This window comes from Dromiciops gliroides, chromosome 2 (genome assembly GCF_019393635.1).
Source record: "Dromiciops gliroides isolate mDroGli1 chromosome 2, mDroGli1.pri, whole genome shotgun sequence".
In the NCBI taxonomy this organism is placed as follows: domain Eukaryota; kingdom Metazoa; phylum Chordata; class Mammalia; order Microbiotheria; family Microbiotheriidae; genus Dromiciops; species Dromiciops gliroides.
This window is the reverse complement of record NC_057862.1, coordinates 649799146-649870402: the sequence shown is the minus strand read 5'-3', so window position 1 is coordinate 649870402 and position 71257 is coordinate 649799146. Positions and strand designations below refer to the sequence as shown.

Below are 71257 nucleotides of genomic sequence, written 5' to 3'. Positions count from 1 at the left end.
AACCTTCATTGGACCCTACAATTCTTGAATGTTATCTTATATCTCTCTTCAGTCAAATAAAAAAAGTGTCTCCCCCTTTTGCTTTCACTTCCTCACCTTTCACTCTTCTAAACTCCTCTGCAGTTCTGCAAGATTTTGACTTCATCACTCCACTGGATGTCTTTTCTGTAAAGTTACTGATAATCTCTTAATTGACAGGTCTATGTGTCTTTTCTCAACCCTCATCCTTCCTGATTGTTGTGCAGCACATTACACTGTTGACTGACTTCTCCTTTGGGATTTTTCATGACATTTCTTAATCTTGGTTCCCTTGCCTGTCTGACTAATCCTTCTTCATTCTTGTTGTTGAATCATTCACATCATGCTCCCTAACTGGAAGGACTCCCAGACCCTGTGCTGGCTCTTCCCTAGACTCTCTCACTTTGTGACCTCATCAGCTATCTCTGTACAGTTGACTCCCAGGTTCACATGTCCATTCTTCTCTGTAATGATTGGAATGATGCCACCTACTGGAGACTTGCTGTGGGAAAGCTCCACCATGAGGAAAATGCCTCAGAGGGCAAGGCCATGTGGCTTTTCCTTGGCGCCAGGAAATGACGTTTGCTCATGGGTGCTGCCTATCAAGGCTACCAGCCAATCAACTTGAGGAGCCTCCTATTTTCTGGGAGGAGACAGGAAGGAGGAAAGAGGGCCTGCGCGGAGAGCTCTCGCTCTTTTTGGGTTCCTGACTTGATGGGGGTGGTGGCGGCAGAGGACTTCACAGGAAATTTGAGGAAAGATAGGAATGCCAGGCTGTTGGAATTCTGTTCTCAATCTTTTTCTTTCTATTTTTCAATAAACCCTTAAAAACCTAAACTCGTTTTATCAGTGATTTTAGTCAGTTTCCCCCAAAACTGGGGGAACAGATTAGAATCCACATTTAGAATCTTAAATTACACATCTCCTAAGTTCCCATTGTGCATCACCTACTACCTTCTAGACACTTTGACCTGGATTGTTATTCCATAGGTATCTCAGACTTGGCACATCTTAAACAGAACTCTTCAGTTCTTCTCCCAAACCCACCGCTCTTCTGAACTTAGTATTTCTGTCTGGGGTTCCACCTTGTATCTCATCATCCAGGTTTGTAACCTTGGTGTCCCTTCATTCCTCATCCTCATTCATGCCATAGATCCGTTCAGTTGCCAAATTTTGTGAATTCTCCATCTTTTTACATCCACACCTTTCTTTTCACACAGCCAGCACCCTAAGCTTTCAGGCCCTCATACCACTTATCTTGACTTCTTTTGTCTTCTTTGCTTCTCTCCCTATTCAGATGCCTTGCCAAGCAGCTGCCCGAGTGACTTTCCTAAAGCAAATTTGACCATGCCACTCCCTTCCCAACTCTCTGTTCCTTTAGTATCATAGAGCAACTATATTGCCCTTTGGCATTTTTAACTTTCCAAAGCATGATTCCATTATGTATGAGGATGAAGAGCTCTTGTTCAGAATTTGGCTTCCATTCATTTGTGTGAATGGAAAATCCTTTAATAGTTTTAGAAGATTGAGTGTGACTTGTGTATCATCTTTTTCCTCCCACAGTAGAGAGTTAAGTATGAGAGTTTATGGATAGAATAAATCTAAGAAAACTGTTTGTTGTTCTGATTTTCCAAACTTAACAGAAGTTCAATATTTACCTTTATATTCTAAGAGCTTCTGTCATAGCAAGTTCTTCACATTTGGAACAGAAATTAGTCAGACCTCCTCAGCCTTCTCCTGTGACTTAGCTTGGAAGGAGATGTGACTGATAGTTTGAAAGAGAAAATGTAGAAATCACAGCTCCTGGCAACCTGACTGGCACCACCATAGAAAGAAGAATCACACACCTACAGGCATCTTGTCTCATCCTTGAAAATATCTAGCACACAGTGGTGACTGATAATGTTCCGTCACAAGGGTACCCTAAGGCAGCCAACAAGACAGAGGACCTTGAGGCCAAGACTAACTAGGATTATTTCTTGGGACTCCTTAATCTGGAGTGAAGGGAGACCTAGTAAACCCTAAGAGAGCCTTCTGCTGCACTGTTTTTCCAGTTAGCACTCAGTACATTTTTTTCTATCTTTTAAGTTCACAGCAAACAGTTGGAGAAGTTGGCCAAGAAGGCTGAGAAGGATTCTAAGGCTGAGCAAGCCAAGGTCAAGAAGGTGAGGTGACTATGAGCCCTGCTGAGTCCAGTGGTTCTACAGTAAAAATACCCTCTGTCTGATCACATATCTGTGGTAATGCCCATCCTGGACACAGAAGGGCCTCAAGAATCTTATCTGTCTGCCTGCCTTTCTGTCTGTTGTATTTATTAAGTACTTACTTAAACAAATGCTGTGCAAAAAATATTTGATGAGCATCCCTCTTCTTTCTCTTCACCCTCTTCCTCTCCTTCCCCCTTTTTGGTTAGGTTTTATTGTGAATCTGGGTGGACTTCAGAATACTCTATAAATCTGAATTGTTTGTTGGAGGCACTCTCAGCTTATTTACTGTCTTATAATATTGGAAGGTTTGGAACTGGGGAGGAAGCCCAGGGAATGAGAAGTGCAGAATTAATGAGAAGGAAAATGCATCCAAAGAAATTTGCATGGTGAAATTTTCCTAAGTCTGGAATCTTTTAAACTATCATTAAGGTTAGTCTAGTTTATAGGTTGGATTCAGGAAAGGGTGGGCATCTCTCACAACTAACATTTGGGAAGAAAAATAAAGACTGGGGGATTGAAAGGAGTTGGAAGAAAATTTTGTAAAATACAAATCCAACCAGTTGGTTTCAGTTCATATTTGTGTTTGTCATGACAGGCTCTTCAGCAAAAAAATGTGGAGTGTGCTCGTGTCTATGCGGAGAATGCCATCCGTAAAAAGAATGAGAGCTTGAATTGGCTTCGGATGTCTTCCCGTGTGGATGCAGTGGCCTCTAAGGTCCAGACGGCCGTGACCATGAAGGGGGTAAATGACTGTCTTTTTCTAGCTCCTGGATTCTGTTAATACAATGTTAACTATTATCAAATCATCTTTTTCACTTTAGACCTACTTGCATTAATTTGGTCATGTATAAAATTTCTTTAGCAACCACTGTGTACATGGCTGTGCTGTTGTGGGTGTAAAAATTACATGGCATATGCTGTTTTATTGAAATCTTGACCTATTCTTAATGCCTTCACTTGTAATTATTAAGGGTAGGACCTCTTCTGGATGCAGAGAAACATCCATGCTCCCCCAGACCCTGGGATCCATATCAGCCCCAAAGCCCATTTAGCTGTATGGAGATAGGAAAGGCCCAGTTCTTCCCCTTGGTTCAGTGAAGACTGCCCTAGCAAGTTCAGAGAATCTATCATTTCATGATGACATTTTCATGGTTTTACTCTTTTCCTTTCTCTGGTTTGCTCTGTGTCCCCTATTTCCTATCTTAGGTAACTAAGAATATGGCTCAGGTGACCAAGGCCCTGGACAAAGCTCTCAATACCATGGACCTACAGAAGGTGTCTGCTGTGATGGATAAATTTGAGCAGCAGGTTCAGAATCTGGATGTCCACACTTCGGTAGGTCACCTGTCCTGTGTTCAGATGTATGGGTCTGTGTGTTTGTTGATGGGGAGAGAGTCATGTGGAGAGGGGACAGAGATGGCTAGCACTGTAGTGGTAATACTCAGCAGCAAACCACAATGATGCAGTCAACATCTGTGAAGCACTCACTCCAGAAAAGGTGTCAGGAGGCACCAGGGAAACCAAGGCAAAAACAAAAGCCTCGCCCTCCAGAACCTACTCAAATAATTGATCCCAGGGCTGCCTCTGCCTTAGCGAGATGATTTTAGTCCCTGCTTGGAAAGGGGAGAGACTGGAAGCAGCAGAACCAGTTAGGAAGTTGTTATGGTAGGTGAGGCATAACAAGGGTCTAACCCATGGTGGGAAACCCTGTGAGACTAGAAAAGGCCTGCTTATGAGAGAGATTGGGGGGAGAATCAGCAAGACCTGACAGCTGATTGACTATGGGAAGTGAGAGAGAGAGAATAGTCAAGAAGGACTTGTAGACTGTCAACCTGGGTGACTGAAGAATGATGACATCCTCCTAGAAAGAGAAGTTGGAAGTAAGGGGGGTTTGGTGGGGAAGAGAGCTCCATTTGGGATATATCAAGTTTGAGTTGCCATTGGGACACCCAAGTAGAGCTGTCTAGCAGGTGGAACTGAAATTTAGGTGTAGACACTGAGAGTTGGGAGGCATCTTATCACATAAAGGTAATAATTGAACCCATAGGGACGACTGAAATCAAGAGAACTGTAGTGTGTGAGAATAGGCCTTGGACTCCTCTTAAAAAAGGAGAAAAGGACCTGTAAAGCAATAGATTTAAGTTTTAAGACTCAAACTTTAGTATGGTGTAATTTCCCTGAAATGATGTCAGGACGTGGTGACATGTGGCAATCTGAGTGGAAAAGGATTTAGATGGGAGGAGGATATGCAAAAATAATGGATTGAGAAATACTTTAAATTGATTGGATGTTAAGAAGTTGAATAATTATGTAAATAGGTTTTCTAAATGTGCCATTTGATTAGTTAGCTTCCAGGATCCAGATTGTAACTCTCTAGTAACCAGCCAATGGCAAACAAGGGAGAGATTTAACATGCATTAGCTAATAGGATAAAAGGAGCTTGTATGTTCCTATTCTTTGCACTTGCTTGCTGCAACACTGAATCACTGCCCCCACTGCCCTTTCTCACCTGAAAGAAATAAAAGAGTTTTTAACTCTTCACTGTTGAGTTGGGGGTGAGGGGGGAAATTATTGAATAGGGATCATTTTCTTATTAATTTGGAAGCCCCTCTGGGATTGAAAGGAGTTAAGGGACCCTCTTTGTTCCATCATTCCTCCACAGGACGTCCTGCTGTATTATCAGTGAGAGACATAGCAAAGTGGAAGTGCACTCAAAAGAGTAGGAATTTATCGGACCAAGGAGAAATCTGTACACAGGGATCCAGGTTAGAAAAGTCTATTGAGGGGGCAGCTATGTGGTGCACTGGCCCTGGATTCAGGAGAACCTGAGTTTAAATCTGGCTTAAGACATTTGACACATACTAGATATGGGACCCTGGGCAAGTCACTTAACCCCAATTGCCTCACCAAAAAAAAAAAAAAGAAAGAAAAAAGAAAGAAAGAAAGAAAAGTCTATTGAGTATTTCCTGGGTTGTTATGGAAAGCCAGGGTAGAAGCAAACTCCAGTCCAGTCAAGTGGTTTAAGCCCATAGACTCGAATCTAGGGAACTATAGGGAGTTCCAAGAATTCACAAATTCACCAAGGACTGTTTTGAAGGAACTGAGTAAGATAGGGAATACCATTTTTAGTGAGGCAGGGAAAGGAAAAAGTAAACTCCCCCAAATCCCTAAAAATAGCCTTTTAGGGAACAAATTAGAAAATTGGAATTTATAAAAGTATAGAGGTAAAAGCAAAAAGAAAATGATTAAGGTTTGTTTGTATATTTTGTGTGTGTCTTGTGTCAATTTTGTGTCTGCCAATCATTGTAATTGTGTGAACAATACTTTTTTGATTGTAGCTGATAAAGCTGAATCTAAGCCTTAGGAAGGTAGGGGAGGTTAGAATTTGACTGTAGGATGTCTGTATTATAAATTACTCTTTGAATTGGGCATTGGAATGTGGATTCTCTGCTTATCTATTCATAGCCTTAGATAAACATTGTAAAGCCTGGGGTTGTTGACCCTTCGAGTCTTAGGAGGCTGAGCTGCAGGACTATGAGAATGGTGATTCTTTAATTTCCAAAACTGGTTCAGTAAGCAAAGAATTCCTAGGGAACACCTGCATTTTGTAATAATGGAGAGAATCCCCTGGGTCTTACTTTGGAAAAATAAGATTTTAGTAATATATTGGCTTAAATACCATTTTGCTAATTTCAGATGATTTAAGCATGTTGAGAGGGTGTGAGGGAGTTTGATTTTGTTTTAAGTAAGAAGGGGGAAGAAATGGGTTAGGAAGCTGCTGGTCTGCTGAGCAAGTGGTCTGAAGTACTATGATTAAGAACTAAGTGTTAACTAAGTTATTTGGAGTTATTGTCTTATTTATTTATTTTGTTTTGTGAGGCAATTGGGGTTAAGTGACTTGCCCAGGGTCACACAGCTAGTAAGTGTTAAGTGTCTAAGGCCAGATTTGAACTCAGGTCCTCCTGACTCCAGGGCCAGTGCTCTATCCATTGCGCCACCTAGCTGTCTTAATCAAGAATTTATGATTGATAAAAGAAAGTAGAAAGTAAGTTGTAATCTGTTTGCACTGACAATATGAACAGAAGATTTAAAAGCAAACAGTTTGGAGATTTTGAGAAAAAAAAAGAGCTTACTGTCACTTTAAAAAGTGGCTTGCAGTTGCACAGTAATCTAGAGGCAGGTTTGGGAACCACGCCAGTGCAAAATCTCAAGGTGAAGAGAAAAGGCTTCCCCTTTTGAAGAGTTACAACACTTAAGCCTTTCTTGGCTTACAAAGTGAGAGAAAAGTGTGAGTCTGAAAGTAATTGAGTTTGATTGGAAGATCCAGTTGGATATTTATGGAGTTTTGCAAACTAAAGTAAAGTGCTGGACAATTTTAAAGTAACTTTTAAATTGGTGTGTGTTAAAATTGGAAATAACTGTAAATCATATATGATTCCTACCCATTTTTGTTATAGACTATGTTAATTAATTTTGGAGATAAAGGGGAAAGCTGGTAAATAATTGTATGAAAAGAAGGAAAAAATTCCACAGAAAAAAAGACTTTCTAGAGTTTCCTTAATTTGTAAACTTGCCAGAAAAGTTTTTGAAACTCCTAGATAAGGAATGGTCTTACTGAGAATTTATAAGGTTGCTTATTATATAGAAGTAATCTTTAATGATTGATCTTTGCACCAGGATATGTTTAAACATGATAAAATATTTTCGGACGGTAACTGATATTGTTTTGAGTTTCAAAATCAGGTATAATAGTTTAATAGATTCTTTTTAATCTCCGAAATGGTTACAGGGGCATAAAATCAAAATGGAGGACTAAAGCCCCCCCCCCAGCTTTCCACATGGCAATTCCTACTTTGGGAGGGAGGAGAGCAATCTGATAAGCATCTAGTGCCTATGATTTTGATCTGTTATATACTGCTACCTTTGAAATCTTTTATAGTAAAATAGTTTAAAATCAGGAATTATTTGTAATGTGTAAAAAGTTTCAAAGAAAAATAGTTTTTAAGTCTCTAACCATTGAACTGCACTGCCCAAGAAAAGCTTTTGGCTTTGAATTACTTACCTCTGGTAAAACGGGCCCCTACCCTGTCTGCATTAGGACTTGTAGGCAGTAAAAGCCTGGGAAACCTGCTGAAGAAAAGGAAAAAAAGTGGCTACACTTTAACTTGACTCCTTATTGATTAAGACTTCTCAGCTCTTTAGAGAAACTGAGTAAAGTATAGAGAAAACATATGCAGCTGAATTAAGAACACCTGGTTGGTAAATAAATGGTTTTGTTTCAAGTTTTAAAAATTCCTAATATTGTTTTAAGGTATTATGTTTCTAAATTTCCTTAATGATTTAGTAGATGTCTCTTCCTCTCAGAGAGAGAGAAAGAGAGAGAGAGAGAGAGGTCCAGAACAGAAGGTTAGTGGGTATCTACACTTAGTGGGCAAAGAGAATCAATAGTGGAGGGGGGGAGAGATAGGATCAAGGACCTAAGTAAAAGAGTTGGTCTTAACAAGGAGATCGACCTTCCTTGGAGCCTGGAGCAAAGGTTTGGGATGCACTGAAGTTGTGAGAGGGAGAGTAGGTGCAGCCAAGGAGCTCCTGACACGAGGATGAGCAGAGATGTCATCTCCCTCCTTAGCTGCCATCCATGTAAAATGAGTTTGAGTTTAAGGTTGTACGTCTTTGCCAGCCTTCTTCCTTCCTGTTGCTACAGTGATGATTTCCCCTCTTTCTTTAGGTGATGGAGGACTCGATGAGCTCAGCCACCACACTGACCACTCCTCAGGAACAGGTGGATAGCCTTATTGTGCAGATTGCCCAGGAAAATGGCCTGGAGGTCATGGACCAGCTCAGTCAGCTTCCGGAAGGGGCCTCTGCTGTCGGAGAGAGCTCTGTCAGAAGCCAGGAAGACCTTCCTTTCCCTCTTCCTCCAGCTCCCCAAGCTAACTCTGTAGCTGTAGGACATTCTAGTTCTGGCACTCTGATCTGAGGGATCATTTAGTTATTCATCTGGCCAACAGGCCCTGGGGCTGTTTAAGCTTCTAGGGTATGGGTGAGAGACCACTTGTGAGGTCTTATAAGAAAGTGCCTACAGGGGGCAGAGCCAAGATGGCAAAGAGAAGCCAGGAAGTTGCCTGAGCTCTCCTGTATTTCCCTCAAAAAGAACATTAAATCGGGGCAGCTAGGTGGCGTAGTGGATAAAGCACTGGCCTTGGATTCAGGAGTACCGGAGTTCAAATCCAGCCTTAGACACATGACACTTAACTAGCTGTGTGACCCTGGGCAAGTCACTTAACCCTCATTGCCCTGCAAAAATTTAAAAAAACCAAACAAATAAAAAAAGAACATTAAATCAAGCTTCTAAACAGATTCTGAAACTACAGAACCCACAAAAAGAAAGAGATACAATCTTTCAACTTGAGATAATTTAGAAGACTTTAGGAAAGGTGGGTCTCACTCAGGCAAAAGAGGAGCTCAGCTCAGCACAGGGCAGCACAGCATGGAGAGGGTCTGGGCAAGTCAGCAGGAGGCTCTTGGCCACAGCAGAGCAACTGAGGCCCCTGGATCGTGGCTCAGCAAGCTGGTGGTGCAGCGGGCTAGTTGTGAGATAAGCCAGCACCAGCTGAGAGGGCAGGCTGCCAGCTGGAAGGCCACCCACAGGACAGGTGAAACTAGGCCAGGCCATTCCAGCACCAGGAGCAGGGACAGCGAGCAAGCCCAGGGAAGTGAGGAATCCACAAGCCACAGAGGCCTCAGAGTAGAAAGCTAGTGACACAGCCCCTATCCCCCAGCACAAGAAGCTTGAAACAGTGACCCTTGTACCCCAGGAGCAGAGCTAACTTAAAAAAAAAAAGGGCTCTTACCATTGAGAGCTTCTGTGTTGACAGGGAAGAGTAAAACTCAGATGAGGACAATACTCTCAAATTGCCTACATGTGAAGCCTAGAGAGAAAATGAATTGGTCTCAAGACCAAAAAGCCTTCTTGGAAGAGCTCAAAAAGGATTTTAAAAAATTAATTGAGGGGCAGCTAGGGGGTGCAGTGGATAGAGCACCGGCCCTGGAGTCAGGAGTACCTGAGTTCAAATCCAGCCTCAGACACTTGACACTTACTAGCTGTGTGACCCTGGTGTGAGAATTTATTTTGATTTGGGGACCCTGCCTTTGGGCTGAGATTAAAAAGCCTTAGGCTCTCAGGGGATTTTTCTGTGTGAGGGGCCTGTGCCCCTCCCCCTCCACTTTAGCTGAGCCAAAAAAACCTTGTGGGCTTTTCAAGATGCCAGGTCAGACAGCTGGGGGGGAAAAAAAGCCCCAGCTCCCTGTGCCCTGAGGGGAGCTGCCCCAGAGATCCCAGGCTTGTCCTGCCAAGCCCTAGCATAGCCTATGCAGAGGTCCCAGGTGTGCAGCAGGGGGTATGGGCCCCTCAAGCTCCCCTGGGCACAGCCCTAGTGTGACTGGCAGATTAGCTTGGCGTGTTGGGGGGGACGCAGAGAGCCCGAGGTGTGAGGGGAAAGAAGGAACATATATACAGGGGAGCGAGACAGTGAAGCAGGGGGGACACTGGAGGACTAGGAGGATGCAAGGGAGGCCAGAAGATTAAGAGAATGGGGTGGTCAGCAAAGAGGAGGCAGAGAAAAAGCTATGCTGGGGGAACGCAGGTGGATGCCAGAGGACTAAGAGAACGAAAGGAGAAGCAGGCCTGTGAGAGAGAGACACAGGGGTTTAGCACAGCAGTACAGAGAGGAAAGTGAAACCGCAGGGAATGAAGGAGAGAGTGAAAGTTGGAGAAAGCTGGAGCATACCCTAAGGCAAGAGGCAGCAAAGGCCCTTATTATATTAAAAGCAGACAGGTTTTATAATTTGCATTTCTTTACCCTTTTACATTGATTTTTATAAATAAATTCTGCTTTGATTATTTAATTAAGAGGCTTCTTAATCTTTTGCTTATCAATTTGGGAGCAGTGTGGAGAAATTTTTAAATGGCCCATATTAAGTTAATAGCAGTCAGATAGCCAGCCAGTCAAAAGCCAACAGATTAGTCCTCCAGATAGATTAGGCCTTGCAGTCAATTTAGTTCCCCTAAATTAGCCCCAAGCTAGCTAGCTAAAATATTCTTACATTTGAATGGCAGGGCAGCTAGGTGGCACAGTGGATAAAGCACCGGCCCTGGATTCAGGAGTACCTGAGTTCAAATCCAGCCTCGGACACTTGACACTTACTAGCTATGTGACCCTGGGCAAGTCACTTAACCCCCATTGCCCCGCAAAAAAACAAACCAAAACAAAACATTTGAATGGCAACCCAGATGGGACTTATGGTCCAAATTATAATTTTTCTAAAGTTATAATTTTTCATATAATCATAATTTTTTATAAGTCCAGTTATAAATTTTTCCAGATTAGATTAGTTATACTTAAGTTAATTTTTTTTACACTGGGCAATTCACTTAACCCTCATTGCCCTGCCAAAAAAAAAAAATCAATTGAGAGAGGTAGAAGAAAAAAATGGGGAAAGAAATGAAAGCTACACAAGAAAATGATGGAAAAAGAATCAATAGCTTGGAAAAGGAAAAACAAAGATAGACTGAAGAAAACAATTCCTTAAAAAATTCATTTGGCCAAATGGAAAAGGAGGTACAAAAGCTTACTGAAGAAAACAATGCCTTAAAAATTCAAATTGGACAGATGGAAGCTATTGACTCCATGAGACACTAGGAATCAGTCAAACAATGAAAAGAATGAAAAAATAGAAGAAAATATGAAATGCCTCATTGGAAAGACAACTCACCTAGAAAATGGATCCAGGAGGGAATTTGAGAATTATTGGACTACCTAAAAGCCATGATCAGAAAAAGTGTCTAGGCACCATATTCCAGAAAATTATCCAGGAGAACTGCCCTGATATTGTAGAATCAGAGGATAAAATCATCATTGAAAGAATCCACCGATTACCTCCTGAAAGAGACCCTAAAAGGAAAACTCCAAGGAATATTGTAGCCAAATTCCAGAATTATCAGGTGAAGAAGAAAATACTGCAAGCAGCCAGAAAGAAACAATTTAAATATCATGAAGCCACAGTCAGAATTGCACAGGACCTGGCAGCTTCAACATTAAAGAATCACAAGTCTTGGAATATGATATTCTGGAAGGCAAAGGAGCTTGGATTGCAACCAAGAATCAACTATCCAGCAAAACTGAGCATTGGAAAAGGTGGACATTCAATGAAATAGAGGACTTGCAAGGTTTCCTGGTAAAAAGACCAGAACCGAATAGAAAATTTGATCTTAAAGAGAAGTATAAAAAGATAAATAGAAAAAAAAATTATTCGATAAGGTTAAATTGTTTACATCTCTACACAGGAAGATAATACTTATAACTTGTGAGAACTGTATCTCTATTTGAGCAGACAGGAGTATATATAGAGGCTATAAATATAAATTGTGTTTGTGATGATATAAAGAAAATTAAGGAGTGGAAAAAAAAGGAGTAGATGGGGAGAAGAAGAAAGGGGAGGTGGAATGGGGTTAATCATATGAAGAGGTGCAAAAAACCTATTACAATATAGGGAAAGAAGGGAGGGGTGAGCATTGTTTCAACTTTACTCTCATCAGATTTGGCTCAAAGAGGGAATAATATACACCCCTTTGGATAAAGAAAATTTGCTCATTCTTTAGGGAAGTAAAAGGGTAGGAGAAAAGGGGGGCACTGATAAAAGGGAGGGCAGAAGTGGGGGAGAAAAGGGTAAAGAAAATAATAACTGTAATAATAACTGTGAATGTGAATGGGATGAACTCAGCCATAAAACAGAAGTGAATAGCAGAGTGGATTAAAAACCAGAAACATACAATATGTTTACAAGAAACACATTTGAAACGGAGAGATACACACAGTAAAGGTAAAAGGTTGGAGTAGAATATATTATGCTTCAGCTGAAGTCAAAAAAGCAGGTGTAGCAATCCTTATCTCAGACAAAGCAAAAGCAAAAATAGATCTAATTAAAAGAAGGAAACTACATCTTGCTAAAAGGTACGATAGATAATTAAGTAACATTAATACTAAATATGCATGTACTAAGTGGTATAGCATCCAAATTCTTAGAGGAGAAGTTAAATGAGTTACAAGAGGAAATAGACAGCAAAACTATACTAATGGGGGATCTGAACCTTCCCCTCTCAGAATTACGTAAATCTAACCACAAAATAGATAAGAAAGAAGTTAAAGAGGTGAATATAATGTTAGAAAAGTTAGATCTGATGGATGTCTGGAGAAAATTGAATGGGGATAGAAAGGAATATACCTTTTTCTCAGCAGTACATGGCACATATTAAAAAATTGACCATGTACTTGGGCACAAAAACCTCATTTAAATGTAGAAAGGCATAAATAGTAAATGCATCCTTTTTAGATCATAATACAATAAAAATTACACATAATAAAGAGCCATGGAAAGGTAGACTGAAAATTAACTGGAAACTAAATAATCTCATCCTAAAGAATGAATGGGTCAAACAACAAATCATAGAAAAGGGGCAGCTAGGTGGCGCAGTGGATAGAGCACCAGCCCTGGATTCAGGAGGATTTGAGTTCAAATCCGGCCTCAGACACTTAACACTTACTAGCTGTGTTACCCTGGGCAAGTCACTTAACCCCAATTGCCTCACTAAAAAAAAAAATCATAGAAACAATCAGTAACTTCAAGAGAATGACAATGAGACAACATACCAAAACTTACGGGATGCAGCCAAAGTAGTGCTTAGGGGAAATAGAAAATAAATCCACATAAATCATCAGCATTTCTATACCTGACCAATAAAGTTCAGCAGCAAGAGACAGAAAGAGAAATTCCATTTAAAGTAACGGTAGACAATAGAAAATATTTGCGAGTCTATTTGCCAAGACAAACCCAGAAAATATATGAATACAATTACAAAACACTTTTCACACAAATAAAATGGGATCTAAATAATTGGAAAAATATCAATTGCTAATGGATAGGCCGAGCTAATATAATAAAAGTGACAATTCTACCTAAATTAATTTACTTATTCAGTGCCATACCAATCAGACTGCCTAAAAATTATTTTATAGAATGAGAAAAAATAAAATTCATTTGGAAGAACAAAAGGTCAAGAACATCAAGGGAACTAATGAAAAAAATGCACAAGAAGGTGGGCTAGCTGTACCAAGTCTGAAGCTTTACTATAAAGCAGCAGTCATCAAAACTATTAGATGCAACTTGGTATTCCAAAGGGGATGGCATTTGGAAACCAGATACTTAGAACAGCTCCTTATCTTGAAATACAGGCAAACAAAACCTAGGGATAAAGACCTGATCTGGCTGAAAATTGTTAGGTTATTTTATCAACTTCATTGACTTCATGTTATAATATTTTAGAGTACTGTAATTTGAAACAAACAAAAAAAAAGATGAGAGAATGTTAAGAGGCCTGGTAAAATCTGTTATTATAATAAGGCTAAATTAAGTGGGTATTTCCTTTCTGGTTCAGAATTAGCTGAAATTCCTCCCCCATTGTAAACACATTTGGATGGGGCGGGGATGGTAACTGTGAAGATTTATTTAAAATAAAGTTAACCTTCCCCAACTTAATCTTGACAAGTTCCCATTTAAAAATTCTTTTTTTCTTTGGCTTTAAGTATTGAATAAGAGAGAGAGAGATTTGTCATTTCTAAAGTAATCTCATGAAGGTTTAGTGAATATTCCTTTTAATATCAGGGTTAACTTTTAAACTGTTTCTAAAAATAAAGGTTTTTTCAGGATATATTGTGTACATTTTCAAGTAACACTTGGGTGATTTTAGAAAGCCTGCTATCTTATTTGTAAGCTAATTTGTTGAAACATTTTGATATTGATAACAATTTATGTCCAAATCTACTGTGAACAGTAAGCCTTTATTAACTGAAGGGAAAGCTTTTCTGGGACCCTGAATATTGTTTCATTCTTAAGTTTGGTGTGTCCTGCTTATAACCCTTATAGTATATTTCTATTATCAGGGTAGACAAAGTGGAAGATTGTTATTGCAATATTGAATTAATTGGTTATTAAATTAATTCTAAAAGATTTAAATTACTATAATAAGCTGTGAGAAATATCTTGCTATTTTGATATGAATTTACTGGTATTAAGCAATAGCTAAATTAGCACCTGAAATTGTCATATGTATAAGATATGTTAGTGAACAATAGCAACTTTTTTTTTTTTTTGCTGGCCAATGAGGGTTAAGTGATTTGCCCAGGGTCACACAGCTACTAAGTGTCTGAGGCTGGATTTGAATTTAGGTCCTCCTGAATCCAAGGCCGATGCTTTATCCACTGTGCCACTTAGCTGCCCTGAACAATAGTAACTTATGAGCTGTCTTAAATCACCTTAATAGGAAATGAGTTTACCTATGTTTGTTATTTAATCTGGAATTAGAACATGTATAGAAACACATGCAAACTAGTTGAGTCATCTTAAAGATGTTCCCATTATTTAAAGGAATTCTGAGGAAAGTGTCTTATGTTTATGCTTACATGGTATATAATAACTGAACCTGTTTTACTATATTGTATTATGTGAAACACTTTCTAGTCTGTTCTCTGCATGCAATTTGGGATTATTTACACTTTAAACTCTTGTTTGTTATTAAGCAGCTCAAAGCAAATTCATTTGTGTAATGTTAAGTTAGGGATGAAAAGCATATATTTAACATAAGTACAAGTGTAGTTAATGCTTGCTATCTAGGATATGTGATCCTTGAGAAATGAATTCACTTGAAGTACAGATGGTTGGAGAATTTGCAATTTCAGACATTATGAGACTGTTAACTGTTATTATTCTGAGTCTGACTCCACGTATGGTCATCAAGGACCATGCCAGCAACCCTATGGGGTTTTTACATGTGTGCACTACAGGTGCAGTTTTCATGGGAAAGGCTGGGAGAATGCCTTTTGGCAAAGGCTGAGGTATGATTTACTTGACTCAATTTCCCTAATATAACACATGGAATTTAAATTACCCCACCTGGCTGATTTTAAGCCTGGCCCCCTACAATTGACTATCTATACAACTTCTAGCTAGAGTGGACATGAAATTTGGGAAAGCATTATTCCCTGAGAGCTTTGTCCCTCTTCTTTTATGGCTAATTCTTATAATCATGTCATGTGATTAGCATGAACATAATATTGGATCTTCAATCCCTTAGATTAATACTGTGACATTGGGGCAGCTAGGTGGCGCAGTGGATAGAGCACCAGCCCTGGAGTCAGGAGTACCTGAGTTCAAATCCGACCTCAGACACTTAACACTTACTAGCTGTGTGACCCTGGGAAAGTCATTTAACCCCAATTGCCTCACTAAAATAAATAAATGAATGAATGAATAAATAAATAAATAAATAAATAAATAAACAAACAAATAAATACTGTAATATCTAGGGGACAGCTAGGTGGTACAGTGGATAAAGCACTGGTCCTAGATTCAGGAGGATCTGAGTTCAAATCCAGCCCCAGACACTTAACACTTACTAGCTGTGTGACCCTGGGCAAGTCACTTAACCCTCATTGGCCCACAAAAAAAAAAGAAAAACAAAGAAAGAAAGAAAGAAAGAAAAGAAAAAAATACTGTAATATCTAGGTAAGATGCAGGTATAAGACTCAAGCTATTTGGCCTAGAATTTCTAGTCCCTTTTAGATTCTAAACAACTAGAGTGCATAAGCATCTGACTGTCATCTGTCTGTTATTGGTTATGCATTTTAAATGAATCAGATGAATACAATTATGCACTAAGAAATGATGAGCAGGAGGAGTTCAGAGATACCTGGAGGGTCTTGTGTGGGCTGATGATGAGTGAGATGAACAGAACCAGAAGAACGTTGTACACAGTATCATCAACATTGAGTGTTGATCTACTGTGATGGACTATATTCTTCTCACCAATGCAATGGTACAGAAGAGTTCCAGGGAACTCATGATAGAAGAGGATCTCCAAATCCAAGAAAAAAAAAAAAAGAACTGTGGAGTATAGATGCTGAATGAACCATACTAATACTATTTCTTTTGTTTTTGGTGCTGTAGTTTTTTCTATTTTGAGGTTTTTCATCATTGCTCTGATTTTTCTTTTATAACATGACTAATGCAGAAATAGGATTAATGTTATTATGTGTATATATATATATGTATATATATATATATATATATATATAAACCTATATCAGATTACCTGCTGTCTAGGGGAGGGGGGAGGGAGGGGAGGGAGGAAGAAAAATCTGAAATTGGAAAGCTTGTATAAACAAAAGTTGAGAACTATCTTTACATGTAACGGAAATAAATTTTTAAAAAACTGAATCAGAAACATCTTAAGTTTGTTTTGAAGAAAAGGATTTTAATGAAACTGGTTTTCTTAGAGGGGGTTAACTTATAGAATATTTTGTTACACCTATGGAAAGATCAACCTTAAGTTTATTATGTAATGTGAAAATAATACCTGTCTGTAGAGCATGCCCTATAATACAAACATGGTTTATTATGAACAACTTATTTGACATGCACTGTTTTTAAACCAATTACTTAAGTGTCATCCTAAGTCCTTTACTACAATTGAAGTTAACTTGGTAACTTTTATGTAAGCTCATTGGTAGTCATCTTCTTACAAAAGTAATGTGTAACCTAAGTTTTATGTGAAGATTAGATCTTTTATTTATTTATTTATTTATTTTTGTTGGAGTTGTGTGTGTGTGTGTGAGGATTAGATCTTAAACAATTGAGTAAAAAATTTTGGAGAAATATGGTCAAATGGATATATACGTAATTGGGAAAGGTTCTGCTTTCTGTAGTATTATGAAATATTTAGCTTGTATGTCATGTGTATCCCCTTGGCTTGATATTAACAATGTTTGTGTTAGTACAGAATTAAAGTTGTGAACAGCATGGGGCACTCATGTTATAAATTCTTTAAGGTTCAGGTAAACTATGAGACCTTGATTTCAATATTTCTCTTATAGCCCTATTGTTATTAAGATCAGAATCATAAGATCTGAGGTAGTTTTTACTACATGGACTAGTTATTGGAGAAGTAGCATTTGAGAGACTGCATCAATTTGTATTAATATCTGTTTTGCAAGAGATTTTAACAGGGACATCTGATGAGCCGCTACAAGTAATTTAAAACCAGAGAAGTAAATCTACTGAAGAGGTGCCCTGGAGACAAGACATCTTCTAGGCTGACCCAAGAAAAGGAGTTCCTGAGACCAGACAACTACATAGGACATCTGAGAGCCAAGATGAAAATTGCTGATTAATTGGACACTGGGAGTACATCACTGAAATTACAAAGAGACTTGATATTAGCTAATGCTGTTAGCCCTGCTTGATGTTATAATCTTGGTAGTTATTGACATTTGTTTCTCATGTTATATCTGGGGATTGTTATCAAAAATATAATGAGGGGGGCGGCTAGGTGGCGCAGTGGATAAAGCACCGGCCCTGGATTCAGGAGTTCCTGAGTTCAAATCCGGCCTCAGACACTTGACACTTACTAGCTGTGTGACCTTGGGCAAGTCACTTAACCCCCACTGCCCCGCAAAAAAAAAAAAAAAAAAAATATAATGAGGATAGAATTTTACAAGGAACAAAAACAGCCTTTGGGTTTGTGGTCAAACTGCTTACACATGCCTCCTTGAGAACAGGACAGGTATATGCTATATTGAGTTAATTAGGCCTCAGTTCTTCCTAGAAGAAGAACTGGGAAAGATTTAGGTATTCAGCCCTATGAAGAGTTAAGAAGACAGAAAAGGAGTATAGATATAGGACTCACTAGTACAGGGAGTGCTAATTGATGGAGAAATGAGTGGCCCCTTCAAAGGATAATACAAACCTATGGACCAGGTATCTGGGTACAAAACAGGAATTTAGGATATAGAATCTATATGTAAATTTTGAATAAATAAATCAGATTTAAATAAATTTTAATAAATTAATCAGGCTGTATTGGAGTTAACAAACCAGATAGCTGAGGTTTTGGAATTATTGGAAGACCAAGGTATGCAAATGAGGGAAAGAATCTCGCAACATAGAATGGTTCTAGATTACCTGTTGGTGGAAGAAGGAGGAGTTTGCAGAAAATTGAATTTGACCAATTGCTGTTTGAAAATTGATGATACTGGGGCAGCTAGGTGGCGCAGTGGATAGAGCACCGGCCCTGGAGTCAGGAGTACCTGAGTTCAAATCCGACCTCAGACACTTACTAGCTGTGTGACTGTGGACAAGTCACTAAACCCCAACTGCCTCACTAAAAAAAAAAAAAAAAAAGAAAGAAAAGAAAAAGAAAATTGATGATACTAGGTGGTGCAGTGGATAAAGCCCTGGCCTGGATTCAGGAGAGCCTGAGTTTAAATCCAGCCTCAGACACTTGACACTTACTAGCTCTGTGACCCTGGGCAAGCCACTTAACCCTCATTGCCCCAGCAAATAAAAATAAAGGAAATTGATGATACTGGGAGAGTAACAAAGGAAATGGCAACTAATATGAGAAAGAATGGCCCATGTGCCAGTACAAAAGTGGGATTCCATCCTCAAAAATGGCTGAGTATTGTGATTCAATGGCAGTTGGTGGTAACAACTGGGGTTCTTCCTTCTCCATCCCTTGCATAATACCCTGTTTTATTAATTTAACCACAAGGGTGGTTGAAGGGATGCAAGTGGTAGCACTCTAGGATTGATAACAAGGTCCAAATGATGGTCTTGAAAAGAACTAAAGAACCTAGAGAGAGTATGATCTCTGAGGAGGGGGAATACATGAGGTTGCTTCAGGGATGGAAAGGAGCATCAGAAATGAAAAAGTGACAGAATGAAAAGGTGGGGCAGTGAGAAGTTAGAATCCTGTGTCACTTATTTCAGAGACACAGCAAAGCAACCTCTATTCTAGCCCCTCTTCAAACATTCCTAAAGGGTCGTAAAGTAGAAAAACAAAAACAAACCTGGCTGGTTCTGGTTGGTGCTGGTTGAGGTGGGTTAAGTGAAGTTTAATAAACCCAACTTCTTTCTGTACATGCTTAATAAGTATGAGTTCCTGAATATTAACTTCTCTGCCTCTGGGTGGGATTTGACAGCCTGTTTATGAACATGGGATGTATGAAGAAATATGTAATGGGAGGAGAACGTACTAAGGGGTTACATAAGAGGACACCTGAGAAGACTTGTGATCCTCCCACCCAATTGGAGAAAGGAGGGGAGGGACCTTAAGGGATATCAGCTCGTCTGAAGCTTTGTTCAAACACTCCTTGGAGCCTAAGCAGGGGTGCCCATTTTCGGGAGAATGCAATAAAAAAGCCTTCATCCATTCGCCTCTACAAGTCCAGCACCCACTCAACAAAACTCCAGTGGCTCCCTATTCTAGAATCAAGTCGATCATATTTATTACGTGCTTACTAGATAGAAAAAGGTCTGCTTGGTTTTTAAAGCCCTTCATGATCTGAGAGCTAACCAGTCCTTTTACTTAATTCTTCCTCATGTGCTGTAGTTGCAAAAGCCCGCCCCTCCTTCCTTCCACACTGCGTCCACCAACTGCTCCTTTTCTTTTTCAAATTAAGTTCATATTTCTCCCTTCCTACTTCCCCACATTGGGAAGAACGGGCTTTGCTTGGTGACAACCATGTGGTCAAGCACAACGAATTCCCATAGTCACCGTATCCAAACAAGTTTCTCATTTGATCCTGGAGTCAGGAATGTTCGCTTTAGTTAAGCCCCATAAGGGCATTAGTCTATTTCCCACTTCGTCCCCTCCCCTCCCCTCGCCCTGTCCTCTCCTACACGCCAACACCAGCCCCCTCGCCTCCCCCCAAGTCAAGTCCCGTGTGATTCACAAATGAGCCACTGCATCATCACCTGGGGGAGTGGGGTGGGTAGGAGGGGAGCCCTCCAGGCTTGGACCTCAGAGGGAGCCGCGACCTCAACACCGCCCGCAACGAGCCTGAGGGGAGGATCCGCCCACCCAAAGGACGCCCCGCCTCCCATTGGCCCCGCCCCATGGAATTGGGCGGGGGTTACCCTGGTCACGTGGCTCGGAATGGCTCTCTGGAGATGGACCCGGAAATGGGGCAGAGGAAAAGGGCGGGGCGGGTCTTGCGCAGACCTCTCGCGAGAAAAGAGGAGTGGCACCAGGAAGCGCATTCCCGGAAGTGCCGTCTGGGGCGCCGCGGGTCGGCTAGGGTCGCAGACGTTGGACGCTGACAGCCCTTCCTCTGCCTCGCTCCTCTCCCCTGCCCCAGCCCAGTGGCTTCCGAAGCCCCGGCGCCGCGGCCCGTTCGCCATGGACGGTAAGAGGCTGCCCTTAGCGCAGATCCGCGGCTGAGCAAGTTTGACGTTGGGAGGCGGGGAGGGGCCTCCTTGACCCCTCGGACCGGGCTTCGTGGCGTGGGCTCCAGCCCCTCCACTCCTCCTTTGACCTCGGGGTGCCGCTCTGAGACTGGGAGGAAGGGGGGGCAGTTATGAGAGCGAAGGGGGCGTGGCGGGACCCCTCCCTTCAGTGGGGCGTGGCAGGCTGTCCCTTCTCAACTCTTCCTCTCCGCCTTTGATTGTAAGCTTCCTTAGGGCAGGCACAGGGTCTACCTGCCTCTGTGTCCCCAATGTTTAGTCCAGTGTCGGGTACCTAATCAATGTTGATTGACTGAACACTTATAGGATATGAACTGCCCTTAGATGGGTTTTTTCCCCCATTCCTGGTAATCTTTCAAGGGAAGCTACATAACCACATGTCCGGGATGTTAGAGCACTTGGGACTAGATGATTTGAGTTACCAGGGTCCGTTCTTGAGGCCTGACCAAGGTGCAGGCATCCTCCTTCTCCGGGAAATAGCGTCATTTACTCGTTGAATACATAAGATCCCTTCCGGCTCACGAAGTGTGCAAATCACTGTTTGTAGAGAGATGTTTGGGCAAGATACAAAGTACTATTCAACAGAAAATTATTAAGCGCCTACTGTGTGCAGAGGCCATCCAAGTCCAGTCTGTACCTGAACAACGTCTTTCATAAATAGACCCTCAGTGATGGGGAAGAGCTTATAGTGGAGTCTTATCTAAAGACAGCCAACAGGTGTTCTATACAAAAGGTGAAGCTGAAGAGTCAGCTACCCTAACGAATCACAGTTGGGATTTCAGCACTTTTTTTTCCCAACTCATGACTAAACAGGAATTCCTTTTACAACATCCCTAATCACTTTTTGCAGTGGAAACTTCATTTTTAAAAGACAGAAAGCAATATTTGCCAAAAGGCTCAGAGGCTGGAATGAGACATCCCTTTTGTTTATCACTCCCCTGAAGAGTCTTCCATGTTGTCTAGATTTCTAAATGTCTCAGGACTGGATCAGAGTCACAATGCATTCCCTGTTAATGACTCATGTAACTCAATCCCAATTCAGTTTTCTTTTCCCTTTTAAAATTTGTATTCATAACATTTTAAACTCGTCTTAATTTTCTTACATAGCCTTCTAGCCCTAGAACCATGTCTTTTAGTAAAGACCAAAAAGGCACAAGGAGAGAAAACTGCACAGCTGAACTAACCAACACATCAAGGGAGTCTGACACCACATGCAATATCTCATGTCTCTATAGCTTGGGTTTCTCCTACCTGCCCCTCGAAAGAGGGAGGTACATTATCTGTTCTGGGAGGTCAAGCTTGGTCATGATAAATATTACACAGCATTCCCTTTCATTCCCAAACCCAGTTTTACTCAACAGTAGTCATGCCCTCTGAGATGAAACCTCTTTCTCCCCAAACAGAATTTTCTCCAGTGTTGTGGACCTCTGCTGAGACCACTGCAGTACTCTGGGTGTGGCATTGATTAGACTGGTTTATGTACCTGTGGCAGTTGAAGGCCTAGGGCTATGACTGTGTTTTATAGATAGCAGAAGCACCCCTGCCAGCAATGTTTGGGAGATTTGGGTTGCAGCAATAAATTATTTGTGCCTTCTAAAAATTTTTCCTTTCTTTGGTAAATAGGGAAAACCCTGTGGCTAATATTTCATGTCTAAATGACTTGCAACTTACTTGTGCATCCATTTGCAGAAGTGGCAGGGAGTGGATTGGCCAGGAAAAAACAAACACAGAAACACCCCCAAAAGCCCCTCCTAACACTAGGACAGCATTCTCTTCCAGCTCTCTAGAATTGGGACTTTCTGATGCCTTGTACACCATCATCCTCCTTTCTTTTTCATTTTCCCTTGATCAGAAAGTTTGAAAGGAAAGTCCAAAGCCACTGAGATAGTCAACATTACCTGTTAACTAACTAGAGAAGAGTGGGGGAACCCACTAGCGGGGTACTTTGGAATGGGACCCATAAGACAGGACATCTGGTATTAAACCTTTGTGAGGGGGGTGGGGGTAAGAATTTCACCTCTCTGGGCCTCAGTTTTCTCATCTGTAAAATGAGGGAGGTGAACAAGATGATCACTATAAGGTTCCTTCTGGTTATAACTTTGGAATCCTGTTCAGTATGTATATTTATTGATTGACCTCCTTGTTTTAGTTCTTTTATCATCAAGAAGTATCCATTCTTGGATATAGAAACCTGTTTGTAAAAAAAAACCTGAAGTCTTTTGATTTAATTGCTTCTAAAATTCTTAAACCATTTCTTTTTTCTTTTCAGATACCCTGTTCCAGTTGAAGGTATGTACTGAAAGGTCTTTGCCCCCTTAATCTTGCCTTAGAGATTAGAAAATGAAGGTCCATAATAAGTGTCACATACTGGAAAAACCTCAAATGATTTAGGGCCCTGATGATAAATGTCTGTAATGCTCAGGCAAAGTTAGGCTGCTGCAAAGAAGGGATTCTTAGTTGGCGTGATGGTTCATTAGTTCCTTTTCTTGTCAGGAGCTGAGCAAAAGCAGGTCAGCTATACTCACCCAGAAAAGATTGAGCATCTTATCTTTAAAAAACACAACTTGAATGCTACACTTATCCCTCCACTTGCCTCTCAGCTTCTAAAAGGCAGCCTCAAATCCATTAATATCACATTTCAAAGAGATTTCATGACAGCTGAGCCTTTCCTTCCACCTGAGTTTTGGCTTTCTTAGTTAAACCCAGAGTAGACTTATACTAATATTTGCTTTTGGTGTCTCCCTGATTATATGCCAATCTGGCCATCTGGAGGTCATCTTCAGCTTGTATTTCCTGAGTTATTTGGGGTTAAAACTTACTGGCAATATCACTTCATGGGTCCTCCTAATCAGGAATACAGTGTGGTTTCTGGATTAGAAAACAGATGAGGAGAAAGGATAGGAAACAACAGTGAGACAGATCTCTGTCCTTTCTTTGTTCAAGTAGCTCTTGAATTTGGCTGCCCACAGATTAAATAAAATCCTGAGGTTACTTCAAGATTGGTCAGGGTTCTTATCACCTTCAGAATGAACTGTTTTATAGCTATGCACAGATTTAAACAAAACAAGCAAGGCATCAAGCATTTATTAAATGCCTACTATGTGCAGGCATTCTATTGAGCCACTTGGAAACTAGTATGAGATTGTGTATGCATCTGGCCTTCTGGGATACTTTTCTGGGAAGGCCAATTAGCATCATTCTTGAAACAAGTTTTGAGATACTTATCTAGGAGTTTCCATATTGTTGAAAACCATATTCTCAATGCATGCACACTAGAAACCCTGAGGTTGACCATGAATCATTGAAAAGCATTTAATGTCAAAAAATAGATCCCTCAGAAAGGGTCCTATGTTGAGCCTCACTGTACCTACAGATTGAAGCCATGCAGTTTTGTGGAAAGAGTATAGAACTTCAAACCATGAAGCCTGGCTCTGTTCTCAGCTCTGCCACTAAATTGTGATCACCTTGAGGGAAATACTTTCCCTCTCTGGGCCTCAGTTTCCCCATTTCTTAAATGATTTCTAAGGATCCTTCCTCTTCTAATCTATGAAGAACTAATGGCTTCCAACTCTGTTGGAAGATGAGATACAGAGAAGAAATACTGTATGTAGCACAGGAGCCCAGAGCAAGTCATATATTGTGTATTTCCCTTCTTTGTCCCCCAACATTTTCACTGGTGAAATCTGATTAAAATGAACATCAAGCACAGCCTTAATGGAGAGAGGACCAAGAGCTAAGATGAGAAACAGGAAGAAAGTGTTGCAGGGGAAAAGAAATAGTCAGTTGGAGGGAGAATGTCACAAAAGGGCATCCTGCCACCTGAGAGGGATATGTGGAAGGTAGTTTGTTGCTAAGCAACCAGCCATGGATAGTCCTGTCACATTTGCCTTTGGTGATAGTGGGAGGAAATTGTGAGGGGTGTGTGTTCGTGTGTCTGTGTTCTGAAGGTGGAATTTATTGATCTGTGTGAGACTCAGGTCTTTTTTTTTTTCTTTCTTAAACCATCAACTGGCAGTACCTGGAACTTGATGCTGTATTAAGTCCCTGCCCAGTTCTGTTAATCCTTTGCAAGCAGTTCAAGGCTCCCAAAGGTTCTAGGAAAGGACAGTGCCACAGAGAAGGTTTTGCCTAGAAGCTCTTTGGAGCATCATTTTTGTATGTTGAGAGCTGCTGTTTAGTCATCTGGAAAGCATTAGTGTAGAGCCCTGGTACATGTTGGACTGTCTTAAGGAGTACTTATCTTTCCTAAAGAACAATTTGTAGTCATCCATTTTGATGAGCTTCTTTCTTGTTCATTGGATCAGGAACTAAAACAAGGAAATTACCTTTCTCATTTAATAGGACTAGCATGAATTGTTTACAAGGGTGGTTAACCCTGATATTGGTCCTACCAAGTGGCAAGCAAGGTGGTAGTGGATACCATTCTATTTTTCCCCACTGTATCCAAAGACTTCTTTTTTAAAAATGTATGTGAAAAGATAAAAATTTACATTACCCTTAATTTCTGCTGTATCGATTCTATTCTGTAATTGACCCTATTCCCCATTTTGTCAAGCCACATTTCTCATTCTGGAGTTAAAGCTCAAGAATGCAGTTGCCCCTCTCAGCTGGTTTAAAGTTGTGGTTGAAAGACAATGTTATCACTTATGCACTCAGCTCCTGGGACATCTGCTTGTTGTCTGCAAGCCCCAGCCAGCTTAAGCCAGTGCCATCCCCCAAAAGACAAGTTTTCTGTTCTTGCCTCTTGTGTCATCAGGGTGGTTCAGGTCTCCTAGAGGCAGATGAGTCTCTTAGAACAATTAACATTCCTTAATTGTCAGAGATGGGTGTGATTAGTCACACCTGATACCAGTGCATTTTCTCTAGTACAGCCAATTGTAATGCTCCCCAACTACCCAGAGCTCTCCTTTCCTGCAGATCAATGAAGAGGACTTCCCTTCCCCCTATCTCACTGGAGTGGATAGCCTTACTGAAGTGGCCAGTCTTGACCTATTTTGTTAACAGTCATGCATCACTGTCAGTAAACTGATTATGCTCATGCTAGGAGAATGCACCTCAGTTTCCCTTTACTGCATTCACCTGCCACATTTACTTTTAGTATTTTCTCTTTAAGTTTTGAGTTTTCTAGATTCCCTGCCTCCTAATCCTCTCTCACCCACTGAGAAGGCAAACAATACATGAATTACACATGGGAAATTATGCAATACATTTCTATATTAGTCCTATCACAAACAAAAAAATAAAGTGGTATTTCAGTTTACGATTTGAGTTCATCAGTTCTCTGTCTCTCCAGGTGAATAGCATTTTTTCATCATGAGTCCTTTAGCTATGCCTTGGATCATTGTATTGATCAGGCTAGCCAAATCTTTCACAGTTGGTCATCATTAAACGTTGCTGTTACTGTGCACAGGGCTTTCCCAGTTCTTCTCATTCACTTTGCATCAGTTCATATAGGTCTTTTCCTCAAGCCACTCTCATCATTATTTCTTTTTTTTTCTTTTTGTGGGGCAGTGGGAATTAAGTGACTTGCCCAGGGTCACACAGCTAGTAAGTGCCAAGTGTCCAAGGCCAGATTTGAATTCAGGAACTCCTGAATCCAGGGTTGGTGCTTTATCCACTTTGCCACCTAGCTGCCACCCCCCCCAACCCCCATCATTATTTCTTATAGCACAATAGTACTCCATCACAATCATATGTTTTATTCAGCCATTCCCCAATAGACAAGCATTCCCTCAATTTCTACCACAATTTGCTACCACAGAAAGCTGTTATAAATATTTTTTGTGAGTATAGGTCCTTTTCCTTTTTTTTTTTAGTCTCTCTAGGGTATAGACTTAGTAGTGTATTTCTGGAACAAAAGTTTTATAGTTCTTTGGGCTTAGTTCCAGATGGTTCTCCAGAATGGTTGTACCAGTTCACTAGTCCACCAGCAATTAATGTACTTATTTTTCCTTCATCCCTTCCAGCATTTGTCATCTCTGATAGGTGGTATCTCAGAGTTGTTTTAATTTGCCTTTCTTTAATCAATAGTGACTTTTAGAACATCTTTTTCATATGACTATAGAAAGCTCAGATTTCTTCTTCTGAAAACTGCCTGGTTATATCCTTTCACCATTTATCAAGTAGGGAGTTGACTTGTATTCTTATAAATTTGATTCAGTTCTCTATATATTTGAGAAAGGAGGCCTTTATCAGAGACACTTGCTCTGAAAAAATTTTCCCAACTTAGGAAGATTATTTGAAGAGTTGGGTAGGGAATGAATTAGAGGGAGGAAAGTCATTTTCTTTTCATAAAACCCTTCCAGGAATTCTTTCTGGCCTTGGGTCCAATTGGCATTTTTCTTTGAGGTTTTGCTTATAGCTGTTTTTACATTGTTTTCTTTTAAATTTAAGTCTTGGTCTTCCCTGCCACCTTAGTAACTTTTTGTACTCAGGTTATTTTGTTGTTCACTTTGAACTTGATGTTAAAAGTTTGGCTCTGCTCCCTAGGGGGTGAATGGTACTGTGCCAAGCTTCAGGGGGTTTTTTGTGCTGCTGTTTTCAGAGCTAGTTCTGGGGTTCTGCAAGTTTTTGGTGCTTCCAAGGTGGTGGTATCCTGGGAGAATGGTCACTGCTCTCTTGGTCTGAGCTCTGATGTTTACCCAGGAAAAGTCCCTGCTCCTCCCTGTCCACAAGTACTAGTAGTGCTCCTCTCCACTCTGATAATGCAGCCCATAACTGCTTATGGGCAACAGAGTTGCCAAGTCAGCACCATCTGCACATAGTGCTATGGCCAGTGCTATCTATAATCTTTCTAACCACTTGTCCCACTCCCTGGTAGTCTCTGGAAGCTCCTGCTCCTGCTGTTGTTGCAGCATCTACCTCCAGGGCTCACAGCTGGTTCTGCAGAGCTCTGGGCCTGCATCCACCCAAGTGTCACAGACCTCTCCTGCAGAAATGTCTCCCTCTGACCTTTGGTTGGCTCTGTCACTCCAAAATGTTATTTGAAGTGCTCATTTAAAGTTGTTTGGAGGGGACTGTTGGGAGAGTTCACTGGGTTCAGCCCTTTACTCCAACATCTTAGCCTTGCCCTCTAATGAGAGACTTCTAGTATGTGAAGAGCTCTCAATTTCAAGGTGGTGACTAATAGACCTCTTCCCTAGGAAACAGATTACAGTGGTATCTTGTTAGATAAGTGGAAGTTTTGTCTGGTATCATGTGGTGACTGGTATATTTTGAATTTCAGTTAGCAAGCACTGTGAAGCACTTTTGGTTGTTTTTTTTGTTTGTTTTTGTGGGGGGGGGGGTTGGTGGGGCAATGGGGGTTAAGTGACTTGCCCAGGATCACAAAGCTAGTAAGTGTCAAGTGTCTGAGGCCAGATTTGAACTCAGGTCTTGCTGAATCCAGGGCCCAGTGCTTTATCCACTGCGCCACCTAGCTCCCCCAACTAATATATTTTTAAAAGTGCTCCAGGGGCAGCTAGGTGATGCAGTAGATAAGGCACCGGTCCTGGATTCAGCAAGACCTGAGTTCAAATCTGGCCTCAGACACTTGACACTTACTAGCTGTGTGACCCTGGGCAAGTCACTTAACCCTCATTGCCCCACAAAAGGGGATATATATATATATATATATATATATATATATATATATATATATTAGGCGGCAGCTAGGTGGTGCACTTCATAAAACACCTGCCCTGGATTCAGGAGGACCTGAGTTCAAATCCTGCCTCAGACACTTGACATTTTCTAGCTGTGTGACCCTGGGCATGTTACTTAACCCTCACTGTCCTGCCAAAAAGGAAAAAAAAAGCCACCCCACCCCAGGGTGGGGGGGTTTGTGGGGGGGAGTAGTAGAATCAGAACAAAAGAGGAAAACCTCAAAAAAGTAGAAACAGTAATGTTCAATCTGCATCTAGATTCCAGAGTTCTTTTTTCTGGATGTAGAGAGCATTTTCAGTCATGAGTCCTTTGGAATTATCTTAGATCGTTGGATTACTGAGAAGAGTTATCCTCACTTCCTCCTTGACTGAGAAAATGGAGACCCTTTGCCTCGAGTACACTCTTCTTCCCATCATACAATTCCTTGCCAGGATCCTTTATTAGCTCCTCCTTGACTCCAGTCTCTGATGAAGAGATGGCCCTTCTCCTTGCCAGGGACAGCTCTTCTACATGTCCCCTTGATCTAGATGCTCCTTGTAGTCTTCCTCTAGCAGACTTCCCTGATGACCATACTTTCTCTCTCTTTCTAATAGATTCTTTCCTGCTGCCTACAGACACACCTAATTTCATCCATTAAAAACCTTCATTGGATCCTACGATTCTCAAATGTTATCTTATATCTCTCCTCAGTCAAATACTTTGGAAAAAAGTGTCTCCCCCTTTTGCTTTCACTTCCTCACCTTTCACTCTTCTAAACTCCTCTGCAGTTCTGCAGATTTTGACTTCATCACTCCACTGGATGTCTTTTCTGTAAAGTTACTGATAATCTCTTAATTGACAGGTCTATGTGTCTATTCTCAATCCTCATCCTTCCTGATTGTTGTGCAGCACATTACACTGTTGACTGACTTCTCCTTTGGGATTTTTCATGACATTTCTTAATCTTGGTTCCCTTGTCTGTCTGACTAATCCTTCTTCATCCTTGTTGTTGAATCATTCACATCATGCTCCCTAACTGGAAGGACTCCCAGACCCTGTGCTGGCTCTTCCCTAGACTCTCTCACTCAGCTATCTCTGTACAGTTGACTCCCAGGTTCACATGTCCATTCTTCTCCTAAGTTCCCATTGTGCATCACCTACTACCTTCTAGACACTTTGACCTGGATTGTTATTCCATAGGTATCTCAGACTTGGCACATCTTAAACAGAACTCTTCAGTTCTTCTCCCAAACCCACCGCTCTTCTGAACTTAGTATTTCTGTCTGGGGCACCACCTTGTATCTCATCATCCAGGTTTGTAACCTTGGTGTCATCCTTCATTCCTCATCCTCATTCATGCCATAGATCCGTTCAGTTGCCAAATTTTGTGAATTCTCCATCTTTTTATATCCACACCTTTCTTTTCACACAGCCAGCACCCTAAGCTTTCAGGCCCTTGTACCACTTATCTTGACTTCTTTTGTCTTCTTTGCTTCTCTCCCTATTCAGATGCCTTGCCAAGCAGCTGCCCGAGTGACTTTCCTAAAGCAAATTTGACCATGCCACTCCCTTCCCAACTTTCTGTTCCTTTAGTATCATAGAGCAACTATATTGCCTTTTGGCATTTTTAACTTTCCAAAGCATGATTCCATTCTGTATGAGGATCAAGAGCTCTTGTTCAGAATTTGGCTTCCATTCATTTGTGTGAATGGAAAATCCTTTAATAGTTTTAGAAAATTGAGTGTGACTTGTTTCTCATATCGTTTTCCTCTCACAGTAGAGAGTTAAGTATGAGAGTTTATGGATAGAATAAATCTAAGAAAACTGTTTGTTGTTCTGATTTTCCAAAAAAAATTTTTTTTGATGAGGCAATTGGGGTTAAGTGACTTGCCCAGGGTCACACAGTTAGTGTTAAGTGGCTGAGGCCAGATTTGAACTCAGGTCCTTTGGAATCCAGTGCCAGGGCTCTATCCACTGTACCACCTAGCTGCCCCCCCCCCTTTTTTTTGGCATGAGATAAAATCACGTCCATTTATTTTTCTGCATTTTTAGAATTAGTTAGCATAAAATTAAATACGTTGAATGTAATAAATTCATCCATAGAAGTGCAAGGTTCCAGCTATAATGTAGTTCATGGCAGATTTATTATTTTTAAAAATGTACCAGTAAATCATAAAAGAGGGAGTATGTCCATTTAACTTTTATTGAAGTATATAGGTCTTAGGAAATCAAACTTGTGTGCATTAAGGTATGGCCAAGCATAGAATCTATCAAATTCAGTGAAAAGTTGTTGATTTTAAATAGTAGCTGTAAGAATGACCAATATATATTCTTTGTTACAACTGCCCTCACTCTACAAGTAAAAAATGATAATAAACATTCAGTAAACATTCTTTCCCAAGGTAGTTTCCCTTATATATCAGTGATTTATCTATTTCTTGTATACACAAATGATTTTTCCAAACTTAACAGAAGTTCTGTCATAGCAAATTCTTCACATTTGGAACAGAAATTAGTCAGACCTCCTCGGCCTTCTCCTGTGACTTAGCTTGGAAGGAGATGTGACTGAGAGTTTGAAAGAGAAAATGTAGAAATCACAGCTCCTGGCAACCTGACTGGCACCACCATAGAAAGAAGAATCACACACCTACAGGCATCTTGTCTCATCCTTGAAAATATCTAGCACACAGTGGTGACTGATAATGTTCAGTCACAAGGGTACCCTAAGGCAGCCAACAAGACAGAGGACCTTGAGGCCAAGTTTCTTGGGACTCCTTAATCTGGAGTGAAGGGAGACCTAGTAAACCCTGAGAGAGCCTTGTGTGTTTTTCCAGTTAGTACTCAGTACATTTTTTATGTCTTTTCAGTTCACAGCAAAACAGTTGGAGAAGTTGGCCAAGAAGGCTGAGAAGGATTCTAAGGCTGAGCAAGCCAAGGTCAAGAAGGTGAGGTGACTATGAGCCCTGCTGAGTCCAGTGGTTCTACAGTAAAAATACCCTCTGTCTGATCACATATCTGTGGTAATGCCCATCCTGGACACAGAAGGGCCTCAAGAATCTTATCTGTCTGCCTGCCTTTCTGTCTGTTGTATTTATTAAGTACTTACTTAAACAAATGCTGTGCAAAAAATATTTGATGAGCATCCCTCTTCTTTCTCTTCACCCTCTTCCTCTCCTTCCCCTTTTTTGGTTAGGTTTTATTGTGAATCTGGGTGGACAGAATACTCTATAAATCTGAATTGTTTGTTGGAGGCACTCTCAGCTTATTTACTGTCTTATAATATTGGAAGGTTTGGAACTGGGGAGGAAGCCCAGGGAATGAGAAGTGCAGAATTAATGAGAAGGAAAATGCATCCAAAGAAATTTGCATGGTGAAATTTTCCTAAGTCTGGAATCTTTTAAACTATCATTAAGGTTAGTCTAGTTTATAGGTTGGATTCAGGAAAGGGTGGGCATCTCTCACAACTAACATTTGGGAAGAAAAATAAAGACTGGGGGATTGAAAGGAGTTGGAAGAAAATTTTGTAAAATACAAATCCAACCAGTTGGTTTCAGTTCATATTTGTGTTTGTCATGACAGGCTCTTCAGCAAAAAAATGTGGAGTGTGCTCGTGTCTATGCGGAGAATGCCATCCGTAAAAAGAATGAGAGCTTGAATTGGCTTCGGATGTCTTCCCGTGTGGATGCAGTGGCCTCTAAGGTCCAGACGGCCGTGACCATGAAGGGGGTAAATGACTGTCTTTTTCTAGCTCCTGGATTTCTGTTAATACAATGTTAACTATTATCAAATCATCTTTTTCACTTTAGACCTACTTGCATTAATTTGGTCATGTATAAAATTTCTTTAGCAACCACTGTGTACATGGCTGTGCTGTTGTGGGTGTAAAAATTACATGGCATATGCTGTTTTATTGAAATCTTGACCTATTCTTAATGCCTTCACTTGTAATTATTAAGGGTAGGACCTCTTCTGGATGCAGAGAAACATCCATGCTCCCCCAGACCCTGGGATCCATATCAGCCCCAAAGCCCATTTAGCTGTATGGAGATAGGAAAGGCCCAGTTCTTCCCCTTGGTTCAGTGAAGACTGCCCTAGCAAGTTCAGAGAATCTATCATTTCATGATGACATTTTCATGGTTTTACTCTTTTCCTTTCTCTGGTTTGCTCTGTGTCCCCTATTTCCTATCTTAGGTAACTAAGAATATGGCTCAGGTGACCAAGGCCCTGGACAAAGCTCTCAATACCATGGACCTACAGAAGGTGTCTGCTGTGATGGATAAATTTGAGCAGCAGGTTCAGAATCTGGATGTCCACACTTCGGTAGGTCACCTGTCCTGTGTTCAGATGTATGGGTCTGTGTGTTTGTTGATGGGGAGACAGTCATGTGGAGAGGGGACAGAGATGGCTAGCACTGTAGTGGTAATACTCAGCAGCAAACCACAATGATGCAGTCAACATCTGTGAAGCACCCACTCCAGAAAAGGTGTCAGGAGGCACCAGGGAAACCAAGGCAAAAACAAAAGCCTCGCCCTCCAGAACCTACTCAAATAATTGATCCCAGGGCTGCCTCTGCCTTAGCGAGATGATTTTAGTCCCTGCTTGGAAAGGGGAGAGACTGGAAGCAGCAGAACCAGTTAGGAAGTTGTTATGGTAGGTGAGGCATAACAAGGGTCTAACCCATGGTGGGAAACCCTGTGAGACTAGAAAAGGCCTGCTTATGAGAGAGATTGGGGGGAGAATCAGCAAGACCTGACAGCTGATTGACTATGGGAAGTGAGAGAGAGAGAATAGTCAAGAAGGACTTGTAGACTGTCAACCTGGGTGACTGAAGAATGATGACATCCTCCTAGAAAGAGAAGTTGGAAGTAAGGGGGGTTTGGTGGGGAAGAGAGCTCCATTTGGGATATATCAAGTTTGAGTTGCCATTGGGACACCCAAGTAGAGCTGTCTAGCAGGTGGAACTGAAATTTAGGTGTAGACATTGAGAGTTGGGAGGCATCTTATCACATGAAGGTAATAATTGAACCCATAGGGACGACGGAAATCAGGAGAGCGATTGTAGAGAGAAAAGGTCTGGAATAGAAGGTTGATGGATGTCTACACTTAGTGGGCAGGAGATGGATAATGATTCTGCAAAGAGAACCAGTGGGGGGCGGGGAGGGGGTAGGATCAGAGACCTAAGTAAAGGAGTTGGTCTTAACAAGGAGATCGACCTTCCTTGGAGCCTGGAGCAAAGGGCTGGGATGCACTGAAGTTGTGAGAGGGAGAGTAGGTGAGGCCAGGGAGCTCCTGACGCGAGGATGAGCAGAGATGTCATCTCTCTCCTTAGCTGCCATCCATGTAAAATGAGTTTGAGGTTGAGGGTGTTAAGGTTAAGTGCAGTAGAATCCTTTCTGTCTTTGCCAGCCTTCTTCCTTCCTGTTGCTACAGTGATGATTTCCCCCTTTCTTTAGGTGATGGAGGACTCGATGAGCTCAGCCACCACACTGACCACTCCTCAGGAACAGGTGGATAGCCTTATTGTGCAGATTGCCGAGGAAAATGGCCTGGAGGTCATGGACCAGCTCAGTCAGCTTCCGGAAGGGGCCTCTGCTGTCGGAGAGAGCTCTGTCAGGAGCCAGGAAGACCAGCTGTCTCGAAGGTATGTTTTCTCCACTTGCCCTTTGCTCAGCAGACCTTTATTCCTTGCTCTCTGCCTTCAGCTCCCCATACCCTGTTGATAGGGCATTCCTACTCCTGGCACTCTGATCTGAGAGATCATTCAGTTATTCATTTGGCCAACAGGCTCTGGGGCTGTTTGCACTTCTAGAGGTTGGGTGAAGGACCATTTGGAAGGTCTTAGGAGAAAACCTCTATGGGACTGTGGCCATTTCACCTTCTGGGTGAAGGACGATAGCCATTTCAGACCATTAGCTACAAAATAGAAATAGGCATTTCCAGAGCACTGACCTTGTGCTAGGCACCTGAGCCGTGTGTGGAAAGTGCCAGATGTGGTTCCCCATCTACCTGCTTCTCTTGCAGTCCATTTGGGGGAAAATAGAAGCTGCTATTCTCCTTTAGTGTCATTCAGATCCTTTGGTAACTCTGTGAATGGCATAGCAGGGAGAGAGCAGGGTATGCCGGAGTAATTGGAGAAGACTTCATGCACACACATCATGCCTAGGTTATTTTGTCATAACTTTGAGTACTGTGATCCAGGATTCATTGAACTGAATGACAACCGGACATTAACCCTTGTAGAACTCAGTTCTTGGCCCTGTTTCCTCTTCTCCACTTTGCCATTCCTTTCTGTACCCTCCTGCATGTCAAGCAGCTGACTTCTGGGGCACAGAGGCCCAGTGTAAGCCATTAATAACATTTCTAGCCCTCACATATACCCACTTTGTCCGGTTCCTGCTCCTAGCTTCCCTGGTCACCTCTTTCCAATCCAGGTTCTTGGTCAGCATTTCATAGTATGATCTTAGGAACCATGAAATTAAGGTGTTGGTTGTAAAGATATTTTTATTGGATGGACCCAGATACAAAGAGGAAGGGCCTCCTTTTTTCTCCAAGAGTGGGAGTTACTAGTGTTGAACCTGCCAGAGTGACCACTTGCTTTTTCCCCAGGTTGGCGGCCTTGCGGAATTAAACTGTACCTCAGCCTGATGGACTGCTTTCCCTGCACTGATCACGCACTGGAAAGGAGTGGGAGGGAAGCGGTGCCCTCCGTCCCCCCACCCCTTCCACAGCCTCTACAGAGAGAAGCAGCCAACTCCTCCTTCCACTGTTACCCTTTGCCCGGCCAATCTCTGACGGCGTTGGACTTTCCCTTTTCTCCACCGGGGGCATGAGCTCATACCATCCATGTGTACCTTGTTTCTATGCCAATGGACCTCCCCCAGAGCAGTGGCAGGGAAGACCCTGCTGCTGCACTTGGGCTCTTGTGTGGTCAGCTGTGCTCTCAGTGGAGGTCAGGCCGCGTCATCTGGATTCTGACGCCTCCAAAGGAATCTTTCTTTTCTGTACACTTGAAGGAAGACTGACTTGGTTTGAATGCAACACTACTTGGTTATCTATGGGGCTTTAGGTGGATAGACTCTTCGGTATTGCTTCATTTCCAATATATTGCATGTCTGGGTCCTATTCCCTTAGAAAATTGAACCAGCCCCTTGTGGGGGTGGGGGTGGGGTGGGCATTGGGCAGCATTGGCCAAGGCTAAACGCACCCAAGCAGATTTCTGTGTTGCAGATGTCTGGTTAAATTGGTAAGGGACTCCACAGAGGGGTGTGCATGGCAGGAGACCCCATCGCCCTGGGCATTGACTGTATATATAAAGGGAGTTCCTGGGTCTTGGGACTGAGTTGGCTGCTGGTTGGACCTCAGTGATTCCTGTCCCCTCTGCTGATACAGACTGGCCATGTCTGTGAGTCTAGCTTTGTGCACGTCAGGTGGCCCCTTGAAAAATTCCCTCCCAGTGAGTGGCCTTTTAGAAAGGAACTCCCTTTTTCTCCCAGTGTTAAAGGTGTCGACTCCCTAGCCTAGAGACCAGACTTCACCAAGGAGCTTGAGTTCTCATTACGTGTTCAGCGGCTTCATCAAATGGATTCCTAGCTCAGCGTTTGAGGGAGGACAGCTAGTTTCATGCTCTTAGGGACTGGTCTGTTCTTGGGGGCAGGTTGGAAGAGACAGAGATAGTGGTAACCTCGAATAGATGAGGTATCCTAGTGGTCTGAGTGCCGTTTTATTGGCCCATTTTCCCAGGTTCCTGCCCCGGTTGGAATCCAATAGCTTTAAGCTATTAAGGCTTCAAGTGGCAGTAGGACTTTGGAGGCACCTACATAGAAGCCTTAGCACTCCTGGGTGACATTTGTCTAGGGATTTCTGCTACAGTCCCCGGGGGAGGGGGGACGCTGTAGCAGGGTGGTTAATCGTTTGTTTTTTTTTTTATCCCCTTTCAGTTTCTTATGATTAAATTTCTTGGGTTATTAAATTGATTCACAATTCGAATCTCTGCCACAGGATCAGTAGCTAATGATGTGTGTTGGCATGGCCCCATTCCTCCTCAGCAAACCAAGGAAAGCTTGTGAGCTGAAGGCTGAGGGCGTGTCAGTCTCCCCTCAGCCTGGGCCCCAAAGGAGAACTTTGCCATTTATCCACGGGAAGCTCATAACGGCTTCTTGGTGTTTGTGCCACTTGGTTTAGTTCTTCCTTTTTCCTTTCATGCAAATATTGATTCCTGTCCCTGCCCCCACCCCCACCCATGCCCGAGGACAGGTCCTGCAAGCCCCATCTGCTCACATCTGTCGTTTGCCTTGTGGAGGAGAACTTGGACTTGAATCCATAGCTGTCACTGGTGATAAGACTTTGGGGACTATCTGTAGCTCTGAACCTTTGAGAGAAAAGCAAAAAAAGGTTCATTTCGTGTTCTGCCCTCCTCTCCTCCCCTCCCCAAATAGCTCTTTGCAGGCCTGCAGAAAAAGTGTGAGCCCAGAGTTTTCCATCTGCTGAGATGCACTCCATTTTCTTTTTTCTTTCTTTTTTTCTTGGTGAGGCAATTGGGGTTAAGTGATTTGCCTAGGGTCACACAGCTAGTGAGTATTAAGTGTCTGAGGGCAGATTCGAACTCAGGTCCTCCTGAATCCAGGGTCGGTGCTCTATCCACTGCGCCACCTAGCTGCCCCTGCACTCCATTTTCTTGAAGCTTTAGGGTTTGGTTGTTTTGTTTCTTGTCAATGTGAAAGGAGCAGGCAGTTTGAGGTGAAGCTTTTAGCATCCCTACCATAGCACTCACATAAGCAGTAAGGTTGGTACTTGGAGATAGCACCTTGTGCTTATACATGGGCAGCTTTCCCCCCCTCCAGTGCAGTCTTCATCAAGGATGCCCACAGGTAGGTCCCAAATTATTCATGCTGCTTAGTAAGGGAACTGTATATATTTTTTTATGAGTTGTGTATAGATAGGTTTGAAAATCTTTACTTCTGGTCCTTTCTCTTTGATCCTTGTGGCCTTGGGAGCATCTGGGTTCAGTGTAATAAAGAGGTCCCTTTGAGGATTTCCTTCAGAGCTTGGGACTTGGATGTTGGGTCAAAGCCTGGAGTGGGAGAGAGGCTCAAAAGCCTTCTCTCTGTTGGGTGTGTACCATTTAGTGGAAGCTGGAAGGATTTCAGGCTTGCTTCTTGAGGTGGTGGTGACCTGCTTTTCCCACGGTTGAAAAGCTTTTTTTTTTTGGCGGGGCAGTGGGGGTTAAGTGACTTGCCTAAGGTCACACAGCTAGTAAGTGTCAAGTGTCTGAGGCCAGATTTGAACTCAGGAACTCCTTAATCCAGGGCTGGTGCTTTATCCACTGCGCCATCTAGCCGCCCCCGGTTGAAAAGCTTTGATCATGGATGAAGAGGGTCAAGAGCTCAGTGATCTGCCCAGTATAGATGCTCACCTTTGGAAACACTTCCCGTGGACTCTACAGCCCTCAAGAATGTCACAGAAAGCATCACAAGAGAGAATTGTAACTGCTAAAAGGGCAGTGTCACAAGTGTGAAGGAATCCACAGTATGGTTGAACACTACCATGATTTAGGCCCTGTAAACGATCGGGGGCCTCCTGGGTTGGCCACCACTAAGACTGGTACCCAGAAAGGACCAGCACCTGAGGATATTGTGTGTTCTTGTGTTCATCAAAGGAGCAGGCTACTTTGCCTTAAAACAATTGATACTATTAATTTCCTAAAATGTCATTTTAAGTAAACAAATTCTTATCCCTGAAAACTCAACTTCTTGGTTTGGGGAACCTGGTCCATATCTGGGGAAGCAAGAGGCCATAGGATGCTGGGTAAGGCATTGAGCATCAGCCAGTTGTCCAATCCCTCACCCTCATTATTACCTTTAGCACGCTCCTATAGGAATGGGGGGTCTCTTTCTTCACTTGGGTGTGTCCTTTAACCCAACCTTGTTCTACATCAGAGGGCCTGAAGCCCAGGAGGGTTGAGGGAGTTTGTCCAAGGTCGAACAGGTATTCTGCAAGTGAGATCTTGACTCCAAATTCAGTGGCAGAGTTGGAACTCCAGGTAAACTGACCAGTGAGCAGGTACTCTGCCCACTCTGCCCTGACGGTAACAGTGTTAGTACAGAACCAAGAACTCACCGTCTTCCCTTCCTAGTGCCCCCACCTTTTTTAACCTCTTGTATATAGAGATCATAGGAATTTTCCAGACTTTTCAGCCAAGCAGCATTTCCTTTCATCTTGTTTGAGTGATGGTCTGGCTCCTTTAGGGTATAGAGATTAGTTTTCCACATTCCTTGGGAACAGGGCAGTATGGTGTAATGGAAAGAACATCGAATTTAGAGTTGAAGGACATGGGTTTGAGTGTCCTGACAAAGGTTCATTACCCTCGACCTTGGACAAGTGACTTCAATTCTGGGCCTCAATTCTCTGTAAAATGATGGGGCTGGACTAGCAGGTGAGAACGAGAGAGTGGGAGGGATCAAAGAGACAAGAAAGGACGTCCAGATTCCACTGAGATCATCAGTAGGCCCAGAGGTTGTAGGCTCTTTAATGGCATTTAAAAACAAGTTAAATTCTTCTGATGACTATCAATGTAACCACCTCTGAAGGTCCTTTCTAGCTCACCAGAGCTTGGAAACAAACATGGACTTCGCATGACAAAAGTTGGGTGTAATTACCTTTTACCCCACAAGGGGAGGCCATTTCCCCACAAACCAAGTCTTCCTGGTGATTAGAAAAACAACACAGGGCATCCAGGCAACAATGGACAGAATTTTGTGGGGGGGGGGGGGGGGAAACACAGGATAGAAACCATATTATACTGCTCTGCCCTTTTAACGCAGACCTTCGCTGTCTAATGAACACATTACCTGGAATGTGCTTCCTGAAAAGAATAAGATTCCATACACGAGGGGTTAATGCTTAAAAAGGAGGGGGGCAAGATGTGGACAATCCCTCAATTCTAAGATGCAGACCAGTAGGCTACAGGAGATGCCGAAATACAGTCTAGGAAGCTGGAGCCAACAGCCCATGAGAATCAGGCTGCTGGGATTTAACTGCGGTCAGATGGCTCTGCCCTGTGAGTCAGGATTTGAAAGAGGATCCTTCCGAGGCCCATTGATCTGTTTTTCCTGAAGCCTCATAGATTTCATTGGTCTCAAACTTTTTATTATGTTGGGTCCAACCTAAAATGGGAAGCTTGAGATAAAACTTGCCTGGGGTGCATGCCCCAGACACCTCTAATACTTTTTGTTTTGGTTTGGTTTGGTTTTTGGTAGGGCAATGAGGGTTAAGTGACTTGCCCAGGGTCACACAGCTAGTAAGTGTCAAGTGTCTGAAGCCACATTTGGACCGGTGCTCTATCCACTGTGCCACCTAGCTGCCCCCACCTCTAATACTTTTGAAACTGATCAATGGGGGACACCAGTCCTGCATTCAGGAGGACCTGAGTTCAAATGTGACCTCAGACACTTGACACTTACTAGCTGTGTGACCCTGGGCAAGTCACTTAACCCTCATCGCCTACTCCACCCGCCCAGATTTAAAAAAAAAAAAAAGGAACTGATCAATGACTCAAATGGTGGTAACAACTGCTAGCCCAGATCATTGCCATTCTCTTGTTGGGTGGCTGGTTGCTCATCATGTGCCTTTATGTCAAGAATATCCTGTTTGTTTTAGCAGTGGGACTGGGGATGAGGAATTAGACCCTGGGATCCAGAGGTTAGCTGTTCCTATTGCTCCACCAATTCAGAGTGAGGTTCTTGAAAAGTCCCTTATTGGCTTTATATCTATGACTTTCTCCCCTGCCTTAGTATATCAACTTATACATGCAGTTTGAGGGTGATCTTAAGTCAACTTTCCCATGCACTTGTGCACATCCTTCTCTTGGATTCCCTCAGGAGACCATCCTAGAAGCCTAACACTTAGTGGTGGAAGAGGTCCTAGAGTGAGAGAGGGAAAGTGATTGGTCCAAGGCCATATACCTGGTATGAGTCAAGGGCTTGAAACCATGTCCTATCTCTCAGCCTAGAAAAGTGATTATCAAAGGCTAATGAGCCAGGGTTTTCATGGAAGGAGCATTTTGCTGCCAATTATTGTCCAGAGGTTGGTTTGAGACTGAAAAGGATTCTTCTGAGAGCACGTGGTTATGATATCCCCCTTATCCCCAACCAACCCTTATAGTTGTATATTAAGTATTTTGTAATTTTGAAAGTTCCTGCACTTTTCCCTTTTTTAGTCTTATCTCATCCTTACAATGGGTAGGTGGTTAGGACAGGCAATATTCCCATATGAGGGAGAAGGAAGGTGAGACTCAGGTTTAATGGCTTACCCAAGTAATAAAGTAAATGGATGGCACCTGGGTTTTGGACCCAGATTACCTGATTTCTAATCCATGGGGGAGGCAGGAGGAGAAGGAGGGTATTGCAATTTATTATTATTATTATTGTGGGCAATGAGGGTTAAGTGACTTGCCTGGGGTCACACAGCTAGTAAATGTTAAGTGTCTGAAGCTAGATTTGAACTCAGGTCCTCCTGAATCCAGGGCCGGTGCTTTATCCACTGTGCCACCCAGCTACCCCCTGGTATTGCAATTTATAAAAAGACTTTCCCTGGAAATTACAAAGTACTTTACATAACAGCAGGCATCATTGTGACAGTTTTTATTTCTATTTTCTAGGGAATTACAATTACTATTCTTTATTACTAGTGGAGATGAACTGACTTGGTTGGGGCCACCTGGTCAGAGGAAAGCAAAGTTAGTACCTATGTCTCCTGACCTTTGGTCTGGTGTTGCTTTAGACAATATCTCCTCCTCCTATAGTTTAGCAATGGTAGTGGTTTGAAGAGAAGTACATGCTTTAAATGGCATTAACTGCAACTTTTATTGAATTGTCCTTTTGTGTGTGTGTGTGTTTCTTAGCCCATAGGTTAGATTCTTCCCTCTGCTATATCTGAGGTAATGACTGAGGAAGGAGCAAGTCTATGCCCAAATCACAAATGGGACCATCCTCTTTTCATCGAGCAGCTATATCAGAAGGAGCTTGGGTTGGAGATAGATTTGGCCCCACTTTGAGGCCTTGGGCTAGATAGATCCAGCCCTGCAGTCATCTCGGCTCTTGCTGACAGCCTGTGAATTGAGGTTGGCAGTGGGCTGGGTGGGGTCATAGCAGCCACAGGTAAAGGAGAGGAAGAGCGAGGACCACAGGTAGGACTCCAGGTCGGTGCTGGTAGCTGTGGTTCGGATAGCCGTAGGAGGTCCTGCATGAACCTTCCAGCTCACTCAGTTGGATGAAGTTCTCATTCGGCAGGGCGTTATGGTCGCTTACCTGGAGAAAAATAGGAATGATGTGGAAGGGCGGCGGGGAAAGGGGAATCCATCATTCTTGCCCCCCCACCTTATCTGCTCCCATCCTACCTTCTCCACCTCTTCAAAGACCCTCAGCAAGTTATAGGCCAAGGCATCTTTCACTTCTGTTTCAGTCCAGTTCCTTCTGAGAAGTTCAGCTATGAGGTCTGGATAAGTGGAGACATCCTGCAGGCCTGTTGGGACACTGGAACAAGAAATATCTACTTTGATGAGAATTCTTAGAGTTCTCTGGGAGAGAAGTGAGCTTGGGAGTGACTCCCAGGGCCTGCTATAACCACCCTGCAGGCAAGGGTCTTTTCCTTTGGGGCAGAGCTCTGCCATGCTCACATGTAAAAATTATATAGGCCTAAGCCTTAGGAGGACCCCACTTTGAGTTGTGTTTCCAGAAAAGGAGATGGGCTTATTTAGCCATGCATCCAATATCCCCCAGTTAGTTTCCTTTTAATCAGATATGTGTAAACTTTATTTGGAGGAAGATTACCAAGTGGTTGGCCACAGGAATTGAACCTGTGATTGGTCTCATTAACACCCTGTCCTAACCAGATGAATTTCCTGATTCCAGATAAGAGATACTTCCAAGGAGAAAAAGTCAGCTCCATGCCTTTTCTGTTGTCAAGCCAGGGCCTACCTTTGGACAGAAAGGAGATCACAGTAGGGAAGAATACTGGAAGTGAGATTGATATAGGCCAGGGGAAAAAAGGTGGGAGAAGATGCATCTTTCTGGTGAAGGCCCAGGCCACTGGGAGCCCTGGTCATTTGGCCTTTTCTTAGATGCCGTTCTCTGTGGGGTCAGGACAACTTCCTTGTTCTCCTTACTTGTCAACACCATCATAGTCCCCACCGAAGCCCACAGCTCCTGGACCAGCAACTTTCTTGATGTAATCCAGGTGATCTGTTCAGGGAGAGGAAGGAGTTGCATCATCAGGACCTGGGGCCCACTCAGTCATTTTCCCCCAGTCCTCAGTAGCTTTAGACACACTCACCTGCTACTTGAGACAGGGTAGCCACGTTTTGACAGGAAACATACTCGTTGTAGAAATTCACCATCACCAGACTTCGGGTCTCGTTCTGTTCAGAAAGAGGGGGGCTATGTACGTGTCCGATTTTTAATCACATATGGGCAGGTGTGGATTTCGGGGGGATTACCAAACCAGCCCCTCCGAGCAGGTTCCCCCATCAGCAAAGGAGGTGCCACTGCTTTCTTGTGGCTTGTCCTTTGTAAGTCTCACCAAGGACTAGCCAAGGAAAGGCCATCCTGGCTCCCCTAAGGGTAACCTTAAGCAGATAATTTTAACCGCTGTGTCTATCCGGCCTTATTCATTCTCCCAGAGCTGTTGGGAGAATCAGATGAGACAGGGTACGAATGCCTGCAAGCCACTTCCAAAGGGGCAGAGACAGCCACAGAGAAGCGTGTGATGCCTGGGGTTAGGGTGAGGGCATATCCTGGTGAGCTCCATTCCCCCACCCCATCCCAGTCCTTTCCCACTTCTTACCACCAGCTGGAGGATATTATCTGGCACGTTCCGTTTATGGTGACACAACTGATAGGCAGAGGAATGGCTGAAAATCACGGGGGCTTGAGACAGGGTCAGCACAGCCTTCATGGTTGCCTCTGAGACATGGGCCAGATCAATCATGATACCCAAGCGGTTCATTTCTTTGATCACATCCTGCAGAGAGGAGAAGCAGGCCTCTATCTGCCCTGATGCCTCAGGCTCTTGGAGGAGACTGGGCCCTGCTGGTGCCCCAGGCCCCTCAGTGCCTAGTTAACAGGGACACACCCTCTGGTCTCTTTCCCCTGCCCTGTACCTCTGTGTATCCTGCTGTATATCCCTTGCTCTAAGGAGAGAACCCTCATCCTTATCATCCCTGGGACTTCCCCTTTCCCAGGGCCCATCTTTGCTTACTTCTCCAAATTTTGATATGCCATGGCTTTGGGGGTTGTCATCTCCTCTATCCACTAGCCAGTTGTCAGCCCTGAGACAGTAAAGAAAGTAACAGAGAGTGTAGATTGACCCCTTTGGCTTCCCCAGAGCTTGGGCAGTTATACTTGTCCCTTATTTAACCACGGAGGTAACAGGCATCAGTTGAATGCTTTGTCTAGCATCAAAGCAAGAAGGCCATGAAAGAACTTAGATCAAGTGAGATGGGGAGACCAGAGGGAGCCCGAAGCTTGTGGGGTGGCCCCCTGGCATTCCTCATTCGACTCCATTTTTTTTTCTGACCTCAGATCCTCCATCAGTCCCTCCCCACAACCCAGCCAGGAGCCAAGGCATTAGAGGAAGACATGCAGGCTTCTGGCCAAGATAGATGAACCAAGAGATTCTATCCCACCTCAGAATAGCATGTAGACTGACCCCCTGTCCCCCCAGCCCAGGATTCAGTGGTTAGAGCCATTTTAGGCTAACTGAGCATATTTCTTACGAGCATCTTGATTTTGTTTTGTTCAGTCATTCGGGAGGAGGAGGTAGGAGGGAAAAAATATAAATTCTTGTTAATAAAAAAAAAATGAAGTTAAAAAAATCAACGGCAAGGACATAGGGTCAGAACTCCCTCCCCTAGAATCAAGACAGGCTAGCCAGCAGTTCTTACCAGGGGACGTTACAGCTGTGGGTGAGGGTCATGTATCTCATGCCCAGGTGGTACATTGTCCTCAGGACGCCCAGACTGCTGTCAATGGAGTGGCCACCCTCCACGCCAATCAGGCTGGCCACCTTCTTCTGCTGGAAGGCCTGCCTTATATCTGTAAGGGAAAGCCTTTAGAGTGTCAAGTTCAGAGGAGCTGAGTGAGGGCAAGGCTTCACTGCCCACCCTGGATGATCCCCTGCAGTTAGGTATGGTGACTTACAGAGACTAGACAGAGCCAGGGAGGGGCGGGTCAGTGGGATTCCCCTTCCCCCACACCCCCCGCTGCCATGCCTGTCTATCTGTATGAATTTGTCAACTCACTTGGCCAAGGCATTTCTATGTCTAAATAAGAAAACATTTATGTGTACATGAGGGTGTGGGTGTTTGGTGGGAATACAAGAGCAGAGCTTAACCCAGGGTGGGTAGAACTCACTGGAGCTGCTGGTGGCACACAGGAATGTCTCAGGGTACGTCTGACACATTCTGTGAATGAGGTCGATCTGCTCCAGGGTTCTCTTCACTGCATCTTTGTTCTGAGTATTGCAGGGCACGTAAGCCGACCAGAACTGCAGGCCAAGGGAGAGAAGGCATTGAGGAGCAATCAGGGTGACACCCAGGGGCCCCTCGTGCAGGCTGAAAGGCACCTGTGAGGTCTGGGGGAAGCTGGTCTCAACAAGATTTGGGGCTATTGGCCCAGCCAGCTTCTCACTGGACTTGGGGAGAGTGAATCTATTCTCATCTAGGAATGGCTAGGGTATAGGGGCATTCAATCTCAGCCCTAGTAATAAGCATCTCTGCCACTACTTGTCTGATCACGGGCAAGTGCCTCAGTCTTCTCATCTGTAAAAAAAGGAAATTCAACTAGACCCCATGATGAGCCTATGAAGCAGGGGCATCCTTACACATAGGTGGTATAGTCAGGGGAGATGGAGACCCTGAATGATCTCTTAAATCTCCCCACCCAGGCAAGGGGAATAACATTGGCACTGAAATGCTCACCACGTGATTTGTTGCTTAAGGGTCTTCTGGACTCATGCATATTATGATTGCAGTAATAAGGCAACATGATGCCAGGGAGGAGCAACGCATTAGAAAAGATTGTTTTTCTGATTCAAATCCATACCCCTCTGTCTCAGAAAAGAGGAGCCTGAGGGGTTGGATGAAGGGACACTAGGGAGCTAGGAGGAGGGTCAAGTAGGGACCAGAACACTGGGGAGAGGGAAATGGGGCTGGGGCTCAAAGTGGAGGACAGCTTGAGGAGTCTGGCACCTAGATCCCAGCAGTTATTAAAAGGAGGTGGGCTGGAGGCCAGCCCCAGAACACGGAGAGTCTAACTAAACCTATTGTTGCCCAAGGCAGGGAGCCAGCAGCTGGCACAAGGCCGACCAAAATGGATGTCTGGGGAGCTTCTCCCTAGGGGGCAGTGAGCCAAAGCTCCTGCTTTGACAGCTGGTGACTGCTGTGACAACAGCCCCTATCAATATGCCTATCTGTGACATTCCCTCCTGTGTCTCCAACAGGGCACGCATGCCCGAGTGGGTGACCAGGTTGGCTTTCCTCCAGCCCAGTGGCCCAACTCTCTGCATCACCACCCCCATACCTGGCCGCCCACAAAGCCAGCCTTCAGCTTTGGAATATTGGTGTGTGTGCCCTCCAGCTGGGTCAGGTTGGCTTTTGGGTTCTGCAGCTGACCATTGAACCTCGTCAGTATTTGCCATGGTAGATCATTGTGCCTGGAGGAGAGAAGGAGGGGTCAGGTGGAGGCAAAGGGGAATGAGCATCACTGGAGCATCATGAGAGAGGTTAGAGTCGGAAGGGGCCTCAGAGACCTTCCCTTGCCCAGTTCAACCCATGTTCTGAAAGCGAGCCCATGCCAACCCCTGTGGTTCCTGGTTATGCCCTCTGAGCTTCATCTGTCTTGTACTGGATGTCCCTTAAAATCCTGGAAGGGAGATACCATGTGCCCCCCAGGACAAACTTTCTTCAACTGAGTCTCATCCCTGAGGCGTCAAGGTGAACAGGGGTGGTAAGAGTGCCCAACTCCGCGTCAGGAAGAAAGTTCACCTTGAACACTTACTAGCTCTGGGACCCTCAGCAAGTCCTTTCATCTCTCCCAGCCCCAGTTTCCCTCACTGTAAAGATGGAGATAATCATATGGGAGCAATTATTATTAATAACCAATATCTTGGGGAGATTCAGAGCTTCCCCTCTTCTTCCAAAGCCCTGACCTTTAAAAGTCCAGTTTCTCCTTGAAAATAGGATTACATTGAATCTCTTCATCTTGGTCAGACCTACCCCAAGCTTGCAAGGACTCTAGAGTGGGAAAGCTCATTATGTTCTACTCAAGCTTGGGTAGAGACAGATTTGTATAAATAGGAAGACCTCTTCTCCAGGGTGAGATCACTCAGCCCACCCATGAAAAAAGGAAGGGTATGCATTCTTTGAATTGATAGTTCAAGACTGGGGGGTCTGTTATAGCCCTTCATTTTAATATAGCCTACCTCCACTCAAATGTTCATATGGATTATTTGTGTCTAACCTGTGGCAGAGCATTCTTTCTGAGCTTGCATTGGTCTCATCAGCCACAGTTGGACACACTGTAATCTGACTCTAACATAGGGATATCATTTTGGTCCTCTTAAGAACGAAGGACAGGGGCAGCTAGATGACATAGTGGATAGAGCACCGGCCCTGGATTCAGGAGGACCTGAGTTCAAATCCAGTCTCAGACACTTAACATTTACTAGCTGTGTGACCCTGGGCAAGTCATTTAACCCCAATTGCCTCACTAAAAAAGAAAAAAAAAAAAGAACGAAGGACAGCAGTCAACCAACCAACCAATTTGATTGCTGTTTAATGAACCACCTATTGTTTCAAAGGTATAAGCTGTGAACCTCCCCCCCCCCCATGATTGTCTTTGGTCTAAGAGAGATGGCCAATGAGCATCCTTTTATTAATAATCTGTTGGCTCTAAATTAAATTACCCAGAAACTATGTCTCTCAAATTTTTAATTGTCACACATAACACCATGGTTGTTGTGAGGATCAAGTGGGATAATGATGTACAGTGCCTTGGAAATCTTAGTGTGCTATACAAATGCTAACTATTATTAACATTATATACTATGAGACTCTTTATCATCCTAATCACTGTCTGGATGAGGAGAGGTCATGCCCCTGCCTTCAGGCAAACCCTTCCACTCTCAGCCTAGACCATCATAGGCACCAGAGCTATGTCCACCCACTAAGATCTCTTTCTACTCTACTCCAAAGGGGCACCTCCTGCCCTATGGATTTGAAACTTTGTAGCCCAAGAATGTCTCCTCAGCTTCTCAATGGCCCACATACTATCTCTAGCTCCAGAATAGGCCTGGAGGGGCATTTTCACCCCTTAACATATGAACACAAATTAGTTTGCCGGTAAGAGTTTTATACCTATAGGGTCCCAGAAGCAGTTAGAGAATAGATATAAACATAACATGAAGCTACCTCTCTCCCCCTTTCCACTCACATCACTTAAAGCCAATCATCATTACTAACTGGCATCTCAGCTAGCCAATGACAAGGGGGTACAAGAATGCTAGTGGCATCAGCCTCCAAATGTCCACTGCTGCTTCCCAGGATTGTCAGATGCTATGGAATTTCCAGATTGCTGTTTCATCTCCCTTGAACCATCCTGAGTGACCGAAATTAAGGGAAGGGACTTTTGGCTGGATTTTTTTTCTCTGAAAGCATTATGTGCTTATGCTTGTATGTTCAAATAACTCCAAGGAAAAAGAGTCACAGTTCAGGGAGGTCTTGATTGGGGCAGGGTTAATGGGGAGGGTGGTAGTGACAGATGGTGCTAGGTACAGAAAGCTTGGAGGAAGAAAAGATGCAGGGGTGTGGGGTAGTTAACTGATAACATGAGTACACTGGGTCCCTAGAAGGGTTGATGCATTGAAAACAGCCTTTGTTCCCAGCCTGGCTCTGTTTCTGATTCCCAGGATTTTGCCAAGACCAGGTGGGTGCCTGCCCCACCCATTCTGCCAGCTCCCTTTTGTGTCTTGTCTTCTTCCATTCCAATGGAAACTCCGGGACTAGATTTTTGCTTGTATTTGTATCCCTGGTGCCTACTACAGTACTGGGCACAGTCAATGCTTACAAATTTTTGTTGCCTTACTTTGCCTTGCTTTCCTTCCTGCATCTAAAGGATGAATATTTCCCAAAGCTTTATCTTGGAGCTTCTCCCCTTCTCCCTTAACACTTTCTCCCTTGGTAATCAGATCCATTCAGAAGATATCCAAATCTATATGTCCAGTCTTGATCCTTTCCCTGAACTCTGGGATTATACCCACAATTGCCTACTGAATGTCTGTCCCATAGGCATCTCAAACTCAAAGTGCCCCCAGTGGAATTCATCACTTCCCCCAAACCCCCCCAGCTCCTTTAGACTTCTCTATTTTTTTGTTTTTGTTTTTGTTTGGTGTTTTGTTTTGGTTTTGCGGAACAATGGGGGTTAAGTGACTTGCCCAGGGTCACACAGATAGTAAGTGTCAAGTTGGGGTAGCTAGGTGGTGCAGTGGATAGAGCACCAGCCCTGGAGTCAGGAGGACCTGAGTTCAAATCCGGCCTCAGACACTTTACACACTTACTAGCTGTGTAAAAAAAAAAAAGAAAAAAGAAAAGTGTCAAGTGTCTTCTCTTTAGCCACAAGGATCCATGTAGCTCACCATGAATTGGTGGGTGCCTGTTGCTAGCTCCCTTCCACCTTCAAGTTACAACCACTCCCCCAACTCCCCCTGCCCAACTGTTCTTTATACTGAGCTTGGGAGATTCCCCTCAGTCTTCTTTCTATTGAACTTGAAATCCTCCCTTCTAAAGGGCTCTCTTTTTCTCTCCAGACTTGCTCAAAAAGATTAGTTTAAAGTAATTAAAAGTCAATTAAGGTTAACCACTTTTGAGAATGTAAATGACCCCTTTGAAAAGGATTAGCTTTTACACCTTGGTGTGAATTACTTTCTCCTTGTCTAGCCTGACCACCATAGAAAAGGTCTCCTTTGTTAAGCAAACAGAGGCCGATTACCCAGAGCTCCCTCTTCTCCCCTACTGACAGCTCAAAACCTCTTCAGGTCATTCTCCAATCTGAGGAAGGGATCATTCTTCTCCATGTCAAAGACTTTGGTCCCATCTCATGTCTCATCCCCTCCAGGAGCTATATGATGTCTGGGATCAAATGGGGAATCCTCTGTCTTTTGTTTTTGTTTTTTTGTTTTTTGTGGGGCAATGAGGGTTAAGTGACTTGCCCAGGGTCACACAGCTAGTAAATGTCAAATGTCTGAGGCCAGATTTGAACTCAGGTCCTCCTGAATCCAGGGCCAATGCTTTATCCACTGCACCACCTAGCTGCCCCCTCTGTTTGTCTTTTTTTTTTTTTTTAGTAAGGCAATTGGGGTTAAGTGACTAGCCTAGGGTCACACAGCTAATAAGTGTTAAACGTCTGAGGCCAGATTTGAACTCAGTTCCTCCTGACTCCAGGGCCGGTGCTCTATCCACTGCGCCACCTAGCTGCCCCTGTTTGTCTTTTAACACCCTTCATAACCAGGATCCCTCCTATCTTTCCAGTCTTCTTATATCTCACCCATCCCTCCTCCTTCAATCTCCACTCTACAATTCAGTAACTTGTGTGTCCTTGCTGTTTCCTGACCATGACAATCCATTTCCCACCTCCAACCATTGTCACCATCTGTGCCCATGCCTGGAATGCTCTTCCTCCTTCTTCACAGCCTCCTGGCTTTTCTGGCTTCCTTCATGCCTCAGTAAAAGTCTCTCCTGCAAAAAGCCTTTCCCAATTTCCCTTCATACTAAGGTTTTTTCCCTCTGTTGGTTATCTTCAATTTACCCTCCATGTTCCTTGTTTGTACATAAGTCATTTTCCTGTTTTCTCCACCATTAGACCATGAACGCTTTAAGAGCTTGGGCTATTTTTTGCTTTTCTTTGCATTCCCAGCACTTAGCACAGGGCCTGGCACATAGTAGGTGCTTAATTTCTTGACTTGACTTCCCTTTCTCTTTATTCTTCCACTGATTCTTATATCCTGACTTCTTTCCTACTGCCTGCAGATGGAACCAAGTCTGAGCCAACTTTTCAACAATAACCACACTAGATTCTGCCATCTCCCTAAACTACTATCCCATATCTCTTTACTCTTTCACAGCCAAACTCCCAGAAAAGGCCTGTTCTACATTCTTTTTTAAAAATGGGGGGGGGAGGGAAATGAGGGTTAAGTGACTTGCCCAGGGTCACACATCTAGTAAGTGTCAAGTATCTGAGGCTGGATTTGAACTCAGGTCCTCCTGAATCCAGGGCCAGTGCTTTATCCACTGCACCACCTAGCTGCCCCTGTTCAATATTCTTTACCTCCTGTTCCCTTCTCAAGTCCTTACAAAGACTTCAGCCCCTACTGCTCCATTAAAATAGCTTTCTCTGAGGTTACCAATGATCTCAACTGCTACATCAGATGACCCCTTTCTCCATTGGCATTCACCTTGACATGGCTTTTCATACTCTTTCTGCCTCTGGGATACTTGAATCACAGAATCACAGAATTTGAGAGTTAGAAGGGAACTCAGTGGCCATACATGGTCAAACCACACATGCCACTGAGAAGGTTCTTTTTAGTGAAGAATTTCTCTTCCCCCTTACAAAGATCCCTACCTTTTGGTTCCTCTCCTACCTGAATGACCACTCCTTTTTAGTCCTCCTCACCATATTATCATCCATCTCATAAATCAATGTGGCTTTTTAATGTTCCTCATGATTTCTTTTTCCTGTTTACCTTTTTATGCTTCTCTAGGGTCTTGTGTTTGAAAGTCAAATTTTCTATTTAGCTCAGGTCTTTTCATCACAAATGCCTGAAAGTCCTCTTTTTCATTGAAATCCCATTTTTTCCTCTGAAACATTATACTCAGTTTTGCTGGGTACATGATTCTTGGGGGCAGCTAGGTGGCACAGTGGATAAAGTACAGGCCCTGGATTCAGGAGTATCTGAGTTCAAATCCGGCCTCAGACACTTGGCACTTACTAGCTTACTACCTTGACACTTACTAGTAACCCTGGGCAAGTCACTTAACCCTCATTGCCCAGCAAAAAGACAAAAAAACAACAACAAAAACAAAAAAAAAAAAAAAAAAAAGGAGAAAGGGAAGCTAGGTGGTACAGTGGATAGAGCACCAGCCCTGGAGTGAGGAGAACCTAAGTTCAAATCTGGCCTCAGACACTTGACACTTATTAGCTGTGTGACCTTGGACAAGTCACTTAATCCTCATTGCCCAGCAAAAAACCAAAAAACAACAACAAAACTAAAACGAAACAAAATAAATCAATGTGGCTATTCCCCAAGGCCCTGTCCTGGGTTTTCTTCTGTCTCTAGCCCTGCTCCCTCTATTAAATTCCACTCCATCAGGACTTCTTGGATCTCCCCAAATGAATATTCCAAAGGCATCTTTGACTCAACATGTCTTCAAAACCATCTCTCCTCAAATCTTCTCTATCTCTGACAAGGGCACCCACCATCCTTCTAGGTTACCTAGGTCCACAAACTCAGTCATCTGCAGATCTTCTTTCTTTTACGCTGTCCATAAGCAATCGCTTTCCAAGTCTTGTCAGTTCTGTCTCCACAACATCTCTACCATTGGGCCCTTCTCTCTCTTCACAGGGTCCCTACCCCAGTACAGGTTCTTCATTACTTCTCACCTAGACTACTTCCAGAACCTTCTGGTTGGTTTTCCTGCTTCAAGTCTCTCCCCTCTCTAATCTATTTTTCATGAAGCTGCTAAAAACAATTTCCCTAAGGGAAGGGAGCAGAGATCTGAGATGATATTTGAAAAGCACTTTGCAAACTTTAAAGCACTACATAGATGCTAATTATTATAGTCAATATTGTTAAACAGCATCAGAGGAGGCTTTAAACCTAGATCTGCTGACTCTTTTTTTTTGGTGGGGCAATGGGGGTTAAAGTGACTTGCCCAGGGTCACACAGCTAGTAAGTGTCAAGTGTCTGAGGCTGGATTTGAACTCAGGTACTCCTGGCTCCAGGGCCAGTGCTCTATCCACTGTGCCACCTAGCTGCCCCAATCTGCTGACTCTTAAACCAAACTCTTTGTAAACTTTAAAGCACAATATTGATGTATATCAGTTATTACCCTCTCTATTTGTTATCATCATCCCGAGTATGGTTCACACACCCTTCATCCCAATCAAAGTGGATGCTAGCTCTTCCCCAAATAAGACATTACACCTTTTGTCACCCAGTCCTTGAGGGCAAGGACTAACCCTCCTCCCCTCCCCTCCCAGCACATAGTAGGTGCTTCATAAATCCTTATTGAGTGAAGGAGGAAGTGAGCAGCTTGTCTGAGGCTTCATATGCTAAGGTGATGGTCTTGGACACTACTCTAGCCCCATTCAGTTGGAGAAAGAGAAATCTAGACAGGGTGTAGCATTGGGCAAAGGGGGCACCTTGAATGAGAAGGGAACCCAAACTCCTTGAGTGTTTTCTGTATCTCTTAATACATGTTATTTCTGCACTGTCCACTACTCTCAGAGTGCTAGAGGGAGTGAGGGGGTGGGTAGGATGGGAATGGGGGGGGGTGCCCTTTCACAGGCAGAGCTACTTACCCATCAATTAAGGGAGTCTGACTCATGATTCTCTCTGCTTCATCCCTGAAGTGGTCTGCGGTGCAGAGTGCCAGACAAAACCAAAACCACAAATTCCACATGGTTCTGTAGTTTCCCCTCTAGAGACTGGCTGGAGATTCTCAAAACTTGCCAAATGGCCTCCCTCCTGCCCCGGGCTTGTCGTTCCCTGTGGGGAGCAGACTAGGTATTATGACAATATCATTTTTGTGCTGGGTGAAAACAATCAAGGATGCCCTTTGACCAGGAAAGTAGAAATTATGTAGGATTAACATGGATATTTATATTGCCTGACAAACTAGAAATGACAATAATAAGCCCTTTGGACTTATAATAGGCCAGAGCCTTGGGCAGGTAACAGGGCTGGGCCAAGGATTAAACTTAAAATACCAAATCTCTGCATCCCTCCCTCTACTGGATTTGAAATGGAGTAGGGGACCAGTTTGTATGTGTGTGTGTGTGTGTGTGTGTGTGTGTGTGTCTGTCTCATAGAGTATGTATGTGTGTCTGTCTCTGCCATAGTGTGTCTGTCTGTCTGTCCCATAGTGTATCTGTCTATCCCATAGTGTGTCTGTCTGTCTGTCCTATAGTGTGTGTGTGTGTGTGTGTGTGTGTTTGTCTGTCTGTCCCATAAAACTGGTTTTATCTACAGTTGAATAGTTACCTAGAGAAAGACCAGGAAATAGATAAATGAAAAAAAAATTATCAGAGAGGAAGAACTTTCTGAAATAGGTCCATACCCTTCTGATAACCCCCAGGCAAATGACTTGCTTTATGACACAGAGAAGAATTCCAAAGGAAAAAGGGTCTGAGTTTAAAGCTTTAGTAAGGAAGGAAATGAGGCAGCCCCCCATAGGCATGCTGGGATTGGTACCAGAGGAAAGCAGGATAGTATGTTAGAAAGAACTAGGAATGGAATTGGGGTCGTACTCCTGCTTCTGTTTACCGTGTGACCCTGGGAAGTCACTTACTTTCCCTGGGTCTCAATTTCCTTATCTATAGAATAGCCTTTAGGACAATATGTGTATATATAACAATTTCAAGAACTTTTATTAGTATGCAGATTTCGGAATGAAACATCAATAATCCATTTTTTTCCTACTAGTTTAGATCAGAATGTAGGTTCAATTGGTTAAATCTTGTCTCCTATTTGCTTTAGTCTGTGAATACAAAAGTTAAAAATAAGGATGTTCTGTCAATCACTTCCTCTTGGTCAAGGATTCTTAAGATTTTTCTGTCTTACTGGTGAAGCCCAGGGTGCCCTTCATGTTCTCAAAGGCATTAAATAGGATAATTAGGGTTATAAAGAAAACCAGTCATATTGTTATCCAGTTGTAAAACCATAAATAAATAAAGCAATAAAACAAGTTCATCAACCCCAGTAGGGTGAGTGAAAGGATGAAATGACTCCAGAAAGATTGGCTAGAAGCAGACAATGAAGGCAGACCTTTTAAGGAATAAACAGTTTATAATTTGAGAGACTAAGAAAGGATTCCCTGACTAAAACAAAAACCAAATCAAACCAAAACAAAAACCTTCACTATCACAACCACCCCATTCACTGGCAGTGGTGTGCAATTCCACCATTATCAAGTCATTTCTTTGGATTTGATTTTGATTTTCTACAAGATATTCCTCTGCCATTAGTCACTATTGTGGGAGATTGTGGGTAGCCAGAAGGCACAGTAGGGCACTGGATACCTGGGGCAGAGGTTAGGGGAGAGAAGAACCAAGAAGAAAGAGTTGCCTAAAAAGTGAGCATCTGGGAAGTGGCCAGAGATTTCAAATGATAAAACATTAGAACTATCACTATTTTTTAAAAAATTGTTTTCAATTCTGAATTCTCTTTTTTACTCTACCATTCCCCCACCCATTGAAGAGGGTTAGAAATATATATTATACGGGGCAGCTAGGTGGCGCAGTGGATAGAGCACCGGCCCTGGATTCAGGAGGACCTGAGTTCAAATCTGAATTCAGACACTTAACACTTACTAGCTGTGTGACCTTGGGCAAGTCACTTAACCCCAATTGCCTCACCCCCCCCAAATATATATATATATATATATATATATTATACATAAGAAATTATACATATGAAATCATGCAAAAGATATTTCTATATTAGCCATGTTCAAGGGGGATAACAAAAAAATAAAGTGAGAAAAATATGCTTTGATCTGCATTCAAAGTTCTTTGGAGATCAATAGCATTTTTCATCATGGATCCTTTGGAATTGTCTTGGATCATTGTATTGATGAGAATAGCTGAGTCATTCACAGTTGATCATCAATACAACATTGTTGTTACTGTGTACAGTAATCTCCCAGTTCTTCTCATTTCACTTTTCACAGTTCGTATGTCTTCCCAGGTTTTTCTGAAACCATCTACTTCATCATTTCTCTCTCTCTCTTTTTCTTTTTTAGTGAGGCAATTGGGATTAAGTGACTTGCCCAGGGTCACACAGCTAGTAAGTGTTAAGTGTCTGAGGCTGGATTTGAACTCAGGTACTCCTGACTCCAGGGCCGGTGCTCTATCCACTGTGCCACCTAGCTGCCCCTACTTCATCATTTCTTACAGCACAATCCTATTCCATCACAATCACATACCATAACTTGTCCAGCCATTCTCCAGTTGACAGGCAGTGCCTCACTTTCTGACCAGCTAATACTGAATATGGGGGCAACTAGGTGACACAGTGGACAGAGTGTCAGCCCTGGAGTCAGGAAGACCTGAGTTTAAATCTGTCCTCAGACACCTACTAGCTGTGTGACCCTGAGCAAGTCACTTAACCTTGTTTGTCTCAAATGGGGTCATGGAGAGTCAGACATGACTGGAAAATGATTAAACAACAAAATACAGGTTATGAGGGGAGGAAACTGAGGACCCAAAAACAAGCACAGAGAGATGAGAGAAAACAAGAGGAACCTCTTCCTTATCCTTTCCCCAGGTTCCAGGGCTGACTCCGTTGTACTGCCAGGGGAGCAGGCGGGGAATTCAGTGGTAGGATAGGGAAAGGGAACCAGTCAGAAATCATAGAATTTAGACATGGAAGGCATCATCTATGTTATGGGAAATAGGTTGGGGGTCCTTAGGAATTCCTCTTTAAAGAATTACACGGTGGGGGGGGGGCAGCTAGGTGGTACAGTGGATAAAGCACTGGCCCTGGATTCAGGAGGACCTGAGTTCAAATCCAGTCTCAGACACTTGACACTTACTAGCTGTGTGACCCTGGGCAAGTCACTTAACCCTCATTGCCCTGCCAAAAAAAAAAAATTTAAAGAATTACACCCTCTTGCACACAAATCCAATAGAATAAGATAATAGTTTATTTAGGGGCTAGGGAAGGGAAACCAAGAGAGAAATCCTTGGGGAGAAGGCATAGCACAGAGGCCTGGCTCTGAGATACTATCTCCTCCAGCAGGAGACAGGCAGGTACTTTTATAGAGGACTGATGGGGGTGATCATCTGACTGTGGAAAGTTCCCTTACAGAGGGAGGACCATCCTGCACTGGTGGTGGCTGGGGCATGGCTGTGGATCTCTCAAACCATCTCTCTCCTCCTCCCACCACAAAGTAGCAGCCACACCTAATCTTATCTGGGCGGGGGGAGGCTGGAATGAAGGGTGGTGGTCCTGGAGCTAGCTCAGTCCCAATCTGGTGCTACTTATCTCTTTAGGTGTGTCTGTCCTTTACTTTAGTTTCTCAAGGAGAAGGTTCTTTGATGTACCCATGCTAGGCCCATAACAATCTACTCTAAACCCTTCATTTTACAGATGAAAAAACTGGGGTCCAGAGAGATTGAAGCAACTTTGATTCAAACCTAAGTCTTCTGACTTCAAATCTAGTGCCCTTAACTCTAGAGCTAGAAAGATCTCTATCCAGTTTCACCTTTCCTCAGAACACAGCCTTTTACTTTCCAGAGTGACTTCTCTTAGGTCTTTACTGGTGTCAATAGCTGATAATGCACCATAGTACTGCCCCATAACATCCTAGGTGTATTTGCAACCTTACCCAGAGCCTGCCCTATTCTTCCTCATACTCTTCCTATCCCAGGGATCTGAACTCCATTCTTCATGGCCAATTGCCCGCCACCTAATTCTCATCCTCCTTAACCTTCTCCCCCCGTGTCTCATTCTAAATCTACCTACCCCTTCCATTGTGCTCTTGAAAATGTTCTCTTCATGATTAACAAACTCACTTTCATCTTAATTCTTTTTCTTTCTCACCTTCTCCAATTTCTGGCCTTCACTTTAACATGATTCAGCATGACACAGCATACTTGGTCACTCTCTCCAGTACTGGTTGCACCTTTACTCGCATTCCCTCTGACTCACTAGCTATAACATTCCTTTCTCCACTACCTGAACATCATAAATTCACAATCATTCTTTGAGAAAAATGAAAATTAAGCCTCAACTAACCCCTGTCTTGTTACAGACAAACCTGTGAAGGACTAAGTAACTCAACTAAAGATAAATTCTAGGCCAATGATAGAGAGCCAGGAGATGACTTTAGTCAAATATTTGTGTTTCATCAACTTAGTTGCACTTCCAATTTAGAGACCTCCAATTCTGAGCCAAGAAGCTAATGCAACTTGCGGTTAGTCCTCTATTTCTGCCAAGTCTGATAGACATCATCCTATAAATAAATACAACTGTTCTCAGGGCAATCTTTTAGGATCCTCTTAACAGTCTACAGAAACAATGGTCCACCATTTCTGCTGGCTGCCATCTTCTCAACTCTTAGCCCCACTCAGGGAAGACACAACAAAATCCAAGTCAATATCTCTCCCCATTAACCACAAGCCCCAGAACAGAATCAAAGATTTTCAGAAGTCAAAGGAACCAACTAAATCCCAACTCATTACTGCAAGAGAATCCATCTCCAATATAGCTATCAAGAAGCCATCTAACCTTTGCTTAAAGCCTCCTAATGAAGGCTGAAAATGTTAAGTTTGTTTCATATTAAAAGCAACTCGGTGGTACCCTGGTGCACAGAGCCTGGACTGAGAATGATCCAAGTCGAAATTCTGACTTCAGATACTAGCTGTGTGACTTTGGACAAGGCACATTTTAACCTCTGTCTGACTCAGTTTTCTCATCTGTAAAAAAAAAAAAAAGTCTATAAAACAGCACCCTACCTCTCAGGGTTGTTTGAGAAGATCAACTGAGAGAATATTTGTAAAGTGCTTTGCAAATTCAAAATGCTCTATAAATTCTAGTGCTTATTATTGTTATTCCTATTAGTTATCCTTAATCTCCTAAGTGGAATACCCAAAAGGAATGGGGTTTCTAAACTAAGTAGACAACAGTCTTGTGAGGTAAGTTGTGCTATGCACTTTTTTTTTTTTTTTTGCAGGGCAATGGGGGTTAAGTGACTTGCCCAGGGTTACACAGCTAGCAAGTGTCAACTGTCTGAGGCCAGATTTGAACTTAGGTACTCCTGAATCCAGGGCCAGTGCTTTATCCACTGCGCCACCTAGCTGCCCCTGCTATGCACATTTTACATCTAAGGAAACAGCCACAGAGAAGTTTTCATCCAGTATATTCTCTGTCCGGTATCTTTCCTCTGAGATTACCTCCCATTTATCTTGTATATATCCTATATGTGCACAGTTTTTTGCATGCTGTTTCCCCCATTAGAATGTGAATTCCTTGAGGGGAGGGGCTGTACTTCTTACTTTTCTTTGTATTCCCAGGGTTTAGCACAGTGCCCAACAGGGAGGAAACATTCAATACATGCTTGTGGACTGGCTGACCCCAACCCACCAGTCAGCTTCTCCCACATCTCCTGTTCATGGATCTTATATTCCAGGCACATTTACCTCCCCCTCCTCCCAAAATACGTATTGATGCACTTTTCTGCTTGAGCCTTGATCTTTCCTTATATCTGTAAGGACTTCTTCATCTTGGCCTGATGACAGACTATACTTTCCTCCCTCAAGACTATCTTCTCATTAATTCAATTGGAAAAACATTTATGATGTTCCTGAAAGGTGGAAGGCTTTCTATGCAAGAACCACCTAGAGAAATCCAACCCATCCTTCAAGATCCAGCTCAAATTACATCCCCAGGAAGCTTTGTTTGTAAAGCAATGAAAATCTGGGTTGCAGCCTGAAGATAAACTGGGAAGGACTAGGTTGCCAATGGTGGGGGCTGGATCCCAAAGCTCTCTTCTCATCTATTAAATGAGGAAAGTCTTGTATTTACAATCCTATAAGTTTCTTCATAGCAAAGTGTAACCCATGTATCATTTGGGACCCTTATCCTGAAAAAATTGATCTGAGCATAATTTTTGGAGGAATTCTCACAAAATCCCTCTGAAATGCCACCTTCCTTCTTGGGAAACCCTGGGAAGTCAGGTTCTGGCTCATTTTGTTCTTATCAAAAAGGCCTTGGGGCAGATAGGTGGTGAAGTGGATAAAGCCCCAGCCCTGGATTCAGGAAGACCTGAGTTCAAATCAGGCCTTAGATATTTCTTGACACTTAGTAGCTGTGTGACCCTGAGCTAGTCATTTAACCCTCATTGCCTCACACACACACAAAAAGCCTCCAATTCCCCTGCAAGCATTCAAGGTAGCAAGATTTTAACAATAGAACTTGACAAAAAACAAAGACAGATTTTGTACCCAAGTCATTCAACCATCTGGAAAACTCTTTCTTTCAGGGTGCTAAACAACTCTCCTCTTGGTGGATCCTACATTATCTTTAAGACTATACAGGCTTGGGGGGCAGCTAGGTGGCACAGTGGATAGAGCACTGGCCCTGGATTCAGGAGGACCTAAGTTCAAATCCAGCCTCAGACACATGACACTTACTAGCTGTGTGACCTTGGGCAAGTCACTTAGCCCTCATTGCCCCACAACAATAAATAAATAAATAAATAAATAACAAGCCCTGGAGGAAGCTGGATTAATAAGGCAGCCTCACCCTTAGAAATTTTCATCTCACAGACAGTGGTGGGAGTCTGATGGTTGAGTAGGATAAGATTGAAAGACCTTCCACTGTCAAGGGATGCAAAGCAGTGTGCTGACCAGACATGTCCCAGGCTGTGACTTCAGGGAGAAGGAGCTAGCACACACCTGGTAAGTGTAGTAGCAAGGGGGTGGGTACCCTGTGGGCTGTGGGTACCTGCAGGAGAGCAGAGTTCCTGGTTTCAGTTTTAAGGTAGAGAGGACAGCTGTAGTTGCAGCTACCAGTGATTGCAGGGAGCAAGATCATTTGTGGGACAGAGTGACCTGGGGCGGGGGGGGGGGGGGGGGGCCTAGCTGTAGCTTAGTAGTGAAAAGGTTGGGCCGTAGACAAACCTCAGAAAACAACTGTGAGAGAGAGAGAGAGATGAGCAAGCAAAGGAGAAAGAACCCAACCATAGATAGTTACTATGAGGATAGAGAAAACCCAGGTTCATATTAAGAGGAAGATAATGGAACTAAAAAAGCCACTCCCTTTTCATTGAGAAACCTCAAATGGCTCCAAGCACAGAAAGAGTTCTTGGAAGAACTTAAAAAGGACTTTAAAAACCGAATAAAAGAGATCAAAGAAAAATTAGAAAAAAAATAAGAGCAATCAAAGAAAATCAAAACAATTATGAAAAGAAAGTCAACCAACCTGAAATAGAGGACCAAAAACTTAAGGAAGATAATTCTATGAAAACTAGAATCTGACAAAGGGGAAGATAATGATGTTCTAAGACAACAAGAAATCATAAAATAAAAGCAAAAGAATGAAAAAAAAACAAGAGAAAGTGAAACATTTCATCACAAAAACAAATGATCTGGAAAACAGATCAAGGAGAAAGAATATAAGAAGAATCAGACTACCTGAACATTTTATAATATTAAAAAATTGATAAAATATTACAAGAAATTATCAAGGAAATTGCCCTGATGTTCTAGAACAGGATGGCAAAGCAGAAATAGAAAAAAAAAATCCACCAATCACCACCTGAAAAAGATCCCAGGAGAAAAAGCTATAGGAATATCATAGCCAAGTTTCAAAGCTCCCAGGTTTAGGAGAAAATTTTTGAAGTAACAAAGAAAAAAAAACAATTTAAATATCATAGAGCTACAATAAGGATTATAGAAGACCTAGCAGTTATTATGCTGAATGACCATAGGTCTTGGAATACTATATTCCATAGAGCAAAAGAGCTGCGATTATGACCAATGGTAAATGACCTAGCAAAGTTAAGTATAATCCTGAACAAGCAAAAAAAAAAAAAAAGGATATTCAATGAATTGAAAGATTTTCAGATTTTTGTGACAAAAACCCACCAGAACTCAAGGGAAAAGTCAACATATAAAACCCAGGAGAAATATAAGGTAAACATTAAAGACCATTTATAAGGGCCTCAATAAGGACAATGAGTTTACTTCTTATATGTGAAAATATTAGCAGTACTTTTACTACTGTCACTATTATTTGGGTAGAAAGGCTTTAGCTGATCTGAATATGATGGGGTGATTCTAGAAAAAATAAAACTCTATAAGGAGAGATAAAAAGGAGTAATTACCTCATAAAAATGAGGCACAAAAGGAAAAACTGATATAAAAGAAGCTAGTAGTGGTGAGGGTGGGTAATAATGGAACCTAATTCATGAATAGGTTAAAGGGTATAGGGAAGGGGGAGAAGATGAGGAAGGGGTTCTTTGAAGGGTGGATAGGGTAAGGAATAGGAGGGCAAGGTAATTGGTAGATGTAAAGCAGAAAAGTGAGGAGGGATAGGGTAAATAGGATGAGAAGGGTAGTGAGGAAAAGTAGGAAGGAGGAAAATACACAAGTAATTGTAGCTTAGAATGTGAATGGAATGAATTTGCCCATGACATGGAAATGGATAGCAGAATAAAAATTTGAATTCAACAATATGATGCTGGGGGCAGCTAGGTGGCGCAGTGGATAAAGCACCGGCCCTGGATTCAGGAGTACCTGATTCAAATCCAGCCTGAGACACTTGACACTTACTAGTTGTGTGGCCCTGGGCAAGTCACTTAACCCCCATTGCCCCACAAAAAACAAACAAAACAATATGATGCTTTCAGGAAACATAAAAATAAGAGATACACATCAAGATAAAATAAAGGGCTGAAATAGAGTTTATTATGTAAAAAAAAGCAGGGATAGTAATCATGATCTCAGAAAAAGTTAAAATAGATTTAATCAAAAGAGAAAAGTAGAGAAACTACATTGTCAGCAATAGTATTTAATATTGTTTTAGACCAATTAAAAAAGCTAGCTAGTATAAAATACCTGAGTATATACCTGCCAAAACAGACACAGTAACTATTCAAAGATAAAGCATAAAATACTTTTAATACAAATAAACTCAGATCTAAATAATTGAAGTAATATTAATTATTCATGGGCAGGTAAAGCCAATATAATGTTTAAAATGACAATTTTACCTAACTAATTTATAGACTCAATGTCATCATAATTAAATTACTGAAAATTATTTTAGAAAAAATAATAATAAAGTTCATTTGGAACAAAAGGTCAGGAACTTCAAAGAAACCAGGAAAAAAGATGTAAAGGAAAGAGTTTCAGCAGTATCAGAGCATTGTTGTGAGAGCATTGTTGAAGTGTGAAATGGATAATTTTGATTATTTTAAATTAAATTTTTCTTATAGAAATAAAACCTATGTAGCCAAGAATTCAAGGAATACAGAAAATTGAGAAAAAAACTTTCATGGAATAAGAGGATGTGATTGGGCTGAAATGTTGCTGCGGTGTAGGAGATGATGAGCTGGTTGACTTGAAAAGGCATGGAAAGACTTGGACTTGTGAAGGAAGATGCTATCCACCTTCAGAGAAACTGATGATGAGTGAAAATAAGCATGGAATAGTGTATGAGTGTGTGTATGTGTATGTGTATGTGTATGTGTATGTGTATGTGTATGTGTATGTGTATAAATATATATGTATACGTGTAGATATATGTGAATATATACATATACACATACATATATCCAAACAATTGCAGCCTTCTTTGGGGTGGGGGTAAAAGAGGGGAGAAAATAACAAAGTAAAAAGTACACAGCAGATAATTTCTAAATATTTGAGTGATTATTCATTTTTCAACAACTCATTATCAGTCATGGCAAATTATCAAGTGACATGTTCCTCAACTTATCCATTCATTTCCTCTTATATAATTTCACAGATTTGAAGTCAAAGGTCAGCAATAAAGCTCAGTAAGCACCTGCATAGTGACCTCACTTATCACCTTTTCTCACTTGGAAATGATCATCAGTTTATTTACTATGCAATAGACATTAATCCCTTTATATTCAGCTAAATTTGTTTTAATGTTCCATGGCTTTGTCTTCCTATTACATATGCAATATTTTGATTTCCTTACAATACATACTGTGCCATTTTGATTTTGATCTTGGTTGGCTAAATAAACTCTCTGACACTCAAAACATTTGAGGAGAGATTTGCTCAAATGATATCAGTAGCTGTTCCAGTTTCATCTCAACTATGATAAACCTGGACATTTTAGATGTTTATCAAAGGTCTTTTATTGGGAAGAAAGTAAGTGCATCACATACACGTGTGACATTTATCAGTAACGGTTGCTCTAAACAAACCTTTGAAAACAATTGACAAAATTTTGGATCAAATTTTAAAAACATGATTTTCAAAATCTTGGAATGACTTGGTCCTCACTATTATCATTCTTTATTGAATGTATTTCTTATTAAAATATGTAATTTTGAGACTTTTTTCTGACGGTATTATGTAATTTTTTTAGAGTGGATAGATGGGGGACAGCTAGGTGGTGTAGTGGATAGAGCACTGGACCTGGAGTCAGGTGGACCTGAGTTCAAATCTGGCCTCAGACACTTAACACTTACTAGCTGTGTGACCCTGGGCAAGTCACTTAACCCCAATTGCCTCACTGAAAATAAAATAAAATAGAGTGGATAGATGGGATGTCGCTTGTATACAACTGTAGAGCTGACAAGCATTTTGTCTATTCTTTATTATCTTAGGAGTTTCATGCTATGTATGTACCATAATCATCAACCTATTGCCTATGAGAAACACGTAAAATAATGTATTTACAGCCATTGTTGCAGGTTTATAATATATTTTTCTATTTTGTTTTATATGTATGTTATATAACATCCAAAAGATCTTTTTTTTCCTGATTGAGAAAAGCATACAAAATGCAAAACCTACAGTTGTGATCACTGAAAATTGCCAATTGTTTTGCAGGACCTTAATATATTAAGAGCGTTGTCTTCCTTGGGCTTTTAGTTAGCTACTGAATGAATACATTAGAACATACGGGTTTTATTTGGGATTTCACATAGTTTGCATTTTAATTCTTTGGTTCTTTGCTGTTTCTATTTACCTATACCACTATTTTAATAAATATTATAAAGCAACCTAAACAAATAAACAAAAAGTACACATGGGAGAACAAAAAATCAACAGGGAAGCAAAGAAAAGCTGGGCAGATTTGAAAACAATGTATAGTATTTATTATATAGGTTTCCTTGTGTCTTTTTGTTTTTTGTTTTGTTTGTTTTGTTTTGTGGGGCAATGGGGATTAAGTGACTTGCCCAGGGTCACACAGCTAGTAAGTGTCAAGTGTCTGAGGCCGGATTTGAACTCAGGTCCTTCTGAATCCAAGGCTGGTGCTTTATCCACTGCGCCACCTAGCTGCCCCTTGTGTTGTTTTTGTTTTTGTTTTTTGTTTTTTAGGTTTCCTTGAAATGGAAATTTATTGTTTTATACTGAATCCTCTCCTATGTTCTGCTGTGTACATGGCAATGTTTTTTTTTCTTTTCTCATTTTTTCTTTGTTTTTTTAAAAAACCCAGAAAGATAATTGGCCAAAGGATATAAACAAATAATTTTCAAAAGAAGAATTTCAAAGTACTAATAACCATGTGAAATGATGCTCCAAATCACAAATAATAACAATAAGAGAAATGCAAATCAAAACAACTCTGAGGTTTTTAATATCTCACACCCTGCAAATTAGCATAGATGACAAAAAATGGCTATAGTCAATGTCAGAAGGACTGTGAGAAGATAGGCACACTAGTACATTGTTGATGGAGCTTTAAACCCATGCAATAATTTCAGAAAGCAACTTGAAATTATATAAATAAAGTAATTAAAATATCCATACTCTAACCTATATCAGATTGCTTACCATCTCAGGGAGGGGGGAGGGCAAGGAGGGAGGGAATGAGAGGGATAGAATTTGGAACTCAAAATTTTAAATCAATTAATAGATTGATAGATGAATGAATGAATGAATGGATAGATAGATAGATAAATGAATGAATGAATGAATAGATAGACAGATAGATAAAGGGGAAAAAAGAAAAGAAAAAAATCCATAATTTTTGACCCAGAAATTCCACTACTAGAATTATACTCCAAGAAGGCTGTTGACAAGAAAGTCCCTGTGTACACCAACATATTCACAGCAGCATTTTTTGTGATAGCAAAGAATTGATAACAATAGTTGTCTACCCTTTTGAGGAATGGCTAAACAAATTATGGTATATGAATATTATGGAATATTACCATGCTGTAATAAATGACAAATTTGATGAATAAAAAGAAAGGGAAAGATCTATATGAAGAAATGCAGAGTGAAGAAGGCAGAGCCAAAAGTACAATATATACAACATTTGCAACATTGTAAATGTAAAGAACCATAAGAAAAAATAAAAATAAAGTGTTGCAAAAAAGCAAACAAAATAAAATTACAAACAAAAAAGAAAACATACCCACTCCATCTCTTTGCTGAGGTCCACAAGTGTGGCACATTGCACATATTTCCAAATATTCTACAATGTATTAATCAGTTTTGCTGATTTCTTTTCCTTTAAAAAAATCATCTATTTTATGGGCTTGTTCTCTGTGAGGGGAAGGAAGAAATACTGGAGAAAATGTTGGTGATATTTTTAAAAAATCCAAAGACCTCAATAAAATTTATTTCTTAAAAAAAAGAAAGAAAAAAGCTCTAGGCTAGATGACTTACAGTACCAGAGAAGACCTGAGTTGTTCCTTAGTGCACTGATCTTTCAAGTGCTAACAAGGACAAGATCTGGAGATTTCCTATCTCTGGCATTAGATTCCCAGTGCATGTGATTCCCAGAAGGGAGGCCACTCTAGTAACCTTTGTCCCCACTGCTTTGCTTAGCCTGCCATCCAAGATGGAGCAGAGGTCAAAGGAATACAAAACCTGACATGTTTGTTTTAAATGCCAATATTGGTAAGCATAGATGTCATATTTTAGGAAGGACATTGATAAAAGGGAGACTAGAAAGAATGGCAAAGGGCCTAGGTGGCCAGGTGAAGAGCCCACCAGATAAGCAGCACAATGGACAGAGCACTAGACTTGGAGTCAAGAAGACCTGAGTTAAAATCCAACCTCGGACATTTACTGGCTGTGTGACCATGAGCAAGTCACTTCACCTTTGCCTTCCTCAGTGTCTTCAACTGAAAAATGGAGATAATAATAGTAACCTACTTCCCAGGCTTGTTGTAAGGATTAAATGAGATAGTATTTGTAAAACACTTAGCACTGTACCTGGCACATAATAGGTACTTAGTAAATGCTTGTTTTCTTCCTCCCTCCTTCTTACCTTCTTTCCTCCCTCCTTTCTTTCTCCCTCCTTTCCTTCCTTCCTCCTTTCCCCACTCACTTGCTCCCTTCCTTCCTTGCTTCCTTCTTTCTTTCCTTCCTTGCTTCCTTGCTTGCTTGCTTCTTCCCTCCCTCCCTCCCTGCCTTCTTCCCTCCTTTTGTTCTTTCCCCAGGGAACAGTTGAAAGAACTGGAAATGTTGAGCCTAGAGAAGAAAAAACTTTAAAAGAGATAAGCAGCTTTACATTTAATGGAAAAAATAAAATACCTCATATGTAAAAAAAAATAAAAATTTAAAAATTTAAAATTAAAAAAAAAAGATAAGCAGCTCTCTACAGGAATTTGAGGGGCTATCTCCTGGAAGAGACATTAGGTTTTGTTTTGTCCCCCAGTGCTGGAGCAGAGGCAATCCAAGAAAATTGTAATGAGATCAGTTTAGACTAGATAACAGGAAAAAAAAATGTCCTAACAATGGGAGCTGTCCAAATGGGAGCTGAATGAGCTGCTGCATCAGAGGTAGTAGGTTTTCCTCCTCTCTGAAGATCTTCAGGAAAAGGCTAAATGGTCACTCCCTGGTGTAGCAAATCCCACTCCCCCCACACACTCAGAGTTTCCAGGTAATTAATAGTCAATCAATTAATACTCAATAATCAACAAATTAATTAAATCTTTAAGACTGGAGTTAAGACTAAATGGGTTAACAAATTCCTAATTACCACTGCTTTCCCACACCCCGCCTCCAGCCACCCCGCCTCCCCTCTGCCCTGGCCCATCATCAAAAATTGTTTGCAATGGGACAGGCAGCTAGGTGGCACAATGAATCAAACGCTGGCCCTGAAGTTGGGAGGATCTGAGTTAAAATCTCACTTTAGACAATTATTAGCTGTGTGACCCTGGGCAAGTCACTTAACCCCAATTGCCTTCAACATCCGGGCCACCTCCAGTCATACTGATATATATCTTGCCCAGTTGGCACTAGAGGAGGGAGTAAATCCAGTTCACTGCAAGTCATGGCATCACCCCGATGTCTTGGTCCTCTTCGGGAATGAAAGACAAACAAGTTTGCAATGGGAGAGGGGATTCAGTTTTCTATGGCCAATAAAACTTCCTCTTTACTATAGGCAAATTGGACACTTCCAGTTTCTTAAATTGCAGCACTAGAATATTAACCATTTTCAAAGTTTCTTTTCCTTTAGCAGCTCAGCTTATCCTAAATAATATCATATTAATGTAGGATTAACACTTGTATATAGAGCATGCTCTAGAATACAGTCAAATTACACAAGAATTGGAGAATTTCAGAATTGTGATCTATGAAGGTGTAATACCTAAAAGTTCATTTAAACATGGTTAGTAACTGAACATGTTTGACTATAAGCAACTCATTTGATACAATCTGGAATCTACCCCATCACAGCCTTTGGTTACAATTGAAATATAATTAGTAGGGGCAGGTAGGTGGCACAGTGGATAAAACACTGGCCCTGGATTCAGGAGGACCTGAGTTCAAATCTAGCCTCAGACACTTGACACTTTCTAGTTGTGTGACCCTGGGCAAGTCACTTAACCCTCATTGCCCCACCAAAAAATAAAAAATAATTAGTATCTCTTAGGCAAATTCATTTGTGACCTACCTACAAAGAATACTGTTATCTACATGCTCCTGTATAAGATTAAATCCTTAGTAGAGGGGCAGCTAGGTGGTGCAGTGGATAGAGCACCGGCCCAGGATTCAGGAGTACCTGAGTTCAAATCCGGCCTCAGACACTTAACACTTACTAGCTGTGTGACCCTGGGCAAGTCACTTAACCCCAATTGCCTCACTAAAAAAAAAAAATCCTTAGTAGAATCTCATCCTCCCAAGGGGAAAATGAACAGCTAATTAATTACATATATCAAATATAAAAATTGGGTTCAGAATTTTCTGATTTCTCAGTTTTTACTTAAATTTCCTAATTATATCAACATAACAATTTGCTAACTTACATTACAAGGCAGGTAATAGAAGAAAGAGGAGGAGGAGAAGTGAACATCAGAAGTTAAATGATGGTGGAGTCAATGTTAATTTGAGAGCTACTTTTAGCTTTATCTTACATATAACTACATTGGTAAATATACCAAATTCACAGTCAGAAGGGCTCATGCTACAAGTCAGATCCTCATATATTCTTTTAGATTCTCCTTCCAGCCGGTTGCTGTCAGTGTTAGAGTGCTTGGCACTCTACCTGAGTAGGAAATTTTACTTTTGTTTATAGGGCAAACAAAAGTAAGAGGAGTTTACTCTATCAACTAAAGCCTGCCTCAGCTACATTTTTTCCATCGGCACATGTCCTTAATTCCCTCCATTTGAGTTTAAGGTGACCCAGATTATGAAAGAGAAAACTAGCCAGAGAGGTCCAGATAGAAATGGCTTCCCCTGCCCAGATACCTTGAGGTTGCTGAGCCTCATGATCAAGTCACATTCTCAGCAAGAGGAGCTGAAGACTTTTAGCCCACCTCCTCATTAAATATCCACCAGCCAGGGTTGGTTTTCACTTGTCAAGAGAGTTCCCTGTAAGAAGGTACACACCTGATTTAATGTGTTTCAGAGTCTCCCTTGGCATCTGTACTGAGAGAAACCACTGACCATAAATTTATTGATTATTGGCTAACCTAATTATGAAATTGATTACTAATTACCAAGGAAACACTGTCTCTCAAGGTTTTATTCAATTCAATTTGGTGACCAGGAAGGGATGAGAGCTCTGTACCCCAGACTTTCTTATCAGAATACTCGGGGGGGGGGGGGGGGGGCGCGGCTAGGTGGCACAATGGATAAAGCACCGGCCCTGGATTCAGGAGTACCTGGGTTCAAATCCGGCCTCGGACACTTGACACTTACTGGCTGTGTGACCCTGGGCAAGTCACTTAACCCCCATTGCCCCGCAAAAAAAAAAAAAAAAGAATACTCGGGGCAGCTAGAGTCAGGAGTACCTGGGTTCAAATCTGGCCTCAGACACTTAACACTTACTAGCTGTGTGACCCTGGGCAAGTCACTTAACCCTAATTACCTCACTAAAAAAAAAAATGCTCCCCCATATCTTTTCGGACCCAAGTGTCAACAAAGGGGAACTTTCTTTTAGGGGGACTATGCCTATGAATTGACTCTCCCAACAGTTAGATTTTCTCCAGATAGGAATGGGTTCTGCGTCTATTCTGAGTGTTTTCTATGTGTTGCAGCCCTTATAATTGGTTACTCTCACAATAGGGTTGTCAGTATAATGCAGTTCAGATGATAGAGATCTCTAGAAGTAGACTAGAAATAGAAAGTACAATTTCTGGACACATCAAGATTTGATGTATTATCAGGGTTTGTCTTCTGAACCACAAGTTGTATAACAATGTGCCTTAAATCCTCAAAGGACATAGGGCTTTAAAAGGAACTTTGGGCTATTGATCTGTGAGAAAATAAACTTTAAAATGACTTGCAATCAGTTTTTGTATAAAATTTTAGCAAACTATGTCCTTGAGCAAAAGTAATTAGGTATTTTTATTCACTGAGACTCTATATCCCATGAGTGTGTTCTTGTCTGTCTTTTTGTCTCTGAGTGTCTATACTGTAATATTCAAAGATCAGCCCTATTTGCAGGTATGTGCTTCTGTGTGACTTCAATTGCACTAGGTAGGGAGCTGAGAAAAGGATGTCATGTTAACCCAGTGGGTTAAGGCAAATAGAGGTCAAGTGACTTGCCGAGGGTCACACAACTAGTAATTATCTGAAACCAGATTTGAACTTGGGTTTTCCTTACTCCAGGCCCAGCGCTCTATCCACTGTGACACCTAGCTACTCCTCTAATTGATGAAGGCAATCTATAAAAGAGAGTGTTGAGGTTCAGAGAATCAGAAGCAAAAACAGAAGAGGAAAGAAGGATGACTGTCCTGGGCTCTTCCTCAAAATTGAGGTTCCAGGATGAGCTCACCTGTAAGAGAAGACGTCTGCAGGGGTGGAGGGATGTTCCAGGGTGTGGAGGTCACAAGTATCCCGGGAACTTTCCAGTGTGAGAAGGCAATAGAGGTGTAGTGGTGAAGTCAACTCCTTTAAAAGGTTTGGAGAGCTGCCTGGGCCATCAAAAACTTAAGTCATTTGCCCATTGGTCACACAGCTAGTGCATAATAGAAACAAGCTCTGAACCTATAAGACCGACCTTCTATCGCCTCCTCCCACCACAAAGGCAGCAGCCACACCTAATCTTATCTTCCCAGGGATGGGGGAGACTGAAATGAAGGTTGGTGGTCCTGGAGCTAGCTCCGTCCCAATCCGGTGCCACTTATCTCTTTAGGTGTGTCTGTCCTTTGGTTCAGCTTCTCAAGGAGAAGGTTCTTTGATGCATCTGCTAGGCCCATAATGAAAGAAAGAAAGAAAGAAAAAAGAAAAAAGAAAGAAAGAAAGAAAGAAAGAAAGAAAGAAAGAAAGAAAGAAAGAAAGAAAGAAAGAAAGAAAGAAAGAAAGAAAGAAAGAAAGAAAGAAAGAAAGAAAGAAAGGAAGGAAGGAAGGAAGGAAGAAGGAAGGAAATGAAGGAAGGAAGGAAAGAAAGAAAGAGAAAGAAAGAAAGAAAGGAAAGAAAGAAGGAGGAAGAAAGAAAGAAAGGAAGGAAGGAAGAAAAGCAAGATTAGATATGTGATGTGAGTTAGAGTGAGGAGTTGAGAAAGGTACTGAGGTTTCAAGCGTGGATAACAGGGAGGATGGTGTTGCCCTTGTCAGGAAAACGAAAATTTGGAAGAGGGTAGGGTTTGGGGAGTAAAGATAATGAGTTCT

The 71257-nt window shown here is 42.2% G+C and overlaps 3 protein-coding genes across 3 annotated transcripts in view; 2 read left to right on the top strand and 1 right to left on the bottom strand.

Moving 5' to 3' along the window:
• LOC122739467 (charged multivesicular body protein 1a-like) overlaps positions 1-8205 on the top strand; it is a 19472-nt gene extending 11267 nt beyond the window's left edge. The window contains exons 7-10 of the mRNA XM_043981200.1: positions 2107-2183; positions 2821-2967; positions 3432-3560; positions 7954-8205. Of these exons, the coding sequence (XP_043837135.1) occupies positions 2107-2183; positions 2821-2967; positions 3432-3560; positions 7954-8205 (605 nt within the window). The remainder of the gene's footprint in view (positions 1-2106; positions 2184-2820; positions 2968-3431; positions 3561-7953) is intronic.
• Positions 8206-20371: 12166 nt separating this feature from the next.
• On the top strand, positions 20372-37945 carry CHMP1A (charged multivesicular body protein 1A). Its single transcript, XM_043986739.1, has 7 exons — positions 20372-20524; positions 22852-22871; positions 31073-31150; positions 31785-31931; positions 32397-32525; positions 33659-33846; positions 34812-37945. Exons 1-7 carry the CDS (start codon positions 20518-20520, stop codon positions 34831-34833), a joined length of 591 nt encoding a protein of 196 aa, XP_043842674.1. The 5' UTR covers positions 20372-20517; the 3' UTR covers positions 34834-37945.
• Positions 37946-41234: 3289 nt separating this feature from the next.
• DPEP1 (dipeptidase 1) lies at positions 41235-70456 on the bottom strand. The gene is made up of 11 exons (XM_043987896.1): positions 70422-70456; positions 52835-53021; positions 45779-45911; positions 44612-44744; positions 44143-44293; positions 43458-43527; positions 43044-43220; positions 42534-42618; positions 42367-42442; positions 41599-41734; positions 41235-41509 (listed from the first exon to the last, which is right to left on the bottom strand). Exons 2-11 carry the CDS (start codon positions 52933-52935, stop codon positions 41345-41347), a joined length of 1227 nt encoding a protein of 408 aa, XP_043843831.1. The 5' UTR covers positions 52936-53021; positions 70422-70456; the 3' UTR covers positions 41235-41344.
• Positions 70457-71257: the final 801 nt, after the last annotated feature.

Coding starts and splice junctions, on each gene's coding strand:
- CHMP1A (XM_043986739.1), top strand. Junction 31,151..31,784: donor AGCAAGCCAAGGTCAAGAAG/GTGAGGTGACTA, acceptor TTGTCATGACAG/GCTCTTCAGCAAAAAAATGT. Junction 32,526..33,658: donor ATCTGGATGTCCACACTTCG/GTAGGTCACCTG, acceptor CCCTTTCTTTAG/GTGATGGAGGACTCGATGAG.
- DPEP1 (XM_043987896.1), bottom strand. CDS start 52,935: ATGTGGAATTTGTGGTTTTGGTTTTGTCTGGCACTCTGCACCGCAGAC. Junction 45,912..52,834: donor CAGACTCCCTTAATTGATGG/GTAAGTAGCTCT, acceptor TCTCTCCTCCAG/GCACAATGATCTACCATGGC. Junction 44,745..45,778: donor CTGGCTTTGTGGGCGGCCAG/GTATGGGGGTGG, acceptor CTTGGCCTGCAG/TTCTGGTCGGCTTACGTGCC.